General features: G+C 45.4%; 1 gene segment (V, D, J or C); it reads left to right on the top strand.

Moving 5' to 3' along the window:
- Positions 1–33,639: 33,639 nt before the first annotated feature.
- LOC132810332 (immunoglobulin kappa constant-like) lies at positions 33,640–46,381 on the top strand. The segment is given in 2 exon segments: positions 33,640–33,803; positions 45,632–46,381. Coding segments are annotated over 2 exon segments (426 nt in total).
- The last annotated feature ends 25,708 nt before the right edge of the window (positions 46,382–72,089 follow it).

The raw sequence follows: 72,089 nt of genomic DNA, 5'->3' as shown, positions 1-72,089 counted from the left end.
GCAGCTGCTCTTCACATGTGGCCATGGAATGCAGAGGGAAACTTGTGAGGCCTTCAGTGAGCGGTGGACACCACAGGGACTGGAGTGTGGTCATGTACGTGGACATCCCGGTTTGGCGGTAATTTGTTCAATTTCATTTACATATAACTGTGGATGTGTCAGTGCAGGAGGTGGAACTGTGTCTTATGTCACAAAATGTGGAATGTGTTAGACAGGTGGTGGTGCTGTGCAATTGAGATTTTTGGATGGCCCTGTATCACCGGTAAGGCCAGCTGTAATGCTGCTGACAGTCAATAGTCAGCAACATCCTCATTCTGAATGTTGCTGATTGTCAGGGTGAAACTGGTCCCTGATCCACTGCCGGTGAATTGCTCGGAGACTTCCTGTGAGTTGAGTTGCTGCAGCATAGATCGGGAGAGAGGGTTTCTGACCTTCTCGCTACTGGTACCAAGCAAGGTAGCTGCTAATGGCCCTACAGGTGATGGTTGCGGTCTGGCCCAGTCCCACTGACAGCAGTGGGGGAGACTAGGTCATGATGATGTCCTCACTGATACCTGAGGGATCAGAGAGAAACACAGTGAAGTCAGAACTTTCACAGAAAGAGCCTGTCAAATGAGAGATTGTTGGAGACACTGAGCATTCCTCTGGTTTCAGCATTTTCCCTTCAATCACAAGTCAGTGGAATTGGAGTGAAATGGAGAGCAGCTAAAGATTCAAGGTGGAAGGAGAGAGATTTGTACCTGCGACACAGAATTCCAGGGCCAGATCAGCTGGATGTGTGAAATCATGGTGTGTGCTCCTGTCCCTGTGCCTGGTTCCTGATAAACTCTCCCTTCACTGGGCTCTGCTTTATAAAGCTGCAGCCTGTGAGAGTCTGACTGGGTGTTCCTCAGTATGTAAATGGCATCAGGCAGAGAGAGCCACGTCAGCCCCTCACACTTCCTCTTCTCTCTCTCTCTCTCTCTATCTCTCTCTCTGTCTCAGAGAATCATTGATGTGGACAGCACTGAATGAGGCCATTTGGCCCATTGTGTCTGTGCTGTAAACAAAGATCTGATGATCCTCCAGCTCTTGGCCCATTACCCTGGAGGCTACAGCAACAAAGGAATATCTAAAAACACTGCTCCAATGTCATGAAGTTTGTGACTCAACCAGCCTTTCAGGCAGTGAGTTCCAGACTCCCACCACCCTCTGAGTGAAAACATTTCTCCCTAACTCTCCTCTCACTCTCCAACTCGATTGGGCCTGGACTCAGAAGGATAAGAGGGGATCTGATTGAAATGTATAATATTCTAACAGGGCTGGGCAGGGAGGAGGTTTCCCCTGGTTGGGGAGTCTGGAACCGGGGGATACAGTCTCAGGGGGATATGGGGAAGACCATTTCAGACTGAGATGAGGAAACATTTCTTCATTCAGAGGATGGTCGATCTGTGGAATTATCTTCCACTGAAGGCTATGGAGGACAAGGAACTGAATATATTTAAGAGAAAGAGAGAGATATTTGTTTTGCATTTTAACAGCATGAAGGGAATGGGGAGAAAGTAGGAAGGTGAATTCAAGAGAGAGGATCAGCCATGATCATACTGAATGACAGAACAGTCTCAAAGGGCCGAATGGCCTACTCCTGCCGCAGTTTTTTTGTGTCCATGTCTATTTTTCCTTCAATCTCTGTCCCTGGTTAGTGAGTCCTTGACTCTTGTAAAAAGTGCCTTCCTACTCACCCTATCACTGCCCTGAATAATCTTATCCCCCTCTATCAGGTCCCCTCTCAGCCTTCACTGCTACAAGGAAAACAACCCCAACCATTCCAATCTTTCCCCACAGCTGACCCTCCATCCCAGGCAGCATCCTGGTAAATCTCTGCACCCTCTCAAGTACAATCACATCCTTCCAAGAATGTGGTGACCAGGACTTGTCCCCTCCCTCTGTCTCTCTCTCTCTCTCTCTCTCTCACTCTGTCTCAAAGCCACTCTCTCCAACTTACACTTCCTCACTCCGTTCTATAATCTCTATTTCTGCATCTTTCTCTCTCACCATCACTCGCTCCATTGCTCACTTCAATTGAAAACCTCCAAATGTTAATTGCCCCTCTCTATTCCTCTCTCTGTCTATCCCTCCCTCTCTGCATCCCAATCTACAGTCTCTCTCCCTCCATCTCTGTCATTCTGTCTCTTACCATACTCATGTCTCTCTCTCTCTCACACACACTCAACCCTACCCACTCTCTCTTGATTCCCTTCACTCTTGGTATCACACCCATCCTATCTCTTTTTCTCTATCCATCCCGATCAATCACATCTTGTTTCTCTCTCTCTCTCTATCCCTCAATCACACCACGTCTACCTCCCTCTACCTCTCTCTTGGCCCCTTCACATATCACACACTGTCTCAGATGCCCCTCCCTCTATCGCTCGATCACACACACAATTTGCCTTTACCTCTCTCTTTGTCTTGCTTCTCTGTCTTTCTCACAGTGTCCCAGGTGGTGACAGTTGAATTCAGGATAAATCTCCCTCTGCTCTGCCCCACTAATGGATGTTAACCCTTGACCCAAAACATGTCTTTTCCTGGAGTAACTCCCCATTTCTCACACTGACCAGGGTTTGACCTCATTCAGGACGATGGACAGATTCTTGTCAAATGAAAGGCAGTTCTGTTCTGTTGCCCTATTCTCACTGGGGACTGGTTTGGTTTGGACCTCATTCCATGAAGGCCCAGCAGAGAGAGGAGATCCTCAGGCCATCAGTGTGAGCTGGAGGAAAAGGACAATTTCTGACCAGTGACCCAGCCTGTCCATCCACAACATGTTCCAATCCTTTTCCCTTTCCTTCCCCTTCCATGATCAGTCTCTGAATCAGGCTGTTTGACTGGGATGAGGGCTGGAGCATCACACAGTTACAACAGAAAGGAACTGATCCCATACCCACCATGTGTTCATGACGTACTGGACTCTCCAACAGAGTCCACTAAACATGGAATTCAGTTCACAAGGCTGCTCGATAGAGAGACATGGGCTTCCTTCCACTGAAGTTCCCAGAAGAGACCAGTAAATATGGCTTCTTCCCTGCTGGATCTCCAACAGAACCAGTAAACATTGGCCTACTTCTGATTTGATCCTCCAAGAGAATCAGTAAACATGGGCCTCCTATTCATTGCACTTTCCAATTCAGACAAGTAGATGACTGAGTTTTTGAAGAAGTAATCACAAACCTAGATAAAGCTAGAGCAGTACACTCTGTTTACTTGGACTTTAGCAAGGCCTTAGACAAGGTTCCTCATGGTAGATTGCTCAGTAAGATTATATCACATAGGATCCAAGGAGACCGAGCAAATTGGATATAAAATTGGCCTGATGATAGGAGGCAGAGGCTGTGAGAGAGGGTTGTTCTTCAGACTGGAGGCCAGTGACCAGCCGTCTGCCACAAGAATCGATCCTGGATCCACTGTTGTTCGTCATTTATATGAACAATTTGGAGAGAAAATAGCAGGAACGGTCAGGACATTTTTGGCTGACATTAAAATTGTTGGCATCGTGGACAGGGAAGAAGGTTATCCAAAAGTGCAATGTCATCTTGATCAACTGGGCCAGTGAGTCAACAAATCCAGATGGAAATTTTGATAAAAGAAGGAGTTGCATTTTGGTAAGACAAACCAGGGCAGGAATTACACAATTAATGGTAGAGCCATGGGGAGTGTTGTTGAACAGAGAGACCGAGGGGTACAGGTACATAGTTCCTTGAAAATGGTGTCACAGGTAGACAGGGTGGTGAAGAAGGTATTTGGCACGCTCACCTTCACTGGTCAAAGCAGGGAGTACAGGAGCTGGGACATCATGTTACAGCTGTACAAGGCATTGGGAAGGCCACGTTTGGTCACTGTGTATTTTTCTGCTCACCCTGCTATAGGAAGGAAGTTATTACGCTGGTTTGAATAAAAGAAAGATTAACAGGGATGTTACCAAGATTGGAGGGTTTGAATTATAAGGCGAGGATGGATATGCCAAGATGTTTTTCCAGTGAATGCAGGAGATTGAGGGGTGACCTTATATAGGTTTATAGAATCATGAGAGTCATAGATAAGGTAAATAGCCAAAGTCTTTTCCCCAGGGTAGGAGAATCCAGTACTAGAAGGAATAGGTTTAAGTTGAGGGGGGAAAGAATTAGAAGGAAACTGAGAGCGAACCTTTTCACACAGAGGTTGGTGTGTATGTGTAATGAGCTGCCAGAGAAGTGGTAGAGGGGGAGTACAGTTACTACATTTCAAGGAGATTTTTACAGCAACATGGATAGGAAGGATTCAGAGAGATTTGGGCCAAACACAGGCAAATGGGATTAGTTCAGTTTTGGAACTTGGTGGGCATGGATGAGTTGGGCTGAAGGGCCTGATTCCATGCTGTAAACCTCTATGACTCTATGATGATGTATACATGAGCCACCTTCCCACAGGACCAGTAAACATGGACTTCTGACCCACTGGAACCTCCAACAGACACCAATAAACATGGACCTCCTTCTCACTGGATGCTTCAGGAGAGACCAGTAAACATGGGCCTACTTCCCACTGGACTGTCCAGTACTTGAGCTGCAAACCCCAAATCCACTCCATCATGAAGTTCTCTTATTTCAGTCTCAACAACACTGTCTGTCTCTGCACGACTTCAGTCCCCTGGCCACAGAAACACTAATTCCTGCTTGTCCTAACTATTGATTCCAATGTCCTCTCCCAGCTTCCTGAAGTCACATTCCATAAACCCCAACTTGTCTGATATGGAGTGGTCCCTTCCTTGTCTGACATCTGAAGTCGTTCAAGAATGAGCTCACTGCCAGCCAATTGCCTCCATGGCCTCCCTCCTCCCTCAATCTGTGTCCTGCTGCAGACTCACATTCCCTCCCTCCCCTTCCATCTTCTGTCTCTGGTCTCCTGTCCATTGCTGCTTCCTCCATCCCACCATTGACAGCAGAGCCTTCAGGCTCTCTGACCTCCTGCCCTTCATCCCTCCTCCTCTCGATTGGTGTGCTATTGAATATATTGTTCAGTCCCATTGCTTTTGGTTTACTGTTCCCTTGTCATTGATTTGCTGACTTACTCTAGTAAATCTAGTCTGGGCCTGTTCCCTGAGTTGGTTCAGAGTGTTTGAGAAAGCATTCTTCTGTAAACTGGGTTGTCTGTTTCTCCCAGTCTTTGTGTAAAGGTGAGACTAAGTGTGTGTAAGTTCTTATACAGCACAGACAGAGGTCACTGGGCCTATTGTGACTGTTAGTCAAATTAATCCAATGAGTCCCATTTCCCCAGCCCTTCCTGTATAACCCTGCAATTGTTTCCTTTACAGCTATTTCTCCAAAGGCCCTTTTGAAAGTTGCTGTTGAATCCACTCCCACTCACCTTGCAGACAGTCATCATAAACTCGCTGGATAAAAATGTTCCTATCTTCTCTCTTGTTCTTCAGACCCTTTCTGAAATGTGTGCCCTCTGGTTACTGACCCTCCTGCCTGGAGAAACAATTTGTCCTGTATTTACTGCATCCAAACTCTCTAATTGTGAACCCCTCATTGAGTGAGATCTATTTCCAGCACAGGGGGAGAACATTCAGCCTGTCAGGTAAATGCTGTCATTTCATGGAGCAATCCAGTCAGTCCCACCCCCTCCCCTACTCGACCCCCAGAGCCTTGCAGGTTTATTTCCATCAAGAGCCCATCCAATCTGCCATTGCAATCACTGAGTGTCTTCACCTGTCACCTGAATGGGCACTAATTTCCAAGTCATTACCAATTGCTGCTAAACACAAATTTCTTCCTGACATCCCGAATCTCTTGCCCAACAAAATGTAAGGTAACTTAAATGTGAAGATGGGATTTTGTCTCCACACGGACTGTGCGGTGGTCACCCTTACTGATACTGTCATGGACAGATACACCAGCAGCAGGCAGGTTGGTGAGGGTGATAGTGAGTGTGTTTTTCCCTCTTGTTGGTTCCCTCACCACCTGCCCCAGGTCCAGTCGAGCAGCTGAATCAGGTGGAACCTGACCAGCTTGCTCAGTAGTGATGCTTCTGAGCAGCTTTTGATGGTGGACTTTGAAGTCCCTTACTCAGGGTATATCCTGCATCCTTCCCACCCTCAGTGCTCCCTCCAAGTGTTGTCAAACATGGAGGAGGACTGACTGCTCAGTTGAGGTTGGAGCGGAGGGCGGTGCTATGTGGTAATCAGCAGGAGGTTTCCTTCCCCATGTTTGACCTGCTGTCATGAGGCTTCATGGGTTCCATAGTTAATGGTGAGGACTCCCAGGGCAACTCCCTTCTGACTGTACACACCACTGTGTTGCTTTCCCTGCTTGGTCTATCCTGCCAGTTTAAAACTGAATGAGGGAACAATTCTGTGCAGGTTTCACAGCTTGGAGACAGAGCTGCTGCTGGATTCTGTTTCTAATCTCGAAGTGCAGGCGTGTGTGTTTGTGAGAGAGTGACTGACACTTTTCCATCAATGTGCTGTTTCTGAAAAAGAAAAATCCCAGAACCAGCCTCCTGTGCTGTCAGGTTCCAGGGAGAGCAGACAGTTCACAGTTTTCTCCCTCTCAGTAACAAACACCCAGCTGCTCCGAGCTCCTTCTTTCACTTCCTCTTTTGGTGAATTTTCAACCTTGTGCTCTGACAGTCTTGCAACTATTTTTTACACTGGGGCTTTCTGCTGTGGTCAGAATCTCTAATAATAAGTGTCTAATCAGTGACAATCACAGCAGCTAAGAGCAGTCAGGACTGAAAAGCCCGGACTCACTGTGTAACATATTGGGAAGATCAAAGCCATCCTCTTCATCTCCTGCTCCAAACTCCATCCCTCTCCCTGGGGGTCTGCTGCACAACCAGACCCTTTACAAACGTGGCCACATCTCTGAGAATGATCTGACCCCTATATCCTCCATATTATACAGACCAGCCACTGAAAATCTCAATCATGTCTGTGGGACTCCAAACATGACCATTCCAATGTTGTGCTAGCACACATCACAGCAATCGCCCTCCATAACCTTCAGTTCATCCCAAATTCTGATGCCTGTATTCAAACTTGCATCAAGTCCTGTTCCCCCAACCCCCTGCACCCTGTATCTACATTGGCTCCTCTCCAGCAACTCCTTGATTGTCGAGTTCTCATCCTTGTTCGCAAAACCCTCTCTGCCCTCCACCCTCCCTATCTCTGCCTCAGTCAGTGTGATCAGCAATCTTGGATGTACAGCTCTCTGTTTCTTCATCCAAGTCATTCAGAAATATCATAAAATGCTGAGCTCCCAGCACAGATCCCTGGGGATACCACTATTCACATCTTCCTCACTGGAGGATGCACTCACTATTCTTCCTCTCTGCCTCCTACCTCCAAACTAATTCCTGACCAAAGACAAATACTTTTCTTTAATTGGCTTGATGGTACGAAGCAGTGGGTAACAGTGGAAGGATGCTTGTCAGACTAGAGGCCTGTGTCTAGTGGAGCGCCTCAGGGCTCGGTCCTGGGCCCATTACTCTTTGCTATTTACATCAATAACTTGGATGAGAATCTGCAAGGAATGATTGGTAAGTTTGCAGATGACATTACAGTAGACATTGAGGGAGGTTATCAGAAATTGCAGCAGGACCTTGATCAGCTGGAGAAATGAGCAGAGAAATGACAAAATGAGTTCAGAGAGATAATTGTGAGGTCTTGCACTTTCGGAAGTTTAATCGAGGTGGGAGTACCATGGTGAATGGTAAGGCCTTAAGGACTGTAGTGAAACAGAGAGATCTTGGAGTTCAGGTACACGGTTCTCTGGAAGTTGAGTCACAATTCGACAGGGCAGTGAGGAAGGCTTTTGACACACTGGCCTTCATCAGTCAGGGCATTGAGTATAGAAGTTGAGAAGTTATGTTACCATTGTACAGAACGTTGGTGAGGTCGCACTTGGAGTATTTGGTCACCTTGTTATAGGAAGGACATTATTAAACTGGAACAAGTTCAGAGGAAATGTACAAGCATGTTGCCAGGACTCAACAGTCTGAGTTTTTGTGAGAGGTTGGACAAGCTAGGACTTTTTTCAGAGAGTGTAGGAGACTGAGGGTTTTTTTTAGAAGTGTATAAGACCTTGAGAGACATGGATAGGGTGAATGCACTCAGTCTTTTTCCCAGGGTTGGGGAATTGAGGATGAGAGGGGTTTTAGGTTAGAGGGAAAGAATAAAAGGGAACCTGAGGGACAACTTTTTACACAGAGGGTGGCACGCATATGGAATGATCTGCCAGTGGAAGTGATTGAGGCGGGTATATTAACAACTTTAAAAAGGCATTTGGACAAATGCATGGATAGGAAAGGCTCCGAAGGATATGGGCCAAGTGCAGGGAAATGGGGTTAGCATGGATGGACATTTTGGTCAGCATGGACCAGTGTGGACCAAAAAGCCTGTCTCTGTGCTGTAGGACTCGATGACTCTTTGACTCTATAATTCCATATGTTTCCATGTTTACGGACAGTCTCTCAAACGCAGAAACAAAGTAACGAACAGCAGGACTAGGCCATTCAGCCCTTCGAGTGGGGTCTGCCATTAAATATGACCATGGCTGATCATTCAACTTAGTCCCCATTCCCACTTTTTTCCCATAACCTTAATCCCTTTCGTCCTAAGTCCCTTTAGACCTATCTCCTTCTTGAAAACTTTTAATGTTTTGGTCTCAACTGCTTTCTGTGATAGAATATTCCATCAGCTTCCCACTCTCTGGCTAAAGAAATGTCTCCTCAGCTCAGTCTGAAATAACCTTTCCCTTTTCTTTAAACTGTAATTCCTGGTTCTGGATTCTCCAATGATCAGGAACATACTTCCTGTGTTTTTCCGGTCTTGTCCTGTTAGGATTTTAAAGGTTCCAACGTGATTCCTCTCAATCTTCTAACCTCCAGTGAATATAATCCTAACTGATCCAGTTTCTCAACAGATCTAAGTGCTGTCATCCCAGGAATCAGTCTGGTAAACTTTCGCTGTCCTCCCTCCACAACCAGAACATCCTTTCTCAGATAAGGAGACCAAAACTGTACACAATACAATCATAAAATCACACAGTACAGAACAGGTCCTTCAGCCCATTAACTGTGTACCAGCCAAACTACACTAAACCTGCACCAATCCCACTTTCCAATATGAGCCCATAGCTAGAATGTTATGACATTTCAACTGCTCACCCAAGTACTTTTTAAAGTTTTTGAGGTTTCCCACGTCAACTGCTCTCCCAGGCTGTGCGTTCCAGACCCCCACCACCCTCTGGGTTAAAAACATTTTCCTCAAAACATCTTGAAACTTCCTATCTTTCACAATGAATGTAAACCAACTTTTTATTGACCCTCCCATGAAGGAGAACAGCTGCTTTGTCTCCTCCCTGTCCATTCTCCTCATAACCTTATACACCTCGATCAGGTCCCCCTCCACCTTCTCTGCTCTGAAGAAAACAACCGAGCTGATCCAATTTCTCTTCATCACTAAGAGGTTCCATCCCACACAACATCCTGGTGATTCCCCCTCTGCACCCCATCCAGTGCAATCACATCCTTCCTATGGTGTGGTGACCTGAACTGCACACAGTACTCCAGCTGTGGCCTCACCAATGTTCTGCTTAATCAATACCTCCTGAAATGACCAAGGCAAGTGACCTGTGCCTTCATAACTGCTCTGTTAACCTGTCTTGCCACATTCAGGGATCAGTGGACAAGTACCCCAAGATCATTCTGTTCCTTTGAGCTTTCTCAGGTCCAAGAACAAGGGACAAAGAAAATTACAAACAGGAACAGGCCCTTCGGCCCTCCAAGCCTGCACTGATCCATAGCTTCAATCTAGACCTATCATCAATTTTCCAAGGATCTGTATCCCTCTGCTCCCTGCCCATTCATGCATCTATCTCAATGATGCTATCATGCCCGCCTCTACCACTTCCGCTGGCAACGTGTTCCAGGTACCAACCACTCTCTGCGTAAAGAACGTTCCACGCATATCTCCCTTAAACCTTTCTCCTCTCACCTTGAACCCATGGTGCCTAGTAATTGAACCCTCACTCTGGGAAAAATCTTCTTGCTATCCATCATGTTTATAGCTCTCGTGATTTTGTAGACCTCTAGCAGGTCCTCCCTCAATCTTCAACTTTCTATTGAAAATGATGCTAATCTACTCAACCTCTCTTCATAGCTCATGCCCTCCATATGAGACAATCCTGGTTAAGCTCCTCTGCACCGTCTCCAAAGCATCCTCATCCTTTTGGTAATGTGGCGACCAGAACTGTATGCAGTATTCCAAATGTGGCCAAGCCAAATTCTGATACAATTCTAACATGACCTGCCTACTCTTGTACCCCAACCGATGAAGGAAAGCATGCCATCTGCATTACCACCTTCAGGGTACAATGGACCCGAACATCCAGATCTCTCTGTGCATCAATTTTCCCCAGGGCTTTCCATTCAGCATCTAGTTTACTCCAGAATTGGATCTTCCAAAATTCATCAGATCACATTTGCCCGGATTGAACTCCATCTGTCTGTTTCTCTGCCCAACTCTCCAATCTATCTATATTCTGCTGCATTCTCTGATAGTCCCCTGCTCCTCCACCAATCTTAGTGTCATCTGCAAACTTGTTAATCAGACCACCTATACCTTCTTCCAGATCATTTATATTTCTATAATATAAACAAGAGTGTTTTCAGCACAGATTCCTGTTCTCCATTTTGAGAAATTCCCTTCCACTACTACTCTCTGTCTCCTGTTGCCCAGCCTGTTCTATATCCATCTAGCTAGTATACACTGGACCCCATGCGACTTTAATTTCTCTATCAGGCTACATGGGGAATGTTATCAAACACCTTACTGAAGTCCATGTGTATGACATCTACAGCTCTTCCCTAATCTATCAACTTTGTCACTTCTTCAAAAAATTCTATGAAGTAGGTAAGACATGAAATTCCCTGCACAAAATCATGTTGCCTATCACTGATACATCCATTTTCTTCCAAATCAGTATCTGCTTCAGCAGCTTCCCTTCCACTGACGTCAGGCTCACCGCTTGATAATTACCTGGATTATCTTTGCTACTCTTTTTATACAAGGGGACAACATTAGCTATTCTCCAGTCCTCTGGGACCTCACCCATGTTCAAGATTGCTACAAAGATATCTCTTAAGGCCCCAGCTATCTCCTCTCTTGCTTCCCACAGTACCCGGGGATAGATTCCATCCTGACCTGGGGACCTGTCCACCTTAATGCCTTTTAGAATACTCAACACTTTCTCCCGCCTTAAACCAACTTGACCAAGAGTAATCAAACATCTATCCCCAACTTCAATGTCCAGCTTTTCCCTCTCCTTGGTGAGTACCAAAACAAACCACTCATTTAGAATCTCTCCCATTTTCCCTAACTCCATGCTTAAATTTCCTCTGTCCTTGAGTGGGCCAACCCTTTCTCTAGTCACCCTCTTGCTCCTTATATATGAATAAAAGGCTTTGGGATTTCCTTAACCCATTTTGATAATGATGTTTTGTGACCCCTTTTAGCCCTTTTAATTCCTAATTTCAGATCGGTCCTAGTTTCCCAATATTCTTCCAAAGCTTTGCCTGTTGTCAGCCACCTAGACTTTATGGATGCATCCTTTTTCCTCTTAGCTAGTCTCACAATTTCACCTGTCATCCAGGGTTCCCTAATCTTGTCATTTCAATCCCTCATTGTCACAGGGTCATGTCTGTCCTGCATTCTAATCAACCTCTCTTACAAAGCCTCCCACATATCAAATGTGGATTTACCCTCAAACAGCTGCTCCCAATCCACATTCCCCAGCTTCTGCCGAATTTTGCTATAGTTGGCCTTCCCCCAGTTTAGCCCTCTTCCTTTCGGACCACTCTTGTCTTTGTCCATTAGCATTCTAAAAACTTACGGAATTGTGATCACTGTTCCCAAAGTAATCCCCGACTGAGATTTCAACCACCTGGCTGGGCTCATTCCCCAACACCAGGTCCAGTATGGCCCCTTCCTGAGTTGAACTATTTACATACTATGTAAAATCCTCCTGGGTGCTCCTTACAAATTTTGCTCTGTCTAAACCTATAACTTTAAATGAATCCCCGTCAATGTTGAGAAAATTAAAATCTCCCATCACCACCACCCTGTTGCTCCTACATCTTCTGTAATCTGTTTACATATTTGACCGCTATCTCGTGCTGGCTGTTGGGAGGACTATAGTACAGCCCCAGCATTGTTACTGTACCCTTCCTGTTTCTGAGGTCTGCCCAAATTCCCCCTCTGCTCAAGTCCTCCATCGTGCCTTCCTTCAGCACAGCTGTGATGTCCTCTCTGACCAGTAATGCTACTCCTCTACCCCTTTTACCTCCCTCTCGAAACCATCTGATACATCTGTATCCTGGGATATTTAGTTGCCAATCTTGCCCTTCCCTCAACCAAGTCTCAGTAATAGCAATAACATCATACTCCCAGATACTAATCCAAGCCCTAAATTCCTCTGCCTTACCTACGACACTTTTTGATTAGATTAGATTAGATTACTTATGTGGAAACAGGCCCTTCGGCCCAACAAGTCCAAGCCAATCTACCTAATTACCTTACCTCTGCTTTCATCTACTATACATTTTCACCCTTTACATTTCATTTCTTCTACACTTCTTACACTTTCTTCACTCATCATTTACCTATTCTTACCCTTCCATTTCATTACTTAGTTCCTTACAGGCTTTAGTTACTACTTCCTTACTGTCCACTAACCTCCTCATTTGGTTCCCATCACTCAGCTACATTATTTTGAACCGTCCCCAAGAACGTGAGCAAAAGTAGCCTGGAGGACATTGGTTCCAGTCCTGCCCAGGTGCAGGCATTCTTGATTTGTAATAGTCCCACCTCCCCAGAACCAATCCCAATGTCGCAAAAATCTGAACCCCCCCCCCCCCCACTGCGCCATCTCTCAAGCCACTCATTCATCCTGCCTATTCTTCCATGTCTATTCTGACTAATACGCGGCACTGGTTGCAATCCTGAGATTACTACCTCTGAGGTCCTTATTTTTAATGTGGTTCCTAACTCCCTAAATTCTGCATGTTGGACCTCATCCCGTTTATTATGTATATCATTGCGGCCTACATGCACCATCACAGCTATCTGTTCACCCTCCCCCTTCAGAGCTATTCAGGAGTCTCGTTTTTGACCACAGAACCACCTATCTATTCCCCTTACAAAGTCCAAATAAACCACATCCGCTGGCTCCCCCTTGTTAAATCCATTCACTACATCCTCAAACAAGTCCAGTCGATTTGTTAAGCATGATTTTTCTTTTGACAATCCATGCTGACTCTGTCCAATTCTGTCACTGTTTTCTCAGTGCGAAGCTATAAAATATTTTATAATGAATTTGAGCTTTTTCTCCACTGCTGATGTCCGACTAATTGGTCTAACATTCCCTAAAGTTAATGCTCAATGTTTCCCTTCATGGGAAAGTAAGGGCAATGCAGAAAACCACTGAGTGACCACTAGGACACGATCCAGAATACAGGAGGATCAGAAAGCTGAATTGTAGCTATTTCAATGTAAGGAGCTTGACCAGTAATGTGGTTGAACTGAGAACATTGAACGGCACTTGGGAATACAGAGTCAGCGAGACATAGAGATGTACAACGTGGAAACAAACCCTTTGGTCCAACCTGTCCATGCCGACCAGATGTCCCAACCCAATCTAGTCCCACCTGCCAGCACCCGGCCCACATCCCCCCAAACCATTTTTATTCATGTGTGCATCCAAATGCCTTTTAAATGTTGCAATTGTACCAGCCTCCACCACTTCCTCTGGCAGCTCATTCCATACACATACCACTCTCTGTGTGAAAAAGTTGCCCCTTGCGTCTCTTTTATATCATTCCCCTCTCACCCTAAACCTATGCCCTCTAGTTCTGGACTCCCCAACCCCAGGGAAAAGACTTTGACTATTTATCCTATCCATGCTCCTCATAATTTTGTAAACTTCTATAAGGTCACCCCTCAACCTCTGCCGCTCCAGGGAAAACAGCCCCAGCCTGTTCAGCCTCTCACTTTAGCTCAAATCCTCCAACCCTGGCAACATCCTAATAAATCTTTTTTGAACACTTTCAAGTTTCACAACATCTTTTCGATAGGAAGGAGACCAGAATATTTCAACAGTGGCCTCACCAATGTCGTATACAGCCACAACATGACCTCCTAACTCCTCTATTCGATACTCTGACCAATAAAGGAAAGCATAGCAAACACCTTCTTCACTATCCTATCTACCTGTGACTCCACTTTCAAGGAGCTATGAACCTGCACTCTAAGGTCTCTTTGTTCAGCAACACTCTCTAGGACCTTATCATTAAGTGTATAAGTCCTGCTAAGGTTTGCTTTCCCAAAATGTATCACCTCGCATTTATCTGAATTAAACTCCATCTGCCACTTCTCAGCCCATTGGCCCATCTGATCAAGATCCCGTTGTAATCTGAGGTAACCTTCTTTGCTTAAAAGAAATCCCTGAAGAAGGGCTTATGCCCGAAACGTCGATTCTCCTGCTCCTTTGATGCTGCCTGACCTGCTGCGCTTTTCCAGCAACACATTTTCAGCTCTGATCTCCAGCAACTTCAGTCCTCACTTTCTCCGAACCTTCTTTGCTGTCCACTCCACCTCCAATTTTGGTGTCATCTGCAAACTTACTAACCATATCTCTTATGCTATTTCATATGCTGTTGCATTGTCTTTTTGGAATATCATATTGTTGCAATTGCTGAGACAAGATTGAACAAAGATAGGACTGGCCACTCAACATTCCAGGGTAGACAAGTCTGAGGTGGGATAGACAGGGCGCAAGAGAGGTGGGTGTGTTGCATTATTGATAAAAGAAACCATGACTGCAGTATTGCTACTGAAGGAGCATTTCTTGGAAGGGTCTTCAAATGACGCCGTCTGGGTAGAGCTAGACAAAAGGACAATCACTTTGCTGGGATTATACTACAGCCTCCCCAATAGTCAGATGGAGAGAGAGGAGCAGATATGTCGGCAAATCACTGAGAGGCGTGAGAGGAATAGGGCTATATTAGCAAGGAATTTCAACTTCTCTAACATAAACTTTATGTTTGACTTCATGTGAATGGAATTTTTAAAGTCCATCCAGGAGAGCTTTTGGTGCCAGTACGTAGATAGTCCCACTAGACATGGGCAGTGCTGGGCTCAATCCGAGTAATGTTGAAGAGTCAATGGGTGAGCATTTTGGAGATAGGGAACATAACTTCGTACGTTTCCTAATTATTATGGATAAGAATAAGGGTAGCGCAGAAGTTAAGTGTCTAAAGTGAGTCAAGAGCTGAAAATGTGTTGCTGGAAAAGCGCAGCAGGTCAGGTAGGATCCAAGGAACAGGAGATTCAACGCTTCGGGCATAAGCCCTTCTTCAAGGCCAATTTCAATTTCATTAGACAGGATCTGGCAAATATAGACTGGGATCAGTTACTTGGAGGTCAGTCTACATTTGGAAAATGGGGATCTTTTTAATGTAGTTCAGGGCCAGCTCAGAAAGAAAGGCAAGGACAGCAGCTCCTGGGATCCTGGATGTCAAAGGACATGGATAGTTTGTGAAAGAAAAAGGAATAAGCACATACCAAGTACAGAGCTTTAAAAAGAGGGGAGGCCCTTCGGGAGAAGCGAAAGTGTGGGGGGGTACTTAAAAAATAGGAGGACAAAGAGGGGCCATAAAATATCTTTGGCAGCCTGATCCCCTCACCCCAGAATACTTAGGAAAGTGGTATTAGAAAGAATAGATGCACTCGTCGTCATCTTTCAGAAATCTAGACTCAGGAGCAGTTCCTATGGACTGGAAAGTGGCTAAAATAACCCCACTATTTAAGAAGGAAGACAGATAGAACACAGTGGTTTTTGTCGACCAGTTAGCTTGGCATCAGTAGTGGGAGAAATACGGGAGTCTATTATAAAAGATACGCAGCAAATGTTGTTGTAACCTGTGCCTTATGAACCGGCATTCTTGACAAACCAGCAAAAGTTATATCCCTCAAATGCTGCAAAGTTTAATATATCATTCTGTCCAATTATTATACATTTATAATTTATTAACTTCAGTGTAAATATACTTGTTTTCCAATTGAATGGCCACATGAAATACCAACAGTTGATTCAATTTCGAGTCAATTTCTCCTCAAACACGGCAAGCTGCCGCGATGGGTAATCAGTTGAGAGTGTGAGTGAGAAGGATATGGGGACAAAGTGGGCTATTCTAGATACAAAGCATTGCTGACCACAACCATCATCTAGTGGCCTGCTGGGTGTAGCTTGTCAGGAGCTGAACAAGAAAGAAAGAGTCATTAGGCTGAACAAGAAAGTTTGCAATTAAAGATGCCCAAGTTAAGTACCTCAGTCACATACTGAGAGCAAAAGGATTTGCCTGGATTCTGGAAAGGTAAGAGCGGTGGCAGTGATGTGGTGACGGACAGATGTGAAAACAGTGTAAGGGTTTGTTGGATTCATCAAATACGAAGTGTCAATTTCTAATTAGAGTGACAATCATGATGCTAGCCAACTATTCCCATCCCAACTGCTGGTATTATTGGACAACACAGATCTCAGACTGAAACACAAACAGAAACTGCTGAAGAAATGCAGTTGGTCTGCAGCATCTGCAGAGCATAAGTACGCAATGCTGATGATTTAGATTGAATAATAAGACCTCAGTGCACAAAAGAAATGAAGATAAAATAAAACATACTGACAGAAAACACAATTTCAAAACACGGCAAAATAAAATCCTTTCTATTCAAACATTATAGCTTTATTGTATTGAAATAACAGTGAGAAGGCGTTCATTTCTCTAACGTGTCTTTAGGTTTAACTTAACTGTAGTTTTCATTTCATTGTCTTGAAAGTTTAATTGCCTTTTCCTTGATGAATACTTCGCTGGCCACAGGTGAAGTGCCAGACTGGAGGATTGTCAATGTGGTTCCTTTGTTCAAGAAGGGCAGCAGGGATAGGCCAGGCAATTCCAGACCAGTTAGTCTGATGTCAGTGTGAGGGAAATTATTAGAAAAAATCCTGAAGTACAGGATTAAGCAATACTTGAAGAGGTCGGGATGCCAGTATTGATTTGTTTGACAAAGGCCCCACATGGAAGGCTGGTCCAGATGGTCAGAGCCCATGGGATCCAAGGCAAGTTGACAAGTTGGTGAAGGGTTGTCTTCGTAATTGGAAGCCTGTGACCAGTGGTGTATGACAGGAATTGGGGCTGCGACCCTTTCTGTTTGTAATGTACCTTAATGAATTGACTGTGATTGTATAATTAGAAAGTTTTCAGATGCCACGTAAATTGGTGGTGTTGTTGATATTGATTTTATTTTATTTTATTGTTACATGGACTCAAATACAAAAGTATGTGATGTCACCTTGGAAGGAGCCATCTTAGGTACAAGGACCGAGATACAGAATCTTAAGAACAAGGTATAAAGAAAGAATAAATTTAAAAGTTACACGTTACAGACTTTTTTACCTTTTTAGTTTTAAGAATAAAATAAAGAAATAAATCTGGAAGTTCAATCATTCCAGTCTTTCTTAAGTGCTTAGCTACCGTGGGATCATACTTTGAATCATTCACTTCGAGACCGGAAGGCAAGCTGAGGCTGTGCTGGGCTGAAAGACCACTATATACAGCAAAAGACCACACTGTGGGCCGAGAGACAACCACGTTGGTCCATTGAGAGATCGCCATGCTAGGCCGAGAGTTCGTCACGCTGGAGTGACAGTCGAGCATTCTGAGCCGAGAGGCCTCCACATTAAACTGAGAGCCCAACACGTCAGACCGAGAGTCTGCCTCACCGAGCTGGGAGGTCTCTCTGCCAGGTTAGGACTCTGCCACACCAAGTCAAGAGGCCGCAACACTGGGGCTGCACTGGTCAGAGGCCTGGCGAGTGAGGCTGGAAGTCCGTGGCTGGGAGAGAAAAGAAGAGAGAATGACAAAAGAAAAACACAAAAGAAAATAAAAACCAGTGGAAGAAAAAGCAGAAAAGGAAACAGACGGAGCAGATGAACTTGGTCTGAAGAGTCCTACTCTGCTGCCATCTTGGATTACTGGGTCTCAGGCTACAGTCTGATATTGATCAGCTGGTAACTGGGCAGAACAATGGCAGATGGAATTTAATCCTGACAAGTGTAAGGTGATCCAGTTTGGGAGGTCTAATAAGGGAAGGATATACACAATGAAAGGCATGTGCCTTGAGTGTCCTTATGCATGAATCACAGAGGGTTGGTCTACAGGTACAACAAGCAATTAGGAAGGCAAATGGAATTTTGTCCTTCATTGCTAAAGGGATTGAGTTTAAAAAGCAGAGAGGTTATGTTGCAGCTGTACAGGGTGCTGGTGAGGCCACACCTGGAGTACTTTGTGCAGTTTTGGTCTCCTTACTTGAGAAAGGATGTACTGGCACTAGAAGGGGTGCAGAGAAGGTTGACTCCAGAGTTGAGGGTATTAGCTTATGAGGAGAGACTGAGTAGACTGGCATATATTCATTGGAACTTAGAAGAATGAGGGGGATCTTATAGAAACATATAACATTATGAAGAGAATAGATAAGACTGAAGTAGAGAGAATATTTCCACTGGCAGGTGAAACTTGGACAAGAGGGCATCGCCTCAAAATTAAGGGGAGCAGATTTAGGATTGAATTGAGAAGGAACTTCTTCACCCAGACGGTCAAAATCTATGAAATTTCTTGTCCAATGAAGTAGTTGATGTTTCTTCAGTAAATATTTTTAGAGCTCAGATTTTTTTTTTGAAAAATAAAGGAATTAAGAGATAAGATGAGAGTGCAGGTATGTGGATTTGAGTCCAGGAAAAGATCCGCCATGATCTTATTGCACAGTGGAGCAGGCTCGAAGAGCCAGATGGCCAACTCCTGCTCCTGGCTCTTATGTTCTCATGTTCTTGGGAGTAGTGAGGAACAAAGGGACCTTGGTGTACAAGTCCACCGATCCCAGATGGTATCAGCACAGCTAGACAGGGTGGTGAAGAAGGCAAATGGGATGCTTGCCATCATTAGCCAGTGTGTAGAATATCGGAGTAAGGAAGTCTCATTGTTAATTTACAGAGCATTGGTTAGGCCATATCTGGAACACTGTGTACATATCACTGTTGGACAAACATGATTGGACTGGAGAGGGTGGAGAGTAGATTCACCAGGATGTTGCTTGGGATGGAAAGTGTTAGTTATGAGGAGAGAGACTTGATCAACTGAGTTTGTTTCCTGTGGAGCAGATGAAGAGTGTAGGGGTGGCGGGGGGGGGGCGTGGTGGAAGGGGGTGGTGAATCTGATTAAGATATACAAAATTCCGAGGGACATAGACAAAGTCAATTGTGATCATCTTTTCCCCATGGCAGACATGTCTATGACCGGAGGAAATAAGCTTAATGTGATGAAAAGGTGGTTGAGAGGGAATTGAGGATTTTTTTTACCCCAGAGGGTGGTAGAAATATGGAATGTGCTGCTTGAGAAGGTGATGGAGGCAGCTCCTCTCACAACATTTAAGACACATCCAGATGAGCACATAAAATGCCAGGGCATGGAATGCTATGGACCAAGTGCAGGTAAATGGGATTAGTGCAGTTTGGTGTTTACTGATCAGCATCAACATGGTGGGCAGAAAGGCCTGTTTGTTTGCTTTATGACTCTATGACTATGAAGAGAAGGAGGTGGAGACATTTTTCATGCCTTTTGAGAAGATATTTAAACAAGTGAGGCGAGGAAAAACAATGGAGTTTGCCCATGCAAAATTAACTTGGGAAGCACAAGAAGTTTCTACATCCCTGCCAGAGGAACATTCTCAGGATCACAAGGAAGTGAAAAGGTGAAAAGCACATATGCATCGATCCCAGAAACAAACAGACAGATGTTTCAGAACTTACAGAAACAGCCTCCACAAACTTCTACTGAGTTTGAGAGAATTCAGCAAAATAATGTTGACAGGTGGATAGAGCATTAACAGCTGAGAATACTTACAATGCTGTCGGAGAAATTATTCTCTGAGAAGGATTTAAAACTTTCTTCCCTTCTAGAATCAGAATTCATGTAAAAGCCTGAAGGGGAAGAACAGCATGACAAGCAGCTAGAATGGTTAATGATTATAGTCTTCATTAAAGCCAAAACCTTGCAGATGCTGGAATCCAAAGTCGACAAACAGGAGGCTGGAAGAGCACAACAAGCCAAGCAGCATCAGGAGGTGGAGAAGTCACCTGATGGGAGATTAATCCAGAAACCTTTTCCCATCAGGCCCAGAAATGGGAGAAAAATAAAAATTGGGAGTGTGTGTGGAAGGCAGGTAGACAGGGGAGAGAATGGACAGGAGGGACCTGCCCAAGAACTACTCTTCAGATTAAGAAAGAAATTGCTGAGGCTGGAAGCGATGATCAGAAGTTGAAACGATTCTCTTGGAATAAGGTGGGCCATGTGCGTATGGAATGTTGGAAGCTGTGAGGTAAGACCCAGGAGATTTATGGGAGTTAGTAAAAATGAGTCAGAAGAGGGAATGCAAACAGATAATCCCACGGAGCAGGTTGTAGCTGTAACTATAACAAAAAGGCTGGAGGTGAATTCTGTCATCAGTAAAGGAAGTTGTAAAATAGATGAGAGGTGGACAGGATTTTTATCAAAAGGAATGGTGACTCCTTTTTCTTCAGCTAAACCCAGAATCAAACTGAGAGATACAGGGGCAATACAATCACTTTTACTGGAGAAAGAATCGATTTTCCCTCCAGAGAGCTCAATGGATTCTAAGGTGTTCATCAATGGGATTGGTGGAGAATATATTCCACTTCCACTCATAAAGTACAACTGGAATGTGATTTGTTATCAGGAGAAGTAATTGTCGGAGTGGGGAAAATATTCCCTGTTGAGGGAGTTGATTTTCTTCTGGGGAATATTTTGTCAGGATTAAAGGCAGTATCTTCCCCGATAATTACAGAATGTCCAAAGGAGGGCCAAGAAACAGAACAATGACAGGAACAGGTTCCTGGTCTCTCTCCTTCGTGTGAGGTAACCAGAGCAATGGTTAAACAAAATCCATCAATAAGGGTTGATGTGACATCACAGCAAGTGAAAGGATCGCTGAAACTTTCCAAAAGGGTGAAGATAATCCAGGTGGAGTGGTTGGTATGATGTCCCTAATTACAGCAGATCCAAAAAGCAGATCCCGAATGAAATAAATGAGCACTGTCAGTTCATACTGAGGTCGAGGCTGGAGGGGTTTCAGAATGCTATTATCTTCAGAATGGAGCACTGATGAGGAAGTGGAGACCACCCCCCCCCCACCCCACCGCCCCTCCATGGACCCCCAGATGAAGAATGGTTGGTTAGATATTGGCTCGTGGTACCATCCAGCTATCACAGGGAGATATCGTGAGGAGCACATCAGATTTCCATGACAGGACCGTGGGGATTTGGAAATTGTCCAATTGTCCACAGGCATCCAGAATCAGGTGTTTTATTGAGCCAAAATTATATAAAGATGTGGCACAGTTTTATAAATGTAACATACTTGAACTCATTTTTACCAATCTGCCAGCTGCAGATGCTTCTGTCCACGAAAGTACCAGTAAGGGTGACCACCGCACAGTCCTTGTGAAGACCAACACCCGCCTTCATTGAGAATAGCCTCCATCGTGTTGTGTGGCACTTTCACGAGACTAACTGGGACAGACTTACAACCAATCTCACAACTCATGACTGGGCATCCATGAAGTACTGTGGGCCATCAACAGCAGCAGAATTGTGCTCCAGCCCCGACACGACCATTATCATCAAACCAGGGAATCAACACTGGTTCAATGGAGAATTCAGGAGGGCGTACCAGGAGCAGCACCAGTCATTCATCAAGATGAGGTATTCCTGCATTCCTGATGAAGGGTTTTTGCCCGAAAGGTCAATTTTACTGCTCCTCGGATGCTGCCTGAACTGCTGTGCTTTTCCAGCACCACTCTAATCTAGACTCTGGTTTCCAGCATCTGCAGTCATTGTTTTTACCAAGATGAGGTATTTACCTGGTGAAACCACCAAACATGACTACTTGCATGGCAAGCAGCACAAGCAGCAATTGACAGACAGTATTAGACAACACACAACCAATGGATCAGGTCTAAGCTCTGCAGCCCTGTCACATCCAGTCATGAGTACTGGTAGACGATTAAACATCTCACTGGATGAGCGGGCTCCACACAAATATCCCCACCCTCAATGATGGAAGAGTCCAACACATCAGGGCAAAAGATAAGGCTGAAGCTTTTGCAGAAATCCTCAGCTAGAAGTCCTGAGTGGATGATCCATCTTGGCCTCCTCCAGTGGTCCTCAGCATTAAAGATAACCATCTTCAGTCAATTTGATTCACTCCACGTGTTATCAAGAAATGGGTGGAGGCACTGGGTACTGCAAAGGCTATGGACCCTGACAACATTCTGGTAATAATACTGAAGACTTGTGCTCCAGAACTTGTCACTTCCCTAGCCAAGCTGTTCCAGGAAAGCTATAACACTAGCATCTGCCCGACAATGTGGATAATTGCCCAACAATGTCCTATACATAAAAAGCAGGACAAATCCAAGCCAGCCAGTTACCGCCCCATCAGTCTCCTCTCGGTCATTAGCGAAGTGAGGGAATGTGTCATCAACAGTGCTATCAATCAGCACCTGCTCAGCAATAACCTGCTCAGTGATGCCCAGTTTGGGTTCCACCAGGGTCACTCAGCTCCTGGCTTCATTACAGATTGGTTCAAACGTGGACAAAAGAGTTGAATTAGGGATGAGCAATAAATGCTGGCCTTGGGCAACTGGGGATAAGCAACAAATCCTGGCCAGCCAGTGATGCTCACATTACACAAAATGAATAATTTTTTAAAAACACTTGTCAAGTTATAGGTAAACCTCAACATGTGATTGAACCAGCATCCTTAATTCCTCTCTCAGTTTTTGAGGAACCATTCAGTCGTGTACAGGTGTGTCAAGTAGTGAGTATAATGGAGGAGGGGATGAGAAAAAGCATGAGATCCAAAGGCAATTGGACAATTTCCAAAGTGAACTTCCTCCTATGAGGTGAACAAATTCAGAGATATTAGAGAATTCAGACACTGTATTTTTGCATCTGGAGGAAGATCAACAGAGGGACAGAGTGAGATTGCTCAGAGAATACAAAGAAGTTTGTGTGAGGAGTGGTTGGGGCCTGTATTCGATCTGTACTTGATGGAGTTTGGAAGGATGAGGGAGAATCTCAGTGAAACATACAGTATACTGAGAGGCCTGGATAGAGTAGACATGGAGAAGATGTTTCCACTTGGCAGAGAGACTGAGGGCACAGCTTCAGAGTGAAGGGACCATCCTTTGGAACTGAGATGAGGAGGAGATTTTTCATCCAGAGAGTGGTTAATCTGTGGATTAATCATTGCTGCAGAATGCTGTGGAGGCCAAGTCATTGAGTGTATTTAAGACAGAGATAGATGGATTCTTGATTGGTAAAGGGATCAAGGGTAATGGAGAAAAGGCAGGAGTATGGGGTTGACAAACAAATCAATTATGATCGAATGGCAGGGCAGACGTGATGGGCTGAATGGCCTAACTCTACACTGATACATGGTCTTTAAAAGATACACTTAGGTGTCCCAGATTAATCGAACATGATGTGGATGTAGGTTATTCAGACCCAATAAAACAAAATCCATTTTGATTAAAACCAGAGAAATAAGTCAAAGTAACAAATGAAGCTCAATTCATGTTGGAGAATCAATTGATTGAATTGTCAGCGTAATTGGAGTTCTCTTGTGTAGGATTGAGCAAAAGTCACTATCATCTAAAACCCTGGATTTTTTGTAAAAAATGGCTGCCTGGAACTATTGTTCTGCCTGGAATTCCAGTTCACACCTCAACTCTGAAAGGGACACCAACCAGAACACAATCTCTTGACTAAAACTAACTTTTACAACCTCGGCCTACTAACACACACTACCAACAAGCAGCTTTAGAACCAACAACTACAGAGGCTGAACAGAGAAGCTGAATCCAGACACCAAACCAAGAGCATCATCGTAACAAAGGACACCCGAGAGCAGGAACACCAACCAAACGCTATCTGAACAAGAGCTTCCAGACACAGGCCTGTTCTGAATAAACACAGAGATTCTTTTGCCCTGAAACACCTGTCTATTGCCTTCTTAATTTCACAGTTTTAAATCAGCCCATTTGTGGAACCAGGGATCTGGGGGTGATTCAAACCACCTAAAAATCAGCAAATTACTGATCACAAACAAGAGAGGGTCCCCTGATTGAACTGTTAAGAGTAGTTGGAGTTCTCTTGTTTGGTGACTCAGCCAGATGTTTCAATTCGATTCTGTGTACACTATAGGAAAGTGAATGTAGTCACAAAGATGGATTTGTAACCTATTCCCAGGTCAGAAGATTGCATTGAAATGGTGGGTAGTGTGTCATTCCTATTGAAAATTGATTTGATGAAAGTATATTGACAAGTATCGCTGACAAAAGCTGACAAGGAAATTTCTGCCTTTGCTGCATTCTGGATCTTTGTACACAAAGGAAAACTCAAATCCATTTGAAACATGTTGGGACGTCAGGGTATAGACTGAGGGCAGAACTGAAGAAAATTAGTTTTATTCGGGAAATGGTTTTGGAAAATTTATGGGATTAAAGTTTGATAAATCCGCAGGGACCAATAACCTACATTTCAGATTACTTCAGGAATTGCCCAAAAATTTTGGGAACATTGGTGTTCAAGATTCTATTGATTCTGGAACTTTCCCAGTGACTGGAGAGTTGCGAATGTAACATCACTGTTTAAAATGGGAGGGAGAGAGAAAAGTGGGCAACCTGGACCAGTCAGCCTGACATTGGTATTGGGAAAAATAGTCAAGTTCGTTGTGAAAGATTTAATCACTGGGCACGTGGAAGACAGTGATAGGATTAGACAGAGTCAGCATGGTTTGTGGAAAGGGAAATCATGCAGAACAAATTGACTGGAATTGTTCGAGGATGGAATGAGCAGATTTGACAAGGGGGAGCCAACGGATGTGGTTTATCTGGAACCTTCAGAAGGCTTTTAAACAGTCCCACAGTAGAAATTAGCGAGTAAAAGTAAGACTCAATGGACTGGGGCAGTGTACTGACATGGATAGAGAAGTGGTTGGCAGGCTGGAAACAAAGAGTAAAAAAAAACAGACCTTTTCAGAAAAAGGTCTGTTTTTTTTACTCTTTGTTTCCAGCCTGCCAACCACTTCTCTATTCATGTCAGTAATGTTCATATTTGTTCATGGTTTAGATGAGGGAACTTAAGAGTAATATCTCCAATTTGCAGATGACACAAAGCTGGGTGGGAGGGGGAGCAGTGAAGAAGATGCAGAGATGCCTGTGTCCGTGTATACCAGTCACTGAAAGTCAGCGTGTAGGTGCAGCAGGCAGTGCAGAAGGTAAATGATATGTTACCTTTATAGTGAGAGAATTTGCGTACAGGAACAGGGATGTCTTGCTGTAATTGTATGGGGCCTTAGTGAGTCCACTCCTGAATATTCAAACCAAAACTGGTTCAGTGACAGGAGACAGAGGGTGGAGGCAGAAATTTGTTTATGTGACTGGGCCCAGTGTGCAGTGGGATACCACAGGGATCAGTGCTGGGTCCCTTATTGTTCAGGATGTATTGAAACAATGAAGATGAGAATGTGAGAGGTGAGGGGTGGGGGTGAGTGGATGATGACTGAGTTTTTGGATGACACGAGGTTTGGCAGATGGTTGACAATGAGGAAGAAGGTCTTGGGTGACACGAGGATCTAACTGGATTGGTCAGATGGGCAGATCAGAGTCAGATGGAACTTACCCCTGATAAATGTGAGGTGATGAACTTTGGACAATGTAACAGGTGAATAAAGTATTGATGAAATCATATGGGACACTTGCCTTTATCATTTCAGGTATAGATGAGAAGACCAGGGAAGATATGTTGGAGCTATTCAGAATTTTTGTTAGGCCACAGCTGGAGTACTGTGTGCAGTTCTGGTCACCACGCAATCGGAAGGATGGGATTGTATTGGAGGGGGTGCAGAGAATAGTCACCAGGATGTTGCTTGGGATGAAGCATTTCAGCGATGAAGAGAGGCTGGATAAACTCGGGTTGTTTTCTTTGAAGCAGAGAAGGTTGAGAGGACCTGATAGAGGTGTAAACGGCTATGAGGGGAATGGACACAATGAATAGAAAGCAGTTGTTCCTCTTCTTCGGAGTTGGCACACATTCACTGTGAAAGACAGGAGCTTCATAGGGGATTTGAAGAGGAGATTTTCACCCAGAGGGTGGTGGGGGTCTGGTTTGCATTGTCTGGGCTGGTAGTTGAGGAGGACTTTTAAAAGTACTTGGATTAACCCTTGAAATATCATAACATTTAAAGCTATGGGCCTTGTGTTGGAAATTTGGATGAATGCAGGTTTACTGTAGTTTGGATGGTACAGGTACAATGGGTCGAAGGGCCTCTTCTGTACTGTGCGATTTTACGATTGTATTGTGTGCAGTTTTGGTCTACTTATCTGAGGAAAGATGTTCTGGCTGTGGAGGGAGGGCAGCGAAGGTTTACCAGGCTGACTCCTGGGATGACAGCAATTAGACTTAGATCTGATGAGAAACTGGATCAGTTAGGATTATATTCACTGGAGGTTAGAAGATTATGGGGAGTCACACTGAAAACTCTAGAATCCTAACAGGACAAGACAGGATGTTCCTGATGACGAAGGAGTCCAGAATCAAGGATTAAAGTTTAAGGATACGGGAAAGGACATTTAGAGCTGAGATGGAGAGAAATATTTTCATTCTACAGGAAGCCTGTAGACGTTTCTGTCACTGAAAGCAGTTCAGCTCAAACCACTGAATGTTTTCCAGAAAGGGCACAATACAGTTCTTAGAATGAAAGGGATCAAAGGTTATGGGGATGAAGCAGGAACAGGCAACTGAGTTGGATGATCAGCCATGATCATATTGAATGGCAGAACAGGCTCGAAGGGCTGAATGGCCTATTCCTGCTCCGAGTTTCACTGTTTGAGAGATTGTTCATCAACGTGGAACCATATTGAATAAGAGAAAAAACATTTGCCTTGGGTTAGGAATTAGTTTGGAGATAGGAGACAGAGTGAGGGAATAATGTGTGTGTCCTCCAATGAGCAAGAGGTGAATAGTGGTGTGCCAGGGATCCGTCCTGGGACTTTAGCATTTCATAATATTTCTGAATGACTTGGATGAAGGAATAGAGAGCCATATATCCAAGATTGCTGACCACACTGAGTGAGGCAGCCAGGAGGAGGTTACAGAGATGGGGAGGGTCGATGGACAGGGAGGGACTTCAGAACAAGGACGAGAATTTGAAAATCGAGGTGTTATTGGACCGGGAGCCAATGTCGCTCAGTGAGGACGGTGGGGGATGGGGATGGGATTTGTTGCGAGTTCGGATACGGGCAGCAGAGTTTTGGGGTGAGCTGAAGTTTACAGAGGGCAGTGGCTGTGATGTGGCCCAAGACAACATTAGAATGGTCATGTTTGGAGTCCCAAAGCAACGAGTGGGACTTTCAGTGAGTGATCTCTGTGCTGTGGAGGATTTGGGGCTCAGATCAGCCTCAAAGATGAGGCCAAGATTTTAAGGAATCTGGTATGAAATAAAAGCCGAAAAAGCTGCAGATGCTGCAAATGAGGAACAAAAACAGAAATTGCTGGAAAAGCTCGGCAGGTCTGGCACCATCTGTGGAGAGAAAGCAGAGTTAAAATTTTGGGACGTGAACCTTCTCAGAACTGTTCTGAGGAAGGGTCACTCGACCTGAAAGGTTAACTCTGATTTCTTTCCCCAGATGCTGCCAGACCTGCTGAGGTATTCTGTTTTTGTAAAGAGTCTGGTTGAGCAGCAGACAGTGCTCAGGGAGAGGGATGGAGGTTGTACCGGGACCTGAAGGGGATGGCTTTGATCTTCCCAATGTGTTTCCCAGTGAGCCTGGCTACTCAGTCCTGACTGCTCTTAGCTGCTGTGATTGTCACTGATTGGACACTTATTATTAGAGATTCTGACCACAGCAGAAAGCCCCAGTGTAAAAAATAACTGCAAAGGCTGTCAGATCGCAAGGTTGAAACTTCACCAAGTGAGGAAGTGAAAGAAGGAGCTCGGAGCAGCTGCACATTTGTTACTGAGACGGGAGAAAACTGTGAACTGTCTGCACTCCCTGGAATCTGACAGCACATAAGAACATTAAAACCAGGAGCAGGAGCAGGCTCTCTGGCCTCTTGGGCTGCTCTGCCATTCAGTAAGATCATGGCTGATCTTTTCATGGCATCAGCTCCCCCTTATCCACCTTTTCACCAAAACCCTTGATTCATTTACTGTTCAAAAAATTACCTAAATCAGCTTTAAAAACATTTACTGAGGAAACCTCAACGACTTCGCTGGGCAGGGAATTCCATAGATTCACCACCCTCTGGGTGAAGAAGTTCCTTCTCTATTTAGTCCTAAACCTGCACCCCCCCCCCCACCTGTGGTGTCTGTGAGTGATCCAATTATTCCCACTGCCCCCTCTCTCCCCATAACCCAGCAAATCTTTCCTTTCAGCTCGATCTCCAGCTGCCTCTTGTTGACTTGGGTCCACAGCAGAGACTGTCCCTAACCTGGGCTCCAAGCTGGCATCTCATTCATTCATTGGGAGGCAAACTGCCTGGGCTGGGAAATGGAGCTCAGGACCCTGAACATTCCCTCTCCCCTCCTGAGGGACATTTGATGCTGAGGTTTAATTCTATGGAACTTTACAATATATGCCTACAATACACACTTCTCCATTCTGTGTGTAAAAGGCTGGAGCCTGCCAGCAGGATATTCAACTGCAGGAGCCGTCATCAATTTGACCAATTCTGACCACACCCACTCTCCGTAAACTTTCAACTAATTACTAAAATCAAATCTGTCAATCTCCTCCTTGGTATGAGACAGGGAAGGGGCCATTTCATTCCAGACAATTTGGAATTTATGGAGCACAGATGGAGTAAGCTGAGAGAGGACATCAGAATGTTGGAGTTTGGAGGTGGGATGAGCAGGAATAAGAGTTTCTGTGGTCAAGGGGCTGATGTAGTGCAGAGACAAACAATGTAGTGGAGATTGAAATAAGAGACCTAGGTGATGGAGAGGAAGTGGGGTTTGAAGCTCCAATACTGGAGGGTCCAGTGGGAAAGAAGCTCAGGCTTATTGCTGTCCATTGGACATTCCAGTGGGATGGAGGCCCATGTTTCCTGATCTCTGTTGGAGGTTCCAATTGAGTCCCATGGAATTGGAATGTTGGCATTTCTTGCAGCAATTGGAATCTTGGTATTTATTATAAAAGGACTGAATTACAGAAATAAAGAAATATTGTGACAATTCTATTAGGCATTGGTGAGACCACATCTGAAGCATTGTGTCCAGTTGTGGTCTCCTTACTTGGTGAAGGATATGGTGGCACTGGATTCAGTTCAGAGGATGTTCACCAGACTGATTCCCCGGATGAAAGGGCTGCCATATGAGGAATGGTTGAATAGCTAGGGCTTGTACTCACTGGAATTCAGTTGTATGAAGGGGAGATCTGAGTGAAGTATATAAGATGCTAAAGGAGATTGATAGGGCAAGCATTGAACAGATGTACTCTCTTGTGGGCCAGTCTCGAACAAGAGGTCATAGACATAGAGTGAGAGGAGGTATGTTTAAAACTGAGATGAGGAGAAACTACAGGTGACAGAGTGGTGCAGTGGTGAGCACTGCTGCCTCACAGTGCCAGGGCCCCAGGTTCGACTCCACCCTCAGGCAATGGAGTTTGCACATTCTCCCCCTGTCTGTGTGAGCTTCATCTGTGTGCTCTGATTTCCTCCCACAGTCTAATGATGTACACGTTCAGAGGATTGGCCATGCTAATTTACCCATAGTGTCCAGGAAAGTGTAGGTTAGATTCATTAGTCATGGGAAATATAGGGTTACAGGGAAAAGGTTCCAGAATGGCTCTGGGTGGAATGCTCTTTGAAGGGTTGGTGTGGACTTATTGGGCTGAATGGCCTGGTTTCATACTGTATGGAATCTGTTCCATTCCAACTACTTCTCGCAGAAGGTTGCGAATCTGTGGATGTCAGTGCGCACCATCATCTCCACCCCCCTCCCACTCCCCCCCCCCTCCCCACCCCCTTCCTCAAGCACAGTGGAGGCAGAATCAATCAACAGATTCAAGAAAGAAACAGATATCTTTCTGATGAAAAGCAGGATAGAGGGCAATAGGTAGCCGTCTGGAAAGTGGAGAGGAGGTTAAGTTCAGCCATGATCATGTTAAATAGGAAACGGGTTTGATTACCTATTCCTGCTCCTCATTCCGAAGTTCAATCTTGCAATGAGATCCTTGTTTACTGGTCTGTATTGGAGGATCCATTCACAAAGAGTCACATCTTTACTGGTCTGTATTGGAGGAGCCAGTTTGAAGCTCGTCTATATTTACTGGTCTGCACTGGAGAGTTCAAAGAAATGGAGGCCTTTCTCTCCTGGTTTCTATTGGAGGGCCCAGTAGGAATAAGGTCCATGTTAACTAGGCTCTGCTCGAGTATTCAGTGGGAAATAGACCCATATTTACTGGTCTCCATTGGAGGCTCCAGCAGCAAAGATGCCTATGTTTAATGGTCTCTACTGGAGAGTTCTGTGGGAATGAATTCCATGCTTACTGGTCTCCACTGGACAGTCCAGTGGGACATGGATACTGTAGTGAGTGTGGGGCTCATTTCCTTTCTGTAGTAACTGTGTGATGGTCCAATCCTCATACCAATAAAACTGGAGCTTGACCATGGAAGGGAAAGGTGAGGGGAAAGGATTGGAACATGTTGTGAATGGATAGGATGGGTCAATGGGTCAGATCCTGTCCTATCCCTCCAGGTCATACTGATGGCCTGAGGATCTCCTCCCTCTGCTGGGCTTTCATGGAATGAGGTTTGTGTCCAAACCAGTCCCCAGGAAGAATGGGCCAACAGCACAGAATTGCCCTTCATTTGACAAGAATCTGACCGTCTTCCTGAGAGAGGCCAAACCCTGGTCAATGTGGGAAATGGGCCTTTATTCCAGGAGTAGACATACTCCTGGTGTCAAGGGTTAACATCCATTAGATTTGGAGGAGATATAACCTGTATTTAACTTTTACCACTTGGGACCTTGTTGGAAAGGCAGAGAGTGTGTGTGTGTGTGTGAGAGAGAGAGAGAGAGAGAGAGAATGTTGACGAGAGAGACATAGAAGGGCAGGGTGTGAAAGTGAGAGAGAGCAGGATAAAGAATCTCAGGCAGTGTAAGATGAGTAAAAGCGGGGGAGAGAGAGAGAGGTAGAGAGAGGTAGAGATGGTGGAGTTGAAGAATAGAGATAGAGCGAGATAGAGTATGAGACAGTGTGACTGAGAGAGAGGGGACAGAGAGAGAGAGAGACAGACAGAGTAGGTGTGAGACAAAGAGTAGAGGCAATCCAGTGAAAGAGAGAGACAGACGTGCAGAGATGTTCTGGTCACCATATTATGAGAAAGATATGACTGTACTCGAGATGGTGCAAAGATTTCCCAGGATGCTGCCTGGCCTGGAGGGTGTGAGCTATGAGGAAGGATTGGAAAGTTTGGGATTGTTTCTCTTGGAGCAGTGAAGGTTGAGAGGGAACCTGCTGAAGGGCAAAAAGATTATGAGAGGCAGGGATAGAGTGGACAGGAAGGCAACTTTTTCCATGAATAGAGGGATCAATATCCAGGGACAGAGATTGGAGATTACACAGACATACAAAGATAGAAATAGAGAGCAGGAGTAGGGTTAGGTTTAGGGTTAGGGTTAGGGTAAGGGTTAGGGATTGGCCCTGTGAGTCTGTTCTGCCATTCAATATGACCATGGCTGATCCTCTCCCTCAATGCCAAGCTGGGATTGATGTTGCTAGATCATTGATGATCAGTAGAGACTTGTTAAATGCTGTTCATGTCATTGAACTTTTGATTGAGAGAGACACAGAAGACACACACAGACAGAGACAGAGAGCAAGTGTACATTGTGAGATTGAGTGAGAGAGGGCGAGGCATTTAATTGCTGCCCCAGGACTCACTGTTCCAATGTCCTGGAATAATGCCTGCTAGAGAGTGACTGGAGGGAGGGAAACAAAGAGAGAGTGAGGCAATTAGAGATTGAGGGTATAAGGAGAGAATGAGTGAGGAATTAGGTAGTAATATAAGTGAAGGAGAAGAATGAATGATAAGAAAGAGAGAGAGAGAGAGAGAGAGAGACCAACCAAAACAGAAGGGAGGGAGATAAACAGAATGTCAAACATACATGGAAAAAAGGAAAGATAGAAGTGGTTATATAATTGGGAGAGGACAGAGTTGGAGACGGAAATAGAAAAAGAGAGAGAAAGTCAACGAATAACAAGAACGTATACAAGAGAAGGGTGAGAAAGAGAAAAAAGGGAAAAGGGAGAAAGAAAAGAAAGGATGAGAGAGAGAGAGAGAGAGAGAGAGAAGAGGAAGTGTGAGGGGCTGACGTGGCTCTCTCTGCCTGATGCCATTTACATACTGAGGAACACCCAGTCAGACTCTCACAGGCTGCAGCTTTATAAAGCAGAGCCCAGTGAAGGGAGAGTTTATCAGGAACCAGGCACAGGGACAGGAGCACACACCATGATTCACACATCCAGCTGATCTGGCCCCTGGCATTCTGTGTCGCAGGTACAAATCTCTCTCCTTCCACCTTGAATCTTTAGCTGCTCTCCATTTCACTCCAATTCCACTGACTTGTGATTGAAGGGAAAATGCTGAAACCAGAGGAATGCTCAGTGTCTCCAACAATCTCTCATTTGACCGGCTCTTTCTGTGACAGTTCTGACTTCACTGTGTTTCTCTCTGACCCCTCAGGTATCAATGGGGAGATTATCATGACCCAGTCTCCCCCGGTGTTGTCAGTGGGATTGGGCCAGACCGCAAAACTCACCTGTACGGCCAGTCAAGACATTAGCAGCTACCTCAGTTGGTACCAGCAGCGAGAAGGTCAGAAACCCTCTCTCCTGATCTATGCTGCAACATCTCGATTCACAGGAGTCTCCGAGCGATTCACCGGCAGTGGATCAGGGACCAGTTACACCCTGACAATCAGCAACGTTCAGAATGAGGATGTCGCTGACTATTACTGTCAGAACAACTGGTATAGCAGCTCCGCTCAACACAGTGATACAGAGCCATACAAAAACCTCAAGACACACAGCACCACCTCATGCACTGACACATCAATCAGTTATATAAAATGTATAATAATGGACACACAGTCCCACAGCCTGAACTGACACATCCACAATTAGATACAAATGAAACTGAACAAATTACCCCATGCTGGGATTGTAACTGTCCATGACACACTCCAGTCCCTGTGGTGTCCACCGCTCACTGAAGGCCTCAAGTTTCCCTCTGACACTCCATGACCACGCGTGAAGAACAGCTGCAAGATTTAATATCGAAAAATAAATTTCACAAAGCTCCCAAGCCCAGCTGGACACAGAGAGAGACAGAGACAGAAAGACACATGAATGAGGGAGAGACAGAGAGGGGCAGAAAGAAGTTGAGAGTGAACGAGAGACTGGGAGACAGGGAGAGGTTGAGAGTGATGGGGGGGAAGCAGAGAGCAGAGGTTTTTGTACAGCCTCTGCACTGGGAACTCTCACTGTGGGACACGTTCGGTAAAGGAACCAAGCTCAGACTGAGTAAGTAAACCTCAATCCTCTGTTATTAACCCTTTCAATACTGAAACACACTTTCTAAAATACAGTTACTGATTTGTTGAAGGTGTTAGTGGGGAGCTGCAGTGAACGAAATGGTTGATTAAGGAGCACTGTGTCTAACAGTTGTCCAACCGTACCACTTCAGTTCCATTGCCCCCTTTAAGAAGCAAGATATAAGTCAGTCAGTTTTACTCACCGTGTGGAGGAGCTCTGTCCATTTGCAGCCTGTGGTCCCATTCCTGCAGCATGGAGTGAAATCAGTGAGTAGCCTCCTGCCAGTCTCAGTGTGACGGACACGGGGCAGAGTTTGATGTGAGCTCTGGCTCCCTGTCCCAGTCTCTGATCTCACTGACCTCAGCAGCAGCAGCAGCAGCAGCAGCAGCAGCACAGTGAGACACCGAGCTCCCACCTCCCCCAGCTTTAACTCTGCTCAATCACACAATCACAGAATAGTTACAGTGCACAAGGAGGCCATTCCGTCCATCCTGTCTGTCATGGTTCTCCGACTGAGCAATTCACTGAGTGTCATTCTCCTGCCTTCTCCCTGTCACCCTGCACATTGTTCCTTTTCAAATAACAGTCTCATTCCCTTCGGAATGTTTTAATTGAAGCTGCCTCCACCACACTCTTAGGCAGTGCATTCCACACCTTAACCACCCACTGGCTGAAAATGTTGTTCCCCCTCTCACTTTTGTTACTTTTACTTATTACTTTAAATCTGTGTTCTCTCGGTCTCAATCCTTTCTCAATTGGGAACATTTTCTCCCTATTTACCCTGTCCAGGCCCCTCCTGGTTTTAATTCCTCAAACAAATCTCCTCTCAGCCTTCGCCAAAGAAGACAGTCCCCAATTCTCCAATCAATCTGTATAACTGATGTTCCTCATCCCTGGAAGGATCTTCAGGAATATTTTTTGCCATTTCTACAAAACTTCAGCTCCTTCCTGAATTATTCACATTTTCTATGACCCTCATGATTTTATAAACCTTTACAAGGTCACTCCTCAGACTCTTACGTGTCAGAATAAAAAGTTTCAGCTTTTCCAGCTTCTCATCGTCATGGAGTCATACAGCGTGGAAACAGACCTTTCAGTTCAACTTGTCCATACTAACCAGATATCCTAAATCACCTCATCCCATTTGCCAGCATTTTGCTTACATTCCTCAAAACCCTTCCGATTCATGTACCCATCCCAATGCGTTTTAAATGCTGTAATAGTATCTGCCTCCAATACTTACTCTGGCAGCTCGATCCAGACACATACCACCCTCTGTGTGACAAGTTACCCCTCAGGTCCCTTTTGAATATTTTGCCTCTCACCTTAAACCTATGCCATCTTGTTTTGGACTCCCTTTCCCAAAGAAAAGGCCTTGGATATACACCCTGTCCATGCCCCTCATGATTGTATAAACATCTATAAGGTCACCCCGAAGCCTTAGATGCTGTAGGAAAAATAGACCCAGTTTCTTCAGCCTTTCCCTATAGCTCAAACCCTCCAATTCCTGGCCATGTCCTTGTAAATCTTTTCTGCAGCTTTATAAGTTTAACAGCATCCTTCCTATTTTCAAGGTGATCAGGATTGTTCACATTATTGCCAAAGTGGCCTCACTAATCTCCTGTACAGCTGCAACATGATGTCCCAACTCCTATACTCAAAATAGTGACCAATAAAAGCAAGTGTACCCAACACCTTCTTCATCACCCTGTCTACTTGTGACCCCACTTTCAAGTAATAATGCACTTGCATCTTCAATCCGAGGTCTCTTTGTTCAGCAACACTCCACAGGGCCCTCCCATTAACTGTCTAACTCCTGCCCTGGGTTGCCTTTCCAAAATGCAACATCTCACAGTTATCTAAACTGAACTCCATATGCTACACCTCTGCCCATTGCCCCATCTGATGAAGGTCCCGCTGTACTCTGAGATGAATTTCTTCGCTATCCACTATCGTACCAATTTAGATATCATCTACAAACTTACTGTAACTCCTATATTCACATCCAAATCATTTCTATAAAATAGTGAATCCAGCACCAATGTTAGTGGCACACAGCTATTCACAGATCTCCAGTCTGAAAAGCAACCTTTTACCACCACTCCTGTCTCCTATCTTCAATCCAATTTTTTTATCCCAATGGCTCACTCCCCCTGGATCCCATGTGGTCTAACCTTACTAACCAGTCTATCATGTGGAACCTTGTCAAAAACTTTACTGAAGTCCATATTGACAATGTCTATTGTTCTATCTCCATAAATCTTCTTTGTCACCTCCTCAATCAAATTCAGGAGACATGATTTCCTATGCATAAAACCACATTGATTATCCAAAGAATGTAAATCCTATCCCACAGAATCCACTCCAACATCTTACCCAACACTGACATCAGGCTCACTGGTCTATAATTCCCTGGCTTTTCCTTACAGTCTTTCTTTCTTAAATAATGGCATAACATTAGCCAACCTCTCTGGTTCTCCAGCACCTTACCCATAGTTGTCAGTGATACACATATCTCAGTAAGGGGCCCAGCAATCTCTTCCCTAGTTTGCCACAATGTTCTGGGATACACCTGATCAGGTCCTAGGGTTTATCTACTACTTTTATGTGTTTTCAGATCTTGAGCGTCTCCTCATTTGTGTGTGGTCTCTTTTCAAGACATCACTATTTTTCCAAATTCCCTAGCTTTCTCCACAATATATACTGACCTGAAATATTTGTTTGGGATCTCACCCATGTCTTGTGTCTTACCAAAATATAGCACTCACATGTATCTGAATTAAACTCCATCTGCCATTCCTCAGCCCACTGGCCCAGTTGATCAAGATTCCATTGTATTCTTAGACAGCCTTCTTCACTGCCAATGATTAGATTAGAGCCTCTACGGGGTCGAAACAGGCCCTTCTGCCCAAAAAGTCCTCACCGATCCTCCGAAGAGTAACCCACCCAGACCCATTTCCCTCTCAGTAATGCATCTAACACTGTGGGCAATTTAGCATGGCCAATTCACCTGAACCTGAACATCTTTGGACCATGGGAGTAAACCAGAACACCCGGAGGAAACCCACGCAGACACAGGGAGAATGTGCAAACTCCACACAGACAGTTACCCAAGGCTGGAATCGAACCTGTGACCCTAGCTCTGAGAGGCTGCAGTGCTACCCACTGAGCCACCGTGCTGCCCCACCTGAGCCACCACTGAGCCACCGATGCCACCTGAAAATTCACCTGAACACACTCTCACAACTCTGGGCCCTTCCTGCCCATTACACTGCTACTATCCCAGTCTATATTCAGAAGCTAAAGACCGCCCCGCCCATTTATAACAACTCTATCATATTTGCAGGTCTCTGTAAATTCATGCATTTGTATTCTTCCACATCCTTCCCACTGGGAGGTGACTTATTGACTGAACTGAGGATTCTGTGTTCCTTTGTGTTCCTCTTTGACATTCTCTCCTGGTTCGCACAGCCCTGCCAAGTTAGTTTAAACCCTCTCTAACTGCATGAGTAAACCACCTCACAAAAATCCAAAGACCTCCCTCATGGATCCTCTTTCCAGCCCCACAGTCACCTGTGCTCACCTCCTGATTCTATTCTCACCTGCATGTAGCACTGGGAGTCATCCGGAGATTCCTCCTTTTCAGTTCCTGCTGCTAATTCCCTCCAGAGCTCCCAACCTTCTGACTGCAGGACCACGTTCCTTTTTCTCCATCCATCACTGGGACCAATGTGGACTATGACTGCTGGCTGTTCCCCCTCTCCCCTCAGGGTGCTCTGCAGCCGCTCAGTGACATCCTTGACCTTGGCATCAGAGAGACAACACACCATCCTGGATTCCCATCTGCAGCTGCAGAAACACCTATCGATGCCCTCACTCTCAAATATCCTCTCACTATCGCTCTTCCAGTTTTCCTTCTGCCCTCCTGTATAGCTGAGCTCCCCCCCCCCCCCCCAATTGTGGTGCCAGGGACTTGGCTCTGGCTGCACTCCCCAGATGAACCATCATTCTCATCAGGATTCTGAACTGAATCCTAGTTGGAGAGTGGGAGGCACTCAGGGATTCCTGTACTAGCTGCCTGGTCCTTTTGGACTGTCTGCTGCTCCCCCATTCCCTCTCTCCCTGCATACTCTGAAGCTGCAGAGTGACCACATCTAGAAACGTGCTCTCCACGGAGCTCTCAGCCTCACAGATGCTCTCCACTGACACCAGCTGCTGCTCAAGCTCCAGAACCTGGAGCTCCAACTGCTGTCACTGACCACACTTCCTGCACTCATGGTATTCCAGGAGCTGGGAAGCATTCTGAAGTTCCCACCTAAATGCACACTCTCTCCACTCTTTGGTTATCTGTTGATAAACAGCTACAGCAGGGCTCACAGTCCAGTAGGTTCAGTGTTCCAGGGTTTTGGGAAACTCTCCAGAAGACTTTAAGAAATAGGAGCAGAAATCAGCCATTCAGCCCATTGAATCTGCTCTGCAATTTGATCTTGGCAGATATGCTTCTCACCCCATTCTCCTGCCTACTCCACAGGAATTTTCCATCCCCTTAACAATCACAAACCTATCTATCCCTGTCTTAAATACACTCAGTGACTTGGCCTCCACTGCCCTCTGTAGCAATAAGTTCAACAGATTCACCACCCTCTGGCTGAAGAGATTCACCCTTATCTCAACTCTAAAGAGTCGGCCCTTCATTCTGAGGCTGTGCCTTGGTTACCGAGTCTCTCCTGTTTTTGGAAACATCTTCTCTGCATCCACTCTATCCAGGCCTGTCAGTATTCTGTAAATTTCAATAAGATCCCTCTTCATCCTTCTAAAGTCCATTGAGTACAGACCCAGAGTCCTCAAGCACGCCTGATATGACAAGCCCTTCATTGCCAGGATCATTCTTGTAAACCCCTCCAATGCCAGTACATTGTTCTATTAAAATATGGGTCCCAAAAATGCCCACAATATTCCAAATACAGTTTGACCAGAGCCTTACACAGCCTCAGCAGTACATCTCTGCTCTTGTATTCTGGCCCTATTGAAATGAATGCTATCATTTCATTTGCCTTCTCAAGCACAAACTGGACCTGCCTGTTAACCTGAATGAGGTTTGTGCTTTAGATTTCCAAAGGCTTTCCTCATTTAGCAAACAGTCTTTGTATTTCTTCTTGTGTTCTATCTGCCACTTCTTTGCCAACTCTCAGAGCCTATTAGGACCTTTTACAGCCTTCCCACTTCCTCAACACTACCTTTAGATTAGAGATTACTTTAGATTACTTACAGTGTGGAAACAGGCCCTTCGGCCCAACAAGTCCACACCGACCGCCGAAGCGAAACCCACCCATACCCCTACATTTACCCCTTACCTAACACTACGGGCAATTTACGTGGCCAATTCACCTGACCCGCACATCTTTGGACTGTGGGAGGAAACCGGAGCACCCGGAGGAAACCCACGCAGACACGGGGAGAACGTGCAAACTCCTCACAGTCAGTCGCCTGAGTTGGGAATTGAACCCAGGTCTCTGGCGCTGTGAGGCAGCACTGCTAACCACTGTGCCACCGTGCCGCCCCTCCTGTCCCTCCACCTATCTCATGTTGTCTGCAAACTTAGCAACAATGTCTTCACTTCCTTCATCCAGATTGTTAATGTATAACGTGAATAGTTATTGTCCCAACATTGACACCTGCAGAACTCTACCAGTCACCAGCTGCCATCTTTCCTCACTCTCTGCTTTATGCCAACCTGTCCGTTCTCAGTCCATGCCAGTACATTGCCCCTAACACCGTGGGCGCTTATCTTATGTCAAATACCTTCTGGAAATCAAAATACATTACTTCCTCGGACTCTCCTTTGCCTGACTGGCTCATTGCCTCCTCAAAGAATTCTAACACATTTGCCAGGCATGACCTCCCCTTGATGAAACCGTGTTGACTCAGCCCTATTTTACCATTGCACTTCCAAGTCCACCGGGTGACACTGTGGCACATTGGTTAGCACTGCTGCCTCACAGCGCCAGGGACCTGGGTTCAATTCCTGCCTCAGGCGACTGACTGTGTGGAGTTTGCATGTTCTCCCCGTGTCTGTGTGGGTTTCCTCCAGGTGCTCCGGTTTCCTCCCACAGTCCAAAGATGTGCGGGTCAGGTGAATTGGCCTTAGCCTTAGGCAAGGGGTATATATCCCCCATCAAATCTCCACCTCCACACCCTGACTCCATTGATTCCTGAAAGATCATCACCAATGCCTCCACAATCTCTTCAGTGATCTCCTTCAGAACACACTGGTGTAGTTCATCCAGTCTGGGGGAGTTATCCAAATTCAGACCTTCCAGCTTCCCCCAGTACCTCCTCCTTACTGATGGCCACTACACGCCTGAACTGCCCCCTGACAGTCTGGAAGTACTGGTACACTGCTGGTGTTTTCCATGGTGCAGACTGATGCAAAGTATCGATTCAATTCCTCGGCTATTCCTTCATTTCCTACTATTCTTTCTCCAAACTCATTTTCCAGTGATCCAATGTCTAGTTTTGCCTCCCTCTTCCTTTTTATATATTTGCTAAAACTCTTGCAATCTTCTTTTATATTACTGGCTAGATAACTCCCAGATTTCATCTTCTCCACCCTTAATGCTTTTTTAGTTATCCTCTATAGCTCTTGAAAGACTTCCTAATCCTCTGGCTTCCCACTATTCTCCACCACATTGGATGCTTTTTCTTTTGCTTTTATGCTGTCCTTGACCTCCCTCATCAGCCATGGTTGCCTTGTCCTCCCCTGAGAATGTTTTTTTTCTTTTTTGGGATGAATTCCTACTCTACTTCCTGAATTACCCCCAGAAACTCTGCTGTTTGCTGCCCCACCATCTTACCTGCTCGGCTCCCCTTACAACCAACTCTGGCCAGCTCCTTCCTCATGTCTTTGCAGTTACCTTTACTCAACTGAAATACAGTTCCATCTGATTGTAGCTTCTCTCTCTCAAACTACAGGGGGAATTATGGTCACTTATCCAGAGTGATACTTTCACCTTAAACTCACTAATCATGTTTGCCTCATTCCACATCACTGAATCCACACCTGCCTGTTCCATCATTGCTCAACCACAAGCTGCTCCAAAAACCATCTCGTAGACATTCCATGAAATCCTTTTCTTTCGATGCACTACCCAGTCCACCTATCCATTGAGGTCTACCCTGACATTTAGTTTATCCCTTTTCTGGGCGGCATGGTGGCACAGTGGTTAGCACTGCTGCCTCACAGCGCCTGAGACCCAGGTTCAATTCCTATCTCAGGCGACTGACTGCGTGGAGTTTGCTCGTTCTCCCCATGTCTGCGTGGGTTTCCTCCCTCAGTCCAAAGATGTGCAGGTCAGGTGAATTGGACATGCTAAATTGCCCGTAGTGTTAGGTAAGGGGTAAATGTAGGGGTATGGGTGGGTTGCGCTTCAGTGGGTCGGTGTGGACTTGTTGGGCTGAACAGCCTGCTTCCACACTGTAAGTAATCTAATCTAATTTTCTGTCTCCTGATTGATTTCCTTCCCCACACCCTGATTACTGCTTGGAGACCTGGACATAACTTGCATCAGATTCTTTATTGTGGTTCCTCAGCTCTACCCACACAGATTCTACACCTTCTGACTTCTTGCTATTGATTGAATTTTATTTCACACTAACAAGGCAACTCTTGCCCCTCTGCCCATCTGCCTGTCCTTTTGATAGGACATGGATCCTTGGATATTTAGTTCCCAGCCCAGACCCCCTTACAGCCATGTCTCTGTGATACCCACAACATCGTACCTACCAGTTTCAATCTGCACTACAAGCTCATTGTGTATACTGTGTGCATTTAAGTACAACACCCTCAGTCCTGCATTGACTGCCCTCCTTCTCATCATTGTCCTCTTATCTACTGTGCTTGAAGTTCGACTCTTGTTCCTTTCTGTACTCTCTGTCCTAGGTTGTCTTCTAGAAACTTGAATAACCTCTCCTGAGCCCTCCTCCACTTTAACTAGTTTAATTCCTTGGACACTCAATTTACCTTGATTTATTGCGTCACTTTGTCTACCTTATTCGGAATGCTTTGTGCATTTAGTTACAAACTCTTTAAATTTATTTTATTATTGATTTTCCCTGCACTTCTTTAGTTCCTTTGATATTCAAAAAATCCGTCCCCATCTTTTATTTTCTGGTAACAATCAATCCCACCACTAACCAACAATCGACCTTCTCCTTCACCTTCTGTTTTCTCATTTTCCATCCAACTGAACCAAATTACTTTATGTGTCGATTGACCTCAGGCATGGTGGCTCAGTGGTTAGCACCGCTACCTCACAGCGCCAAGGATACGGGTTCAATTCCTGCCTTGGGAAACTGTCTGTGTGGTGTTTGCACATTGTCCCTGTGTCTGTGTGGGTTTCCCCCAGGTGCTCTGGTTTACTCCCACTGTCCAAAGATGTGCAGGCCAGGTGAATTGGCCATTCTAAATTGCCTACAGTGTTAGATGAAATAGTCAGGAGTAAATGTATGGAATGTTTCTGGGTGGGCTGCTGTTTGGAGAGTTGGTGTGGACTTGTCAGGCTGAACTGCCTGTTTCCACACTGGAGGGAATCTAATCAGGCCAATATTTCTCATTATTGCTCTTTGATCTCTTGCTTCTACTTGAATCCTGCTGTGTAGAAACTGGCTGCCACCTTCCTGACATTGCAACAGTGACTCCTTGTCAAACAAAACTGTCTGTAAATGTCTTTGGAAGAGCCTGAAATGTTAAGGGCTGGATTGATGCCCATATGCTCTAAACTTTTCTGATTTACATATCCATGCCTTTTAAATGTTTTAATCATACCAGCCTTCACCACTTCTTCTGGCAGCCCATTTCATACATTTAACACCATCTGAATGAAAACGTTGTTCTTTAGGTCCCTTTTAAATCTTTCCCCTGTCACCTTCAACCTATGCCCTCCAGTTCTGGACTCCCCCACTCTGGAGAAAAGATCTTCTCTATTCACCCTATCTATGCTGCTCATGATTTTATAAACCTCCATCCGGTCACCCATCAACCTGCAATGATCCAGGGAAAACAGCCTCAGCCTATTCAGCCTCTCCCGATAGCTCAAACCCTCCAACCTTGGCAACATCCTTGTAAATCTTTTCTGAACCATTTTAAGGTTCACAACATTTTTCCTCCAGCAGGGAGACCAGAATTACACACAGTATTCCAAAAGTGCCCTAACCAATGTCTGTCAGCCACAAGAGCTCCCAACTCCAATACTCAATGCACTGACCAATAAAAGAAAGCAAACCAAATGACATTGTCCCCCCCCCCCACCACCTACCTGCAACCTCACTTCCAGTGAAGTATTCTTTTTTTTTGGATGAACTGAGAGTCTTCCAGTTGTGAAAGATGCCATTCCATGGACTTTTGGATGAAGAGCAGGCAGTTCCCCCTGGTGTCCCTAATCAATATTTATCCCCCAGTCAAAATCAATGAAAATCTGTTTCTCTTCTTTTTATCATATTGTGTTTGGGATCTCGCTGTGCACAGTCTGCAGGAAAGATCCATTGGGACATCTTGATTTGGGGACAGGTGCTTCACAAATGCAAGTCTTTCTTTAAGTTTGAAGTCTCCTGATCCGAACACTCACCCATTGTCTGTGCACTCTCACCTTCCGGGGGCATGGGGTCATTAGGAGCAGTGACCCAAAGGACACTGAGACTCTTTGCAGCCTCACCCTTGACCTCAGCCCAGCAGTGTGCAGCAAGGTTTGAAATGTAATCTAGAACCTTCTACACAGACACCCCAATGTGACTCATTCCCGAAGTGTGTGGATCCGAGTCTGCTCCAAAGTTCTCGGATAAATTTCTCCTGATCTGTGGGTGATCGGAGGTTTGTTAAAGAAGTATCAAGATCCGTCCCACTTTCCAGCTCTTGCTCCATAGCTCTGGAGGTTTCACTGTTTGAAGTGAATACCCAAGTGTTTTTTTCAAAGTGATGAGGGTTTCTGCCTCTCCCACCCTTTCAGACAGTGAGTCCCATATCCCACCAAGCTCTGGGTGAAAACAAATACCCTCAACTCCCCTATAATCCTGCCCCCAACTGATTTCAATCTCTCCCCATGGTTATTGCCCTCTGTGCTGGTGGAAATCAGTCCTTCCTACCCACTCTGTCCAGGCCCCTCATCATTTTATACACCACCATCAAATCTCCCTCAGCCTCCTCTGTTCCAACGAAAACACTCCCAGCCAATCCAAACATTCCTCAAAACTCAAAGTCCCATTCCAGACAAACTCTTCCTCTGTCCTGGTCTCCTGTGGGATCACATCCTTCCTATAATGTGGTGACCAGAACCGTACACAGTTCTCTCACTGTGCTCTAACTGGGGTTTTATACAGTTCCAGAATAATCACAGTCAACCAAAAATGAGATAAGGGAGGTGATGGTCTAATGGTGTTATTGCTGAGCTGTTAATCCAGAGATCCAGATAATGTTCTGGGGACCAGGGTTAGAATCCAGCAGATGGTGGCATTCAAATTCAATCAAAAAAAATCTGGAATTAAGTCTAATGACGACCATGAAACCATCTTTGATTGTCAGGAAAACGCCATCTGATTCCCTAATGTCCTTTCGGGAAAGAAACTGCCATCCTTACCATGTGACCCCAGACCCACAGCAATGTGGTTGACTCTAAACTGCCCTTTGGGTGATTAGCGATGGACAATAAATGCTGCCGATCCAGCAATTGCCCTCATTCCATCAAGGGAAAATGAAGAACAGTTTATCCCATGTGTCTTCTTACCACCTCACTGACCTGCATTAAACACCATGGCCAAATCTTCCATCTCCACATGACTTGCAGTTTCAAATTCCTTCATTATCTGAGATACAGATAGAAACATCCAAACTACGAGCAACCGTAGGCCATTTGGCCCCCGAGCCTGCTCCACCATTCATTATGATCATGGCTGATTATCCAACACAGTCCCCTGTTCCTGCTTTCTCCCCACATTCTTTGATCCCTTTCATCCGAAGAACTACATCTAATTCCTTATTGAACACATACCGCATCTAATTCCCTCATGCTGGTAAAATGGATGAGAATTATTGGGTTGTTGTTTTTTGACCAGTATGGACACAATGGGCTGATGGGCCTTTTGGGTCTCTCTGACTCGATGATTCTATTATTATACTTTAAGAATAACTGAGTACCAAGGACTGACCACTGTGTAACTACCTGTCATTCAGAAAAAGACTCATTCTTTCTGTCCTGTCTGCCAACCAGTTCCCAATCCATGTCAGTATGTGAACCCCAATCCTCTTGTTCATTTGGTCTAGATCTGGAAGCCACACCCTTACTAATTGTGGGACCAGATTCTGAACAGTCTGTCTCATCCTTCGAGGGCTCCCACTGCCCTGACACTGATTTCCCATCATGCCATTGGTTCCGATCCACTTTTACCAAAGCACCACACAGTTTAGTAAAATGAAAACTTTTACACTTGCTCCATGGTTCTCCATTTCCATCCCTACTCTCAATCTCACTGAGTTCTGATCACTGTCACGAAAATGCTCCCCCATTGACAGCCCTTCCAGCTGCCCAGAAACTGTCCCTTCTCTCTATGCTACTTCACCATCACCTTCTCAGGGGCAATTAGGGATGGGTAATAAATGTTGGCCCTGCCAGTGACACCCACATCCCAAGAAGCAATGTGAACAATGCTTGGTCATTTGTTGGGTTTATTCTGTATTGACGACAAATGTTCAAAAAGATTGTATGGCCAGATTATGGTTGAATTCCCTTCCAGTGGCAGGAATTAAAATTGTTTCTCTTGTCTTTCAGGCCGTGAGAACTCTCAGCCCAAGCTGACCTTGCTGCCCCCCTCCCCGGAGCAGGTCAATGCCAAGGGCACTGCCACCCTGGTGTGCCTTGCCAATCACTTCTATCCCGATGAGCTGGAGGTGCAGTGGAAGAAGGACGGTGCAGTCATTTCGGACGGGGTTCAGACCAGCAACTACCTGCGAGCTTCAGACAGCACCTACAGTGTCAGCAGCCTGCTGACCCTCTCTGGGTCTGACTGGGAGTCCGACGCTCGCTTCTCCTGTGCCCTCACCCACGTGACCCTCCCCTCTCCCCTCAGCAAGAGCATCAGGAGATCAGAATGTGTGTAGAGTGTTGGAGACAGTCCACAGAGGAGACACAACTTTAAACAGAACAGGGCTGAGCTGGCAGGACAAAGGTCATTGTCAGCACTGAATTTCAACTCTCTTCCTTCTCAGGATTGCTCAGAGAAACTTCTGAGGTTTGGATATTAAAGCAGGTCATCGCGACAGTGTCAAGAGAGCTTTACACTGTGTCAAACCCCATGCTGTCCTTGTCCTGGGAATGTTTGATGGGGACAGGATTGCCTTGTTATGTTAGCTGCACAAAACAATGTGAACCTCAGAAGTCTCTGCTTCAGTAAACCAGATCTCCTTCCTGCTCAGCTGCCAGTTCCAGTTTAAGGTTTTGTCACTGTTTAAAGGGGCAGGATTCTCGTGTTATTGAGAAAATCTCTCCAAGTGTTTTCCTCAAGCTCCATTGGGGCTATGAATTTGAGCAGCTTCCTCTGTCTTGGCTGTTAATTGCAGTTGTTTCTTTTTCTGTGAATGTGAATGTGGAAAAGGGAATAAAGGTGAAAATTCAGTCTCTGTCTCCGTGTGCTTTGGAAATAACTGACTTTCTCCTCCCCCCCATCTCTCAGTTGATTGGCTGTATTTCAGCAGGTCATTGTCACAATTGGTTACTTGGCCTGTCAATCAATTACAATCATCAATCATCAATCATTTTCAAATGATCCCTTTAATCAGGAATTTATGTAGATTCCAAAAAGAACAGAAACTGAAAGTTGTTGGGACTCAGTAAGTGCAATCTGATGCATTCCCTCTTCACTCTGTTGGTACATGCCCAGCTGATGGGATCGAACTGTGCAATCTCTGCTGCATGTCGGATAGCCCCTGAAATAATCTTCGGCCAATCACAGACATTGTTGGCTGTGTGCCTCTCTGAGTGTGAGTGTTTAACTCAATACTGCCTATAGATTTCTCTCTGAGTGTGGCTGTGTTACTCAGAGACACACCACAGACAGCGCTCAGTAACACACCCACATTCGGTGAGACACCGATCCGCAGCATGGAGTGTGAGTGTGTTACTCTGGGCTGCCTGAAGGTGTCTCTCTCAATGTGAGTGTGTTACTCTGTGCTGCCTGTAGGTGTCTCTCTCAGTGTGAGTGTGTTACTCTGTGCTGCCTGTAGGTGTCTCTCTGAGGTCTGTGTCTCCGAGCGATGGATTGAGAATGGGCTTTGTGCTGGGGATTGAAGATTAGGCTTTAATCTTCTCAAATCATGAATGAAAAACAGCTCAGCTGATTCAGTCTGAGAGGCAGCTCATTCAGATGGCCAAAGTTAAAAAACACACAACACCAGATAATAGTCAACAGGTTTATTTGGAAGTAAAAGCATTCGGAGTGCTGCCCCTTCATTAGGTAGCTGGAAGGGCAGGATCATTGGGCACAGAATTTATAGCAAATTCAGATAGCAGCTGTAAAAGGTGAATACTGAGAGTGTATTCTCAGGAAGGGAGGGATTTCAGAGGCAGTGGGCACTGTGCTCCCAAATGTGTTGATCAATTCCGAGGAGATTTTTTGAATCCAGGGCCAGAGGAGTTGTGGCTGCCTGCCCAGCCAATGCTGGCTCCCCATAGTCATATTTCAGTGGTTAATTAACCCAAAACTAGGTGCAGCAATATTACCTTCCAGGGAGGGGAGCTGTCTGAGGGAGGGAGGTTGAATTCATACAGCCCCAAGAGAGGTTGTGGTGGATTAATGACAGGTATGACCACCATGAAGGTGCCACCTTCTCTCCCCCTGCTACAGCTGTGATGACCCTCAGGTTAAAAGTGTGACTGCTCTGGGATAATGACCACATTCCTGGGTGATGGAGGGAAGGCCAACCTCTCCCAAAGGCAGCACAGGCTGGATTGAAGGTGAAACAAGAGTAAGCATGGGGAGATTGAGGATGACAGAAGGAGGGGGTTGGTTGGCAGGTTGTTATTCAGAGTCAGGTACCAGAGTTTCAGTCCTTCTGACACTCCTCTTTTTTTTTTTTTCTTCTTTTTTTCTTACTTACATGTGGAGAGTCCTTGACACTGATCCAGCTCCCTCAGAGCCAGCTCTCAGAATGTTCAGAACCCCTAACATGCCTGTTTTATTTCACCCCCACACTGCCGCCGAATGCAGGGGAGCTTATTTTTTTCCCCAGCACCCATGGTGTGTGTGTGTGTAGGTGTGAGACACAGTGAGAGACACAAAGCGCACGAATCTTTATTCAATTTCCACCACCAGGAAGATAGGAAAACACCCGCGTGGCCAGTGACAAGCAGTGCCCTTCACATCAAAGGGCAATGCTGTGTGATCAAACAGTGAAGGGGAGGGCAGGGATTAAGACACTGCTCTTTTTATCTGCCAGCCAGGACTCCTTGATTGGACAAAGTTAACTGTCCCTGTCAGGGAACTCATATTTTATCAAAAAGAATAAACCATTTATTGAACAAGGAGCTCAAGAGCTAAACGACACGAGACAAAATGAATGGTTTGAAATATTTCATCATGGGCACCACAAATAAGATTTGGGGAAGAATGTTTTCACTCAGCGGGTGGTGGGAAGGCCGTTTGGCCCAACAAGTCCACACTTATCCTTGGAAGAGTAACCCACCCAAGACCCAATCTCCTATCCCATTACTCTACTTTTGCCCTGACTAATGAACCTAACCTACACATTCCTGATCACTATGGGCAACATTAAACAGCCAATTCACATAACCTGCATGTCTTTAGAATGTGGGAGGAAACCAGAGCACCCAGAGGAAATCTATGCAGACATTTGGAGAATGTACACACTCCACACAGACATTTGCCTGAGGCTGGAATTGAACCTGGGTCAAAACACTCAGACTGGCCTTGACTTCGCTCCAGCTTCTGCCTCCACTTCTGGCCCCTCCCACTCAGCAACCAAGACTCAGACTGCATTTCCCACAGTCACCCTGAGTCCAACTGCCTACCTGCAGCCAGCCAGCACACTCGCTCTCCCTCCTCACCTATCCACCCCCACAATGCACCCTCTCCCTCCACTTCTCCCTCTTCACCTCATCCCCGCTTTCCCACTCCCCCACCTCACTCCACAGCCCACCTCCGCCCCAATCTCCTTTCTCTCCAACACCCATTCCCCCGTGCTACACCACAACCAACCCTCACCCACTGCATGCCATCACACTTCCCCCTCCCCTCTTTCAGCCAACTTGGGCCCCCTCCAAAACCTCAACCCTGAGCTTTGCCCCATATTTACTATACCGCCCCGACCTCAAACTCTCTGAGGCCAAAAGGTCCATCCTCAGGAAAGGGCTCACAGTCATTCCCGCCCGACCCCACCTCAACGACACCCACACCCACCACGAAGCGGAGCTCTTCTTCTGCCGCCTCAACCTCCGTGTCTTCTTCTTTAACAAAACTTCCAAACTCCCTCTGAGGAACCTTTCTCCCATCTCTAACTTTACTCCTCCATTTGGTCTCCCCCTATTAGCTGTGTACACACTCGAGACCTCTTCATTGCTGACTGTTGATGTGCCATCACCCGCCTCCATTTCTCCCCTCACCCATTCCAACCATACCCCCTCTGATCAAGCACTCCACTCTCTATGTGCCAACCCCTGTTTCACCAACAAACCTGCTGACAAATGTGGGGTGGTGTTAGTCTGGAGAACAGACCTAAAAGTCACAGAGGCTGAACCCCAACTCTTAGACACCACGTCCTACCTCCTCCTTGCCCATAACCCCACTGTGACCCATCAGGCCAAAATCACTCACACTGTCAGTGACCTCATTGCCTCCAGTGATCTCCCCTCCACTGTCTCTCATAGTCCCTCAGCCCTGCATTGCCCAGTTCTCCCTGGTCCCCAAAATCCACAAGCCCAACTACCCAGTTGACCCATCATCTCAGCATGCCCCTGCCCCACCGAACTCCTCTCATCCTACCTCAACTCTCCTCCTTGGTTCAGGCAATGCCCACCTACATCTGATACATCAACCATGCCCTGCACCTCTTCAGTAGCCTCCAGTTCCCCAGGCCTAAGTGCTTTATCTCCACGATGGATGTGCAGTCCTTATACATGTCCATACCCCACAAGGATGGCCTCCAGGCCCAACACCTTTTCCTTTGCAACGGACCCAGGCAGTCCCCCTCCACCAATATATTCCTCCGCCTTGCCAAACTAGTCCATGGGGTGGCCATGGGCCCCCGTTTGAGCAATGTCGACCAGTCCCTCTTCAGTGACTATACAGGCACTGTGCCATTACATCAGTGACTATATCGGTGCAGCATCCTGCATCCAGGCTGAACTGGAGTGGTTCACTGACTTTCTTCATAACTTCCACCCTGTCCTCAAAATCACCTCATCCATCTCAGACACCTCCCTGCCTTTCTACACCTCTCCATTTCCAATTCTGGCGATAATCTTCAAACAGGCAATTACTACACACCCACAGACTCCCATTACTACCTGGGCTACACCTCCTCCCAACCAGTCTCCTGCAGAACTCCATCCCATTCTCCCAATTCCTCTGCCTCCACTCCATCTGCTCGGATGAGGAGACATTTCGCTGATCACAGATGTCCACCTCTTATGAACAACATGCTTTTCCTCCTTCTGTCATCCTTCTGTCATCCACTGCACTACCTCCATTTCCCGTTCCATTGCTCTAAACCGACCCCCCTCCAAACACAATGAAGTCAGACTCACCATTGTCCTCAACTATTACCAATCCCTGTACCAATTAACGCATCATCCTTAAACACTTCCACCAACTCCAACTAGACTAACCACCAAGAACATTTTCCTCTCCCCACCCCTGGCTGCCTTCCACAAGGACTGTTCCCTTTGACAATTCTTGGTTTGTGGCATCTGTCCACCTACCCTCCCGAACCCCCAGGAACCTTCTTTTGCAACACCAAAAGATGCAAAGCCTGCTGGTACACCAATCCGTCCCCTCCATCCAGGGCCCCAAACAGTCCTTCCAGGTGAGACATTGCCTCTCCTCCAACCTAGTTTACTGCATCAGGTGCCCGTGATGTGGTCTTCTCTACATTGTGAAGACCAAATATAATCTTAGGGAACGTTTCACCGAGCATCTCAGCCAGGCCTGCAAGGTCCGATCAGCCTTTCAGTCACAGTCCATTTCAATTCCCCTTCCCAATCCCTTTCCGACATGACCATCATCAGCCTCCTCCATTGCCACAATGAACCAAACCACAAATTGGTGGAACAATACTTCACCTTCCATCTGGGCAGCCTACAGCCCAGATGACTCAACATTAAGTTCTCCAATTTCAAATAACCACTCTTCCCTTCCCCCGATTCCCTTCCCAGCCCCTCTCCCTCCCTTCCACTCCTGCCTGCCACCTACCGGATTCATTCCTCCCATTGACCAACCAAGTTGTACCATCTACCTGTCTTCACCTATCCTCACTTAATCATCCTGTCCCCACTACCCCCTTTATCTGCTTCCTCTACACCTAACCCCATTCCTGAAGAAGGATTACACCCAAAACATCAACTTCTCCACCACCTGATGCTGCCTGCCTTGCTGTGTTCTTCCAGCCTCCTGCCTGTCACTGAATGGAACCAGAAAAGGGTTAGACAATCAAGGGTCAGGGCCATCAACAAATGGGAATGGGACGTGCTACAGACAGATGCATTGAGACAGTCAATAACAAAGAGAAGACCAAACTGGAAATGAAACACTAATACACAGTGGATGGAATTTAATGTCAAAAAGTGTGAGACCATACAGTTGGGTCAGAATAATCTAAAGGCCGACTATTATTTAAGTAGTGAGAGATTCCAACAAAGTGCAGTACAGAGTGATCTGGGTAGTATTGTGCATGAAACACAGACAGTTAGTGCAGGAGCAGCAAGTAATCGAGAAGGTGAATGGAATTTTCACCTTTATTGCTGGGGGTTGGAATTTAAAAGTAGAGAAATCTTGTTAAAACTATCGAGGGTGTTAGTGAGCCTGGATTTGGAGTATTGTTTGCAATTTTGGTCCCTGTATTTAAGAAAGGATGGACAGCTATTGGAGGCTTCCTCCTGCTCCTATTTCCCATGTCCTTGTGTGCTCCAGTGTCCTTCCCTCACAGCAGAGCTGGTTGGAGCCTGCCTGCAGTAGCAGCCTCCAGTCTCTGGGTGGTGCTGTGAAAAGATCTGCCTTGCCCAGGCAGTCACAGTTCCCACATCACAACAATGTCTGGTTTTTGGAAGTATTCCATTGGCTGTGAAACATTTCCAAACATCCTAAGTTCAAGAAACGTATAGCATAAATATAATTCTGTCTCCTTTTATATTTTATCTCCATGTCTTCCCAGCTGTCACCTGACAACATCACACACTTGCGCTAAATCTAGAATGAATCATGAATCTCTGGGAGAGTTTAATCTATGACAACACTGGGATTAATAACCACCTCCTCAGTGGGCTTTGAGGGTGAAGGTCAACAGCAGTCTCACTGGGACTTGATCTGGGTTATCTTGATCGTGATCCAGTCAGTCAGTGTTTTTGTCTGGGTCCAGACAGTACAGACCAACCTCGGACCCTGTGATCTGATTGAAGTGAAGGGTTAGCTGTGCTGGGCTTTCTCCCATGGCTCACACACATAGTGAAGCAGGGATTACACATTTCATGAGAGTAAATGGAACTAACAAACTGGTTGGTTGTGACATCCCCAACCTGTCCCCAAGAGAGTGGGGACAGGAACAGTAGTATTCTCAGACAGAAAGGGTGGCAAAAATTATATCCTGCAAGGAGAGCGGAGACAGGAAAAGCGACGTTCCCCAGAGACAGGCGAACATTAACTGTCTGCTCCCCACTTTCTTGTTGTGACATATGCCCTGGGGAAATGGGTTTGGTTTTTATTTTCTCAATTGTATTTCCAAACATCCTAACATCGAGGTGGTTCGGGAACAAGGATTCCAATTCCATATTTTGTGTAGCAGCAGATCTACTGAAGGTCATGGTTTCATTTGGAGTTTGCCCAGGATTCTGTCCAGGCTGATACAGCATGATCTACCAGTGCTGCTCCTATTGAGCTAAACCATCACACACCAGGGAGTCTGACGGGCACTTTCTCTTTGTGCTGGCAAATGAGAGATTTGCTTTTACTGCAATGGTGGACAAAGAAATGAGTCAGTGGAGGTAGTTCCACAATGTTCTGATGTTCATGATGGGATTAACCTCGACAGTTCCCATTTGCTTTAAACACCGACAGTGGAACAGGAAGTTACCACGCAATGGTCTCCTGTCTCACACTGAGAAACCAAATTGATTCTATAACTGCAGAGAGCAAGACAATGGCTTGGACTCACCGAACAACCAGAGGCTTCAGCCAACAATTGGATCAAAGGCAAATGGAGTGTTGTATAAACTATCAGTATCTCAGGGAGCAAACACAACTACTGAGCTACAAAACAGAACAGAATATTTTTATGACAAATTGGCATTCCAAAAGTAAAATACAAACACAATATGCATAAAACCTGAGTACAGTCTAATTTCAGAGACTACAGCATTTTCTTTGAAAGTTGTATGATAATGAGATGAGAATTCAAACAGCCACCCATTCCGTCACACAGTGTTGAAGTTGCACTGTCGTCATCATTACACGTTTGCAAGCTTCTTAATACACGAAAGGGGAGAGAACCATTGCAAACTGTATTACCACGAGTCAGGATCCATTAAAAACTAAGGCCATGATATTAAATGCTCCCAGCCAGATGCAACACTGACGCATTCACATCATTGGAACGTTAAATGATGTTAAAAAGTCTGCCAACCACTTTCATGAAGACAGAGTATTTTAAATCTCAAGAGGCATTGATGATTTTTTTTCAGTACCATAGCAAGGAAGCAGCAGCTGACATATGAACTCCAACAAAGTAATGATAACAGGCACTGAGTACAGAGCAGGTTCCTGAGAGAGAAAAAAAATCAACAGCAGAGATCTATCCAGAGCTAGGAATATTTTAGACCAGACACCTTGTTGCCAGCAAGTTACTGCAAATTGAAAATTCCAGTATGGTTAGAGAGAGAAAAGGATAATGTGCAGATTGTTGAACAGGCCCTACACCTGGGCCTGAGGCAGGAGCCCAAGCTCCAACACACTGGCCTCACTTCACACCAACCTTCACACAGTGCGGGGTCATGAACTCCGGCCATCAATCTCTCTGGGACCCGGACGGAGTGAGGGAACAGGGGCAATTGTAGAAGAGTCAATAAGGAGTAAAGCAAGATGGAGAGGGTGTTTTGGAAAGGGGTTAGAGGAGGAAATATACTTTGTGTCACTCAGTACAGACATCATCACAGAATGAACAAAACAGCACACTGTGAAGACAAACAAAAGTCACATCAAATTACTTTTCTTTATAGCACGGGACAGTTTCATTGTGGTGCTTCTGAAGCTGTACACTCTCTCTATGGGTCTCTGCAGATTGAGCCTGTCAGCTCCAAGCAGAGTCCCATTTTACGTTTCACTGATCAGGGACAGTGAAGCAGCTGCCCTCTAGTGGCGAGAGAGCGCTTGCACGGCTGCTGAGGATTATGGGTAAAGTCCCCTTCCATTCGCGCCCACACAAACCAGCAGCCACTTCAGCTGCTTTATTGAAAACCACAAGCTTTCAAGGCGCTGTTCTTTCAACGGTGGAACTGGCCACACGATCAAACGAATTAGGGGCAGATGAAGGAGATTTATCCTCTTGAACCTGTTCCCCATGGCTGACCTGATTATTCAACATTCTTGCCTTACTCTGATAGATTCTTGATAAGCAATGGCTATCTACTTCTTCACTACAAGCATTCAGAGGTTTCATTTCTATGTTTGAAAAAGAGTTCCAAAGACCTATGACCTTATGCTAGAAGAAGAAACCCCTGCTTTTCTCGGTCTTAAATGAGGGAACTTATTTTAGTTTTATATTCTCCCTGTAAAGGAAGCATTCTTTTCATATTCACGCCATTGATATGGCATCTGCTATAATCAGCTGCTCTCTCATGAGAACAGCTGCCTATCCTGCCACCTTCAGTGACTGATGCACAATTGCATCCAGGTCATACTGCCCCTCCACCCACCCATACTTGTACCCTTTAGTTTGTTGGTCTCTCCAAGTTTTCCTTCCAAAATGATTCAGTGACATCTCTTTCCATTAAATTGTTTCTACAGCCATCTGCTCATTCCATTAACTTACCAACATGCTCTTCGAAGTTCGAAGCTATCTTCTTCAGCAGCTGTAATACATCCAAGTTTCATACCATCAGCAAATTTTGAAATTATGCCTTGTGCACTCAGGTTAACATTTATTTAACTATTTTAAGTATTTTTTTAAAAATAAGCAATTTTATAAACTATTTTAAATCAAACCTAAAATGTATTGCCCATCTCTAGTTGCTCGGACTGAGTTCTGAGCCAGATCATGGGGCCGTTAAGAATGAATCACGTCACTGTGTGGGACTGGAGTCACAGACCGGGTGATGACTGGGTTCCGTTGTCCAAACTACATTCATGAACATGACATTGAGTTTCATGGTTTTTTTTTTGTTCAGATCCCAGCACCTTCCTTCCCAGATATTATATGGCTCACCACCGTCCTCTCCAGGACCATTCGGAAAGGGCAACGAATAGCAGCCACTTTTGTGCCCGCCCATCCCAGGAGAAATCAAAATAAATGAGATATACTTCAAATCATCAAACTGGTGAGGCTTGAATTCATCTCTTTGAGAGACTGTAGGCTAGGCTAAAAGTAGGGCCATGACACGGGTGACCCTGGTTTGTCAGACTGAAAGGTGGAGTGTCCTTCGGATTGACACTGGGATCAGGCACAAAATGAATTACACTCAAAGACCGAACAAACGGCTATCAAACTGCAGAGAACAGTAATTTATCCAAGGGAACTCAACAGGTATCAGTGGGTGTAAGAGCATTAGGCAGGCAAGTGTCAGATCTTGTTGAATACACCAAAAACACAGTCACTCATTAAGAGAAGCAGGGAAATGGGAATAATTGAAATCTCTGCTGAGAGATGGAAGGGGTTTTCTCGGTTGTAACGCCTCTGAGAACGATAAAACTTGAAGGGTCGTTTATATCATAAACAACATTGCAGCATGGTGAACTGCTGCCTTCCTGAACCCGCTGCAGCCATGTGCTGTAGGTAGACCCAGAATGCCCTGAGGGAGAGAATCCCCTGATTTTAACCCAGTGACAGTGAAGGAACAGGGATATATTTCTAAGTCAGGTTTGGGGAAAATCTTACAGCTGGCAGTGTTCCCATGTGTGTACTATTTTAAAAGATGTTAATAACCTGAAAAAGAGGAATAATAAAGGGAAAGTAATGCTAGAAAGCATTCGACTGGATGGTGATGGATTAATTATTGCGGTGACTTTTTGGGTAGAGTTGGCTGTTCTTGTCCAGCAGCAACATTCTCCATGGTAACGCTTCATTGCATTCCAAAAGAACACGTTAAAACCTCAAAACTCTGACCTCACTCAAAGGCAGTGCTAATTATTGACAGATTTTATGATTTCTTTAAAAGAAGTTTCAGCCTTGGCTAAGTTTATAGAACTCCTTCCATTGAGTCAGAAAGGTTTGGCTTCAGTTCACTCTAAGGTGGGTCAACAACTATCTCATCCATCAGTGACAGAACTGCTGGGAAGTTCCTTTTGGCTCCTGGGGAGGTCCGCAGTTGGAAGCGAGCAGAGCAATGCTTGTTGGAGACAAGGCTCTCACTGGAGACCTTGGCTTATTATGGAAGCCCAGACTAAATGCAACTAAAGGCAGGTGTGGGTCATCGGAGAGGTGGCAGTTTAACATGAGGACATCATCTGAAGCTCGGTCCCTTGATTGGACACATTGTGGGAAAGCCAAGCTGATTTAATCCCTGAGCTGCCATTAAATCAGGATAGATTCAGGAATTTAGGGGTCAATTGGTTCCTCAGTCTAGTTGATATCGTCTGATGGTGGCTGAGAATTCCAGTTCACTACTTCTGTCCTGATATTCATTGGGAGAAATTTTAGCTGCCATTGGGGATATTGAAATCGGCTACTGGAGTGATTAAATGTGCCTGGAGTCATGTTTCCAACTGTATTAAATCTGGGTCAAAGCGTAAACATCAAACCTGATATTTCGTTTGCAAAACTGAGAGAAGATGTGCAGGTTAGGTGGTTGGCTGTGCTAAATTACTCATTATGTCCATGGGATGTGCAGGTTAGCAAATGGAAAATGCAGGGTTACAGGGATAGGGTAGGGGATGTGTGGGTCTGGGTGGAATGGTCTTCAAAGTGTCGATGTGTACTTGATTGGCCTCCTTCCACACGGAAAGAATTCCTCGATTCTATAATTGTATGAAGGCTAGAACAGGATCTCGACAGTGGAGGGAGGGTATTCTGATGTTCAAAAATTCATAAACAAAGAAACACAGTAAATGTAGATTTACCATCAGCGCTGACAAACTGAAAGGCAAAATGACACATTCTCCAGTCATATACCAGGTACAGAAAGGAGATCAGGAAAAATATTTTGATGCAGTTATTTGAATTTATGATTATAAACTGAGTGCTCTGTTCAAAAAAGTACAGAAATACTTTTTAGAATTTCAACAGGTCTGAAGCAAAAGAGGAAATCAGGATCAAATAGTCAGTTCAGAATACAGAATTTGAGTGAGACAAAACCCTTATCGTGAAAACATTTCATTTTGCCTTGCTTTCTCTCCATGGATGCCGCATGACCCGCTGGGATCTTCAGTCTACATGGTATTTGCCTTTGCTGTGCTATTTCTTGCAAATTGTCCTGATGTGTGCAAGACAGAATCTTTGACAAAATGTGCCTTTTTTCAGCAACACTCAAATTCAGATCAGTTTGGAGAGAAAGCAGGGCCATGGAATCATCTTTCCCTGCAGGGAGGGAGGGAGTGTGTGTGGAATCTCCCATGGGCAGAGTTCTCCTGGCTGCCACCACATCAGGAAGGCTAGAGCTTGATGATCGAGCTGAATGGACAGGGCTCACTCCCACAGTCTCAGAGCCATGGAGCCTCTTGTGATGGGAGCATCTGCTTGGTGTTGGGTAGACAATGATATTACAATGGATTTGGAAATGGGACAACTCGACACTGGATGCTGCACAATGGCTGCGCCGACTCTTCCTGTCTGCCTGATCCCTTCAGGAGTGAACGTGGATGTACAAAGTAGCTGGGCACCTTGGTTTTTGAAGAAGGCATGTGCAATGGAACATTATTCTCCAGCTGACTGTCACCAGCTTGGTGCTAGAAAAGGTTCCTTTATTCATTGAGCTGAGAGCCTTGCTCCTGACCCAGCAGATTGGTGTTGTGTGGAGTTTCAGGAGATAAAGAGAGGCTGAGAAGGGAGTGAATGAGCAAGTGAGTAAATCTGCTTCTCAAATTTCCCAGCAACATCGAGAGCTCAGGGTTAAAACACAAAGGAGGAAGGATGAGGTTTGACACAGTGTAAAGCTCTCTTGCTGCTATCCCAATGACCTGCTTTAACAACCAAACCTCAGAAGTGTCTCTGAGCCAGTCCTGAGAAGGAAGAGAATTGAAATTCAGTGCTGACAATGACCTTTGTCCTGCCAGCTCAGCCCTGTTCTATTTAAAGTTGCGTCTCCTCTGTGGACTGTCTCAAACACTCTACACACATTCTGATCTCCTGATGCTCTTGCTGAGGGGAGAGAGGAGGATCACGTGGGTGAGGGCACAGGAGAAGTGAGAGTTGGACTGGCAGAAGTATCAGTTTGAATATTTGTATCGGATACCTAACAAACCCGATGTATTTTTAAATTCCTTTTTGATTGTGAACATTCAAGTCCCCCACCCAGAGTACATTCTGTGCCCTCACCACCCTCAGAGCTTCCGCTAAGTGCTCTTCAACATGGAGGAGAGACTGACTTTCTGACAGAGCGGCATTCCCTCAGTAAGAACCCTCTGACAGTGTGGCACTGTCTCAGTACTGACTTTCTGACAGTGCAGCACTCCTTCAGTACTCACCCTCTGACAGTGCAGCACTCCCTCAGTACTGACCCATCATTAGTGCAACACTCCATCAGTACTGACCCTCCAATAGTGTGGCATTCCCTCAGTATTGTCCTTCTGACAGTGCTGCACTCCCTCAGTGGGGCACTCTCAGCCTGAATAATTTGCTTCAGTGATAGAATCATGTAATGATGGAATCTGTACAATGTCGAAGCAGGCCATTCACCCCAATACGCTCACACCAATCCTCCGAAGAGCATCCCACCCAGATCCAAACCAATGCACTATCCCTGTAACCCTGCATTTCCCAATGGCTCATCCACCCATTCTGCAACATTGTAAGTGTGAGGGGACAGTGCTCCCCACTGAGACCAGGCTCACACCTCTCGGTCCAATAGCCTGCCTTGCTTCCCAATCCCAGCCCACACTTGGAGGAATGAGCTATTTGAGATGTTTCCCAGCCAGGGATCGTGCCTTCAGGAGAGAGATGGAGAGCAGGTGATTGGGGCGGGGGCAATGGGATCCATTTTGTTGAGGTGGGATGTGAAGCAGGCGATAGCCGGTGCTGAGCCCTTTCCCCGGAAGGAGTTTGTAAGTTGATGGGTGAAAGTGGGAGGGGCACTAGAGTAACACCTTTGTTGCTGCTGAAACTCTTGCTGTCTGCTCTGTCACGTCTGAGAGACACACAGAGATATCAGACACACAGGAGTCAGCTTTCTGTGGATGTTCTCCTGGGGGAGATCTCATCAATCATGGAGCTATGGTCAGGAACAGTGTAAGCTGTGCAGCCAAGAGGTGGGCACTGTGGAGTGTGGAGTGTTTTATTTCCCCCCCGACTCTATTTGATTCACTCCCTGCCCTCCCCTTCACTGTTTGATCACGTAGCATTGGCCTTTGCTGTGAAGGACACTGCTTGTCACTGGCCACTCAGGTATTTCCTTTCTTCCTGGAGGTGGAAAATGAATAAAGACTTCTGCACTTGTCATTTTTCACTGTGTCTCACACTTGCACACATACAATGTGGGTGCTGGGGAAAAATTATGCACCACCATTGTTAGGCAGCTGTGTGGGGTTATAGAAAAGAAACAAAAAATAAAAACTGTGCTGCCCTGAAAGCCTGAGTCTGCATCTCAGCTCGGAAGGATATCAGCTAATTCATCGAAATTGGTGCTGCCCCATCGCAGCCTAGTCAGGCTGCCTCTGCCTTTCCATCACTCCCAGGTTTCCCTTGTGCCACAGCTCATTCTCCTGAGAGTTGGCTATACTCAGGCCCAGCACATGATCTTGTCCCACTGTCAGATCCTCTTCGAGAAACTCATGGCTCACCACTGCCATCTCCTGGGCAATTGGAGAAGGGTAATAAATAGCTGACAGGTCAATACATTCCCCATCCCAAGAGAAATCAAAATAAAGGATGCAGAATTCAAATGATCAAACTGGTGGAAGATGGAGTGGATCAACTCCGTGATTAAATTTCACCTGATAATTGCTGTATTAAGTTCAAGGTGAACTTAAGATGGTCTCTGCTGAATTCAGATCAATTTTCATGGTTAACTTTCTCTCCAAACTGATTCTAATTTGAGTGTTGCTGAAAAACAAAACATTTTGTTGAAGCTTTTTGTCTTCCATGCATCAGGACAATTTACAAGAAATGTCACAGCAAAGGGAAACAATATTTAAACTGGTGTGTTCATAGTGACAACACCTCAGTCTGTCAGCACTTTCCTCTCATTCAATATAAATGTTATTTTCTTTCGATTGGATTTTTGCAATTGCCCTGATGAGGGAAAAAGGAAAAGCTTCCACAATATTCTCAAATAACTATTTGACCGTAATTTACTCTTTTGCTTCAGACCTGTTCAAATTCCAAGGAGTAATTCTGTCCCATTTTGAATGGAGGACTCAGTTTATCAGCACTCACTAAATTCCAATCTCTGCATCAAAATATTTGTCCTGATCTCCTTCCTGTACCTGGTGTTTGACCACAGAGTGTGTCATTTTGCCTTTCAGTTTGCCATCATTGACAGAAAATCTACATTTACTGTGTTGATTTCATTAAGGAATTTTGAATATCAGAATTCCCTCCCTCCCTCCTCGAGATCCTGTTCTGGTGTTTCCTTGTAACCTAGATCCCCTATCCCTGGACCATTCTGCATTGCACCTCATAGAAGCCCCTAACTGTCCACCATATTCCAGATGTGACCTAACCATTCTTCAGTACAGCTGTCCTGGCCACTCTCCCCTCCATCTCCTCACTCTCAATATTCATTCCAAAATCCCAGTGGAATTTCCCATGTCTTATTCTGAAAATTTTCCCAATTTTAAGCATTTATGTCACTGGCCATCCTTTCTTACCCGCTGCAGTACATTGTTTACAATATATTGTTCTGAGTCATTACAAGCAGGAAAGCTTCTTACCAACTCCCAGTAGAGAAACGCAATTAATCCCATTGCCCTGCTCTATCCCACTCGCTTTAATTGTATTTCTGGTATATTCAACAACATCTGCATTACAGTCTGACACCCACTAATGGCTTTCGTCTCTTGCGTTCTTCCTAATAAACTGGGGGGTTTTTTGCAGTTTAGTGACATTGTCTTTGTCCCCGTTTGTTAGACATTTGCAATTCATATTGTGCCTGATCCCAGTGCACTCTACCTTGTAATCTGAAAAAGCAGGCTCCAGTCTTTCAAAGAGAATAATTCAAGCCTCCCCCAGGTTAATCATTTGAATTGTCCCTCATTTATTTTGATTTCTCCTGGGATGGGGAAAGCGTTGATGTGTCTGCTATCGGTTGCCCTTCCCTAATTGTCCTGGAGAGGGCGGTGGTGAGCAATTTAATATCTGGGAAGTGTCCAAACAAAATCCGTGAAACTCAATGTCATTTTATGTATGTTCTTTAGGCAAGGGAATCCAGTCATCACCCAGACTGTGACTCCAGTCCCACAGTGTCATGATTCATTCTAAATGGCCCCATGATCTGGCTCAGCAAAGAACTCAGTCCGAACTGCTGGAGATGGGCAATAAATATGAGGCTTGTCAATGACATTAACACCCTGAGAAGGAATAATGCTGCTCTTTGCTGTCTGCCTTTTATCCTCTGAGCCACCACACTCTCGCTGTTAAGGGTCTCTAATCCTCTCACATTAATATATTAAATGATGGCAATATGTGAAGAGCTTTTATTTTGAATTGTCAGTTCTCTTTTCCCATGCCTCTCTCCTCTTCAGGGGGAGGGAGGAAAAACAGCTTTTGAACTAGGATACTTATCACAGCCCAATGAAAATGTCTCCTGTGATATGATTATCTTCACAGTGTGCTGTTTTGTTCATTCTGTGATACACGTAGACAATGTCAGTATTGAGAGGGACAAAGTATATTTCCTCCTCTAACCCCTTTCCAACACACCCTCTCCATCTTGCTTTACTCCTTATTGACTCTTCTACAATTGTCCCTGTTCCCTCACTCCGTCCCGGTCCCAGAGGAATTGATGGCCGGAGTTCATGACCCCGCACTGTGTGAAGGTTGGTGTGAAGTGAGGCCAGTGTGTTGGAGCTTGGGCTCCTGCCTCAGGCCCAGGTGTAGGGGCCTGTTCGACAATCTGCACATTGTCCTTTTTCTCTTTCTGAATGAACTGTATCAAGTTGCAGTAAGGATCTGGCAACAAGGTGTCTTGTCTACAATGTTCCCAGCATTGGATACAGAACTGGCTGAGTCAGAGGAGACAGAGGGCAGTGGTGGAAGAAGTGTTTTCAGAATGGAGGTCTAGTGGTGTTTTACAGGGTTCAGTGGTGGGAACTCTGCTGTTAATGGTCTGCATAAATGATTTGTAGGAAAGTGTAGCTGGTCTAATTACTGCTTAGGAAACCTCCAACCAACAAGGGATGAACTCAGATTCTCCAGTTTCCTCATTTCATCTCCCCCCACTTTGTCTCAGTCCCAACCCTCGAACACAGCACCACCTTCCTAACCTGCAAACTTCTTCCTGACCTCTCCGCCCCCACCCCCACCCTCGCCTATCACCCTCACCTTAACCTCCTTCCACCTATCGCATTTCCAACGCCCCTCCCCAAGTCCCTCCTCCCTACCTTTATCTTAGCTTGCTGGGCACACTTTCCTCATTCCTGAAGAAGGGCTCATGCCCGAAACATCGATTCTCCTGCTCCTTGGATGCTGCCTGACCTGCTGCACTTTTCCAGCAACACATTTTCAGCTCTGATCTCCAGCATATGCAGTCCTCACTTTCTCCTCCAGGTGCCAGGGTCTATGATGTCTTGGATCTTGTCTTTGGGGTCCTGAAGGGAGAGGGTGACCAGAATCAAGTTGTGATCCAACGACATAGGTCGGGATAGGGATGTAAGGCATGATTTCAGGGAGCTAGGGTAGACGCTGAGAGCTATAAAAAAGAGTTGTTATCTCTGGTTTGTTATCTGTGCCACGCTATAGCAAGGCAAGGAATAGGGAGAGCGATCAGCTGAACGTGTGGATGCAGGGATGGTGCAAGAGAGGGTTTCAGGTGTATGAATAATTGGGGCTCATTCTGGGGAAGGTAGGACCTCTACAAACAGGATGGTCTTCACTTGAACCAGAAGGGTACTAATATCTTGGGTGGGAAATTTGCTGGTACTATTCTGGTGGGTTTAAACTGCCACAGCAGGAGGATGGGAACCTGAGGTGTCACTCCAGTGCACAGGAAGATGAGAGTAGGGAGGGTATGGACAGGATTTCACGGTCACAGGAATGTGCTGGCAGACAGCGAAATGATTTTAAGTGTGTCTACTTCAACGCTAGAAGTATCCGAAATAAGGTAGGTGAGGTTGCAGCATGGATAGGTACTTGGGACTCAAGGTTGTGGCCATTTCGGAGACATGGTTAGAGCAGAGTCAGGAATGGATGTTGCAGGTTCCAGGATTTAGATCTTTCATTAAGAACAGGGAAAAAAAGTAAAAGAGGGGAAGGTGTGACCTTATTAGTGAAGGATGGTATAACGGTGGCTGAAAGAATTTTTGACAAGGACTCATCTACTGAGGTGGTATGGGCTGAGGTAAGAAACAGGATGAGAAGGCACACTGTTGGGAGTTCTTTACAGGCCTTCACAGAGTTCCAGGGATGTGGAGGAGAGAATCGGCAAAACGATTCTGGGTAAGAGGGAAAGGAACAGGGTCCTCATTATGGGGGACTTTAACTTCCCCAACATTGACTGGAAATGCTAGAATTCTAATACATCAGATGGATCAGTTTCTGTCCCATGCATACAGGAGGGTTTCCTGACACAGTATGTCGAAGGGCCGAGAAGAAGAGAGGCCACACTGGATCTGGTGCTTGTTAATGAACCAGGCCTGGTGTTTGATTTAGTGGTAGGAAGACACTTTGGTGAGAGTGACCAGAATTCGGTTCCATTTAGTTTAGTGATGGAAAGGATAGGCACATGCCACAGGGCAACAGTTATAGATGGAGGAAGGGTAATTATAATGTGATTTGGCAAGATGGAGGATATATAGAATGGGGTAGCAAGATACAGGGGATGGGGACAATTCACCTGCACCTCCACAAACATCATCTATTGCATCCGCTGCACCCGATGTGGCCTCTTCTATATTGGGGAGACTGGCCGCCTACTTGTGGAACGCTTCAGGGAACACCTCTGGGACGCCCGGACCAACCAACCCAACCACCCTGTGGCTCAACACTTTAACTCTCCCTCCCACTCCACCGAGGACATGCAGGTCCTTGGACTCCTCCATCGCCAGAACATAACAACACGACGGTTGGAGGAAGAGCGCCTCATCTTCTGCCTGGGAACCCTCCAACCACAAGGGATGAACTCAGATTTCTCCAGTTCCTCATTTCCCCTCCCCCCACCTTGTCTCAGTCGATTCCCTCGAATTCAGCACCGCCCTCCTAACCTGCAATTTTCTTCCTGACCTCTCCGCCCCCACCCCACTCCAGCCTATCACCCTCACGGTGACCTCCTTCCACCTATCACATCTCCATCGCCCCTCCCCAAGTCCCTCCTCCCTACCTTTTATCTTAGCCTGCTGGACACACTTTCCTCATTCCTGATGAAGGGCTTGTGCCCGAAACGTCGAATTTCCTGTTCCTTGGATGCTACCTGACCTGCTGCACTTTAACCAGCAACACATTTTCGTTTCTTTTTCTAAGCATAGTGGGCATAGCTGCAAATTGAGGGGTGATAGATTTAACACAGATGTGAGACGCAGGTTCTTTACTCAAAGAGTGGTAAGGGCATGGAATACCCTACCTGCCATGTAGTTAACTCAGCCACATTAGGGGCATTTAAACAGTCCTTTAGTAAGCATATGGATGATGTTGGGATAGTGTAGGGGGGATAAGCTTAGATTAGTTCAATGGTCGGCACAACATCGAGGGACGAAGGGCCTGTTCTGCGTTCTATGTTCAGCAAGTGTGGCTAATTTTGGTTAAGTACAGTTTTGCATACTTTGACCACTGTTCATTATTGCAGGGTCACACTTCCTAGATTGTTAATGCATTCTGTTTTGTACTGTTGTGTTCTGGGAGTCATGCTCGGGAAAGTATGTGAACACATTGGAGAGAGTCCAGAAGTGATTTACACGAATATTCCAGGGATGAGGTACTTCAATTGGGAAGAAAGATGGAAGATATTGAGACTGTTTTCCTTGGAGAGTTGAAGGCTGAGAGGAGATTTGGTTGAAGCTTTCAAAATCATGGAGGGTCTGGACAGAGTGACTAGGGAGAAAGTGTTACCGCTCCTAAAAGGATCAAGCATGAGGGGGCACAGATTCAAGGTCATTCACAAAGAAACAAAATTAACACAAGAAGAAAATCTTCTCACACAGCAAGCAATTAGCATCTGTAATGCACAGCCTGGAGTTGTGGTGGAAGCAGGTTCATGTGGAGTACTGGACGGTTGGTTAAACAGAAACAATGTCTGGGGTCATTGGGAAGAGGCAGGAAATTGGCACTGAGTCATAACACTCATTCAGAGAGCTAGTACATACTCGATGGACCAAAGGACATCTCCTACACCGTGACAACTTCATGATTCTGTTGTTAATTTCACTTTTAACCCTTTAGTGCTATCCAATGTTATTTACAATTATGTCATGGAATACAGGATGGTCAGGACCAAAGTATGAAATTGACAATAGTGACATTGCCAATGAAAAGTAAGAAAGGTGAGCACAGTGACTAAGGAATTACACTGTATCATTATCTACTGAGGAGGAAGATGCCAGCTGGCTGTTCCATGGATATTAATGTTGGCTCAGTGATGGGCACTCTTCAAAATTAACAACAGCAACGTAGAATATAATGTTACTAAATGATGACAAACCCTCAGGATTAGGTGATTTCTATCATCAAATTTTGAAGGAAGCTGGTCAGAACATTTCTGATGCTCTGACTTTATAATCTTCAAAAGTTCTCTCCATTTGGTAGCATTTATTTAAATGGGAAAATTGTTCATGTCATTCCACTGTTAAGAAAAGTGAGAGATGACAATGAAGGAATTACAGACCTGTTAGCATGACATTTGTTGCTATGGAATTACTACAGTGGATAAGTAAGGTTAAGGTGACTGTAAACCTTGAAAATGTTCGGCTAATCAGAGACAGGCAGTACAGATTTGTCAATTATAGGTCATGCCTGATGGAACTTGCCTGATTTAATTTTTGAAGAGATTACTAAAGTAGTGGAGGAGGGAATAGAGCTTAAACATCTCAGTCCAAGGACATCATTGCAGGAGTTCCTCAGGGTAGTGAGTCAGGATCAAACATCAAGACACTTTTCTGATTCGGTATGTGGATGTACCAAATAGAGAGGGTGACCTACACTTGGGAAATAAGGCAGGACAAGTGACTGAGGTGTCAGTGGGGGAGCACTTTGGGGCCAGCTATCATAATTCTATTAGTTTTAAAATAATGATGGAAAAGGATTTTTTTTTTTAAGATTACTTACAGTGTGGAAACAGGCCTTCGGCCCAACAAGTCCACACCGACCCGCCGAAGCGCAACCACCCATACCCCTACGTTTACCCCTTACCTAACACTACGGGCAATTTAGCATGGCCAATTCACCTGAACCGCACATCTTGGACGGTGGGAGGAAACCGGAGCACCCGGAGGAAACCCACGCAGACACGGGGAGAACGTGCAAACTCCACACAGTCAGTCGCCTGAGTTGGGAATTGAACCCGGGTCTCAGGCGCTGTGAGGCAGCAGTGCTAACCACTGTGCCACCGTGCCGCCCACAACTAAAAGTTGAAGTTCTAAATTGAAGGAAGGCTAACTTTGACAGTATTCGGCTAGAAAGGTCAAGGGACGGCTAGGAAAATTGAAGCCAGAGACAGTGCATTACTGTTAGGGTGAAAGGAAGGCTGAGAGGTGTACAGAATGTTGGATGACTTGAGAAATTGAGATTTTAGTTCAGGAAAAGTAGGAAGCACATGTCAGGTATAGACAGCAGAGATCGAGTGAATCCTTTGAAGAATATAAAGGCAACATGAGTATAATTAAGAGGGAAATCAGGAGGGCAAAAAGGGAACATGCGATAGCCTTGTCAAATAGGGTTAAGGAGAATCCAAATAGTTTTTTTAAATACATTAAGGACAAAAGGATGAGAACTGGGGAGAGAATAGGTCCCCTCAAAGATCAGCAGGCAGCCTATGTGTAGAACCACAGGAGATGGGGGAGATAGTAAATGAGTACTTTGCATCAGTGTACTGTGGAGAAGGAAATGGAAGAATGGGGAGAAACAGATGGTGACATCTTGGAAAATGTTCATATTTCAGAGGTGGAGGTGCTGAAAGTCTTGAAATACATAAAAGTGGATAAATCCTAAGGACCTGATCAGGTGTACCCTAGAATTCTGTGGGAGGCTAGGGAAGTGATTGCTGGGCCCTTTGCTAAGATATTTGTATGATCGATAGTCACAGGTGAGGTACCGGAAGCCTGGAGGTAGGCTAATGTGATGCCCCTGTTTAAGAAAAGGGGTAAGGAAAAGCCATGGAACTATAGACCAGACAGCCTGACGGCGTTGGTGGGCAAGTTATTGGAGGGAATCCAGGGGGACAGGATTTACATGCATTTGGAAAGGCAAGGACTGATTAGGGGTAGTCTGTATGGCTTTGTGCGTGGAAATCATGCCTCACAAACTTGATTGGGGTTTTTGAAGAAGTCACAAAGAAAATTGATGAGGACAAAACAGTGCAAGTGATCCAAATGGACTCCAGTAAGGCGTTCGACAAGGTTCCTCATGCAAGACTGGTTAGCAAGGTCAGATCTCATGGAATATAGGGAGAACTGGACATTTGGATACAGAACTGGTTCAAAGGTAGAAGACAGAGACTGGTGGTGGAGGGTTGTTTTTCAGACTGGAGGCCTGTGACCAATGGAGTGCCACAAGGATCGGTGCTGGGTCCACTACTTTTCATAATTTATATAAATGATTTGGATGTGAACATAAGAGATATAGTTAATAAGTTTGCAGATGACACCCAAATTGGAAACGTAGTGGACAGTGAAGAAGGTTACAACAGAGTACAATGGGATCTTGATCAGATAGCCAATGGGCTGAGGAGTTGCAGATGGAGTTTAATTTAGATAAATGTGAGGTGCTGCATTTTAGAAAAGCAAATCAGAGCAAGACTTGTACACTTAACGGTAAGGTCCTACAGAGAGCTGCTGAACAAAGAGGCCTTGGAGTGCAGGTTCATAGTTCCTTGAAAATAGAGTTGCAGGTGGTTAGGATAGTGAAGGAGGTGTTTCCTTTACTGGTCAGAGTATTGAGTACGGAGAATTGGGAGGTCATGTTGTGGCTGTACAGGACATTTGTTAGACCACTTTTGGAATATTGCGTACAATTCTGGACTCCTTCCTATCAGAAGGATGTTGTGAAACTTTGAAAGGGTTCAGAAAAGATTTACAAGGCTGTTGCCTGGGTTGAAAGATTTGAGCTACAGGGAGAGACTGATTAGGCTGAGGCTGTTTTCCCTGGAGCGTTGGAGGCTGAGGGGTGACCTTATAGAGGTTTACAAAATTATGAGGGGCATGAATAGGGTGAATCGACAAAGTCTTTTCCCTGGAGTCATGAAGTCCAGAATTAGAGGACACAAGTTTAGGGTGAGAGAGGAAAGATATAAATTGGACTTAAGAGGCAACTTTTTCACGCAGAAGGTGGTGCATGTATGAAATAAGCTGCCAGAGGAAGTAATTAGGTTAGATTACTTACAGTGTGGAAACAGGCCCTTCGGCCCAACAAGTCCACACCGACCCGCTGAAGCACAACCCACCCATTCCCCTACATTTACGTCTTTTACATAACATTACGGACAATTTAGCATGGCCAATTCACCTGACCCTGCACATCTTTGGACTGTGGGAGAAACCGGAGCACCGGAGGAAACCCACGCAGACACGGGGAGAATGTGCAAACTCCACACAGTCAGTCGCCTGAGGCAGGAATTGAATCCAGGTTTCTGGAGCTGTGAGGCAGCAGTGCTAACCACTGTGCCACCGTGCCGCCCACAATGTACACTCCATGTACCCCATTCTCCAGGGCTATTAGGGACAGGCAGTAAATGGTACCCAGACACCACAAACATGCGAGGGGAAAACAGATTACAGGTTTTTACATGCCACATGACCTGAGGTAGGGTAAGGCAGGAGAGGAGAAATTAACTGCTGGGTGAACTGACTCAGCTGCTGGGAAATGGACAACTCATGCAGCCTGTCTCTTATTGTGGCTGTGCTACCTATTTATTTCACCACTGAAGACAGTTCCCTCAGCTGTCGAGGCCCTAAGCTCTGAAACTGCCTTCCTGTCTCTTTTTCATTTTTCATGTTGCTCCTTAAAACTTATCCTTCAATAAAGCTTTGGGTCATCTTGTTTCATAATGCCTTATCTGGTCCGTGGTGATTTTATTTTGTCCGATAACACTCCCACAAAGTGTCTAATCTAAACAGGATTGTCTGGAAGTACCCATCAAGTTTAGTCAGTATTTGTGGGGAAAGATACAGATAACATTTCAGGGGCTGACGTTTTTTCAAACTCAATTTACTTTTTCTGAAAAGGGAAATGCTGTTTGAAGCTTTTAATTTTGTTCTGATCAGGACAGAATTGGAAGAATACCAAATCTCAAAGGATTATGTTGATTTTGTGGCAGGTCTAGGTCCTTGCGTTCTGGTTTTCTTTGTTTTGTTTTTGCATGTGCCTTCACGTTTTTTGATGTTGGACTGAGTCCCCTGTGAGATAATGCACCTTTCCAGAGGAAAGATTCCTCTGTGGGTCAGCCTGGTCCTTTGTGGGTGGACTTGACCTTTGGAAAGACTGAACACCTGTGTGTGCGCTGGGAGGTGAGCATTTGCTGCTTCCTGGATTGGACCCTGGATTGGATGGGTCACTACTTCCTTGGGAAGAGCTCATTCATTCATCAGCGCTGCTGGAGGCGGGGCCAGTGACGTCACGCCACCCACCACGTGGTAATTGCTCACGTGATCACAGGGACCACCTCCTGCTGGTCTTACGCCTCAACATGGCGGCAATGAATCGATTGGTCCTTATTCGGTAAAAAAAAGTTGAACAGACTGAAGTAAAACCGATAATTCAAGCTGTACTTATGTTTAAAACAGTAGTTCATAATAATTGGAGTGCGACCGATTCCATTGCCTTGCACAAATTCCTCCTTTTCCCTCAGTGGGGGAGGGTATTCTCTGTGTCCGTGTATTGTTTGGGAGGTGGACCCGCCGATGGCGGCTCCGGGGTTGACCGGGACAGCGGGGGGAATGACGTTTTAGAGAAAGCCGTGACGTTACCCGCTCAATGCGCAGGCGCGGTACGATAGGACGCGATGTCATTGCGCAGGTGCGCCTCTGTCGGCCAATGTGTCGTTGCGCAGGCGCAGCATGACCGGCCACGGTGCACGAGTCTTTGGATCGCGGGGAATTCAAAATGGAACGGCTCAGTGTCAGAGAGAACAGCCCAGTGAGGCTTGGAGCTCCTCTCAGAGTCAAATCTAACACCAAGACTGTCCAGACTGGCTTCACCTACTGTTACAATGGAGCGGGAATTCAAAGCAATTACTTCAATCTACAGTTGGAGGAAATCCCTGCTCATCTGTGATTACGGAAAACAAAAATGTAGTGGATGTGTGTGTCCTGCTGGTGCAGCATTATTGTTCACACCGAGTTACCTTTGAGTAGGTGGCAGTGGGCTGTCTTGAACCACTGCAGTGTGTGAGCTGTAGGTAGATCCGCAGTGCCCTTGGGTGGAGTTCCTGGATTTTGAACCAGTGATAGTGAAGGAGTGTCAGTATATTTCTAAGTTAGGATGGTGAGTGGCTTGAAGGGGAATTTGCAGGTAGTAGTTTTCCCATATATCTGACTTTGTTCTTTTAGATGGAAGGTTTTTTTTTTGAAGCAGCTGTTCAATAACTGTCATAGTTGAGGAGGGAATAAAGGTTAAATTCATTGGCTACAAACACATCCACAGAATTGGGACTAAATGAGAACAGCCCCTGAGCTGCCAGTTGGATACCAGAGGAGAGGTGTTTCGGAGGATTGTGTAGTAGATGGAGATGTGTGTAGATTGAGATGGAGAAAAAAACAATTTACTTCGGTCATTGTGTTGGATGTGACTTGGATAAAGAGTCATTTAAAAAATGTGGCAAATTACGAACTTGATTGGAAGGATTTACATGTAGAATTTGGAAAAGATGAGCACAGATTTGAGGCAACAAACATAGGTTATATGAAAATTAGCAGGCACTGATGTTAAAGTACAGATTTGAGATGGCCCAGGGAATCCCTTGTGGCCTCAGACTTGTAAGCCTCTCTTGGTTTGTCCTGGCGATCGTACTGAGTCTGGCATACCCTGGAATAAAAAGTCTTACAGTTTAGTTAAATATTAGTTTCCCCTTTATTTACCAATAACATCTCATTGGTACTTATTAGCCAGACTAGCTAAGGTTCTAAAAACTTAGGAGAGTAGCGACCAGTTCTCTCCTGTCACAAACAGGGTTCCTTCATACAAAATTTTACCAAAAACACTGCATTTGATTAGATTTAAACACTTTTCATTAGACAGACAATATTGGAAAGGCAATAATTCATAAGGAAGAGAAGTTAATTGACCGGTCCGTGTGCGCATAACTGATCACTCCTACAGCCCGTAGTCATCCATCAGGTGGGAAA

This window comes from Hemiscyllium ocellatum, unplaced genomic scaffold, assembly GCF_020745735.1.
Source record: "Hemiscyllium ocellatum isolate sHemOce1 unplaced genomic scaffold, sHemOce1.pat.X.cur. scaffold_1661_pat_ctg1, whole genome shotgun sequence".
Lineage (NCBI taxonomy): Eukaryota > Metazoa > Chordata > Chondrichthyes > Orectolobiformes > Hemiscylliidae > Hemiscyllium > Hemiscyllium ocellatum.
This window is presented reverse-complemented; position numbering and strand designations above follow the sequence as displayed.